The 72,089-nt window shown below is 37.1% G+C and overlaps 4 protein-coding genes and 1 pseudogene across 4 annotated transcripts; 4 read left to right on the plus strand and 1 right to left on the minus strand.

Moving 5' to 3' along the window:
* The first annotated feature begins 198 nt into the window (after positions 1 to 198).
* LOC100656189 (olfactory receptor 5T1-like) lies at positions 199 to 3,469 on the plus strand. Its single transcript, XM_023542617.2, is given in 1 exon segment — positions 199 to 3,469. A coding segment is annotated over 1 exon segment (786 nt). The 5' UTR covers positions 199 to 2,244; the 3' UTR covers positions 3,031 to 3,469.
* A 12,723-nt stretch (positions 3,470 to 16,192) lies between these two features.
* LOC100673750 (olfactory receptor 5T9-like) lies at positions 16,193 to 18,813 on the plus strand. Its single transcript, XM_023542758.2, has one exon. It carries the CDS (start codon positions 17,096 to 17,098, stop codon positions 18,068 to 18,070), a length of 975 nt encoding a protein of 324 aa, XP_023398526.2. The 5' UTR covers positions 16,193 to 17,095; the 3' UTR covers positions 18,071 to 18,813.
* A 13,431-nt stretch (positions 18,814 to 32,244) lies between these two features.
* On the plus strand, positions 32,245 to 33,761 carry LOC111748976 (olfactory receptor 5T17-like; annotated as a pseudogene).
* Positions 33,762 to 47,877: 14,116 nt separating this feature from the next.
* LOC100657119 (olfactory receptor 8H1-like) lies at positions 47,878 to 48,921 on the minus strand. Its single transcript, XM_003422973.3, has one exon. It carries the CDS (start codon positions 48,919 to 48,921, stop codon positions 47,968 to 47,970), a length of 954 nt encoding a protein of 317 aa, XP_003423021.2. The 3' UTR covers positions 47,878 to 47,967.
* A 16,241-nt stretch (positions 48,922 to 65,162) lies between these two features.
* Positions 65,163 to 66,250, plus strand: LOC100666229 (olfactory receptor 8I2). The gene is given in 2 exon segments (XM_003422663.3): positions 65,163 to 65,293; positions 65,296 to 66,250. Coding segments are annotated over 2 exon segments (930 nt in total). The 5' UTR covers positions 65,163 to 65,232; the 3' UTR covers positions 66,165 to 66,250.
* The last annotated feature ends 5,839 nt before the right edge of the window (positions 66,251 to 72,089 follow it).

A 72,089-nucleotide genomic window follows, 5' to 3' on the forward strand; every position in this document is an offset into this window, starting at 1 on the left:
TCATCAAGAGTATTTGGAGAATTTCAGCCAAACACACTATTATTTTACTGACAAGTCCAAAAGCAGAATGCCGTGACAGAGATGCATTTTTATAATTCTTCACAGATTATCAAATATGGAGGTCTGGTAGCACAGTGGTTAAGTGCTCAGGCTGCTAACCCAAAGGTCAGCAGTTCAAATCCATCAGCTGCTCCTTGGAATCCCTATGAGGCAGTTCCACTTTGTCCTATAGGGTGGCTGTGGGTCAGAATTGACTCTATGGCAACGGGTTTGTTTCTGTTTTTTGTTTTTTTTTTACAGTCTAGAATATTATGATTCATTGGGCTTAATTTCAATAAAATGATATTTTAATCTGCATATTAACATTTAACAAACATGCATAACTAAAAGAAAAATATTTTAGCTTGTGGTTTGGGATTCATTCATTGCTCAATGCTTTGATAAAAAATGTTGATTTTAAAATCCCTGTTTATTTTGTTTTAGATAAATAAAATGTGGAGGGCTTATTTTGACTTATTTATTTTTTAGATAAACAAAAAGCATATGCACTTTTCACATATAATCAAAACTTGAATTTAAAAAATAATATTAACATGTCTCATAAATGAGCACTCTGCCGGAATACCATGTTCATGTAGTGAAACAATGTTTATCGAAATCATTTTGTCCATCTTATCTATTCTTTAGTACAAGAAAGAAGAAGGACGACTTTAATTTTCTTAGCTCACACTGGCACTAGGTGCTGTTTCTGAGATTTTGATAGAAGTTTATCAAGTCCAGATACAATGCTCTTAACTTTCCACCGTTGTTGTCTCAGAAACATCAATGAAATGATGGCTATAATCACAGTCTAGCTGACATTTCTTTTGTTTCTCTTAGTCAAGTTATATTTTGCAGTAGATTTTGAAATGAATTTTTTTCGTACCCTACCTATTGCCATATTTTTTTTTCAAAATTTGCTTGCATATTTTTAATTTAGTTTTACTGAGCTTCTTCCTTTCTACCTGATTTCTATTTTATCCTTGACTATCTCCAGTAAATATTTTTGTTTGTGTTCCATGAAGTCTTGAAAGAGAGAAAAGAGAAAAGGGTGGGAGGAAGAGAGAGAAAAAGAGAATGGGGAATTTTTGAAACAAAAATGTATTTTTTTGTGATGCCCCCAAAATATATGGATATGTATTTATTTATTATTTCATGACTTTATTATTTTTAATATCCCATTCAAGCAAAATTACAATACATGATAAGATATTTGAAGATGTGTTGCGATGAATTGTAGATAAACTTTGTGGATTTACACAAAAATAGCTACCTTTTAAGACAAGTTGAAAGGTACATCTAATTTCATCTATTTTCTAGTCATCTGAGAACATTTTAAAATTAAATCATTTTTAATAAGTTTTTATCCTTTAAATTTAATGCAATCTTGTAAGATACATGCTGTTGCTCTCATTTTATCTTAGTTGACATTAAGGAAAGGCTTTCATGTATGTTGTAGCTAATTTAAAATGATTAGTGTGTATTTACAAGTCCAATGATTTTAGATTTAAAATTTCCTCTACTCATTCCTCTTTCTACGTTTTAAAATCTGGTAATTTGAGAACCGCATAAATTGGCAGGTTTGCTTGTTTGGTTGTTTTTAACATGACAAGTTTAGCCAACAAATGAATGAAATCATTTTTCTTTTTTTTATATAGGAAATTGAGTCCACATGGGCTCATCTACTTTGTCACTGCCTATCCCATCATAACCTACGATATTATTATGCCGTCCTAGGAAACAGACATGAAGATGTAATCAGGTGTACTCTGTTTCCCAGTATATTGCATTTACAATGTCATCTAGTCAATTCCAACTCAAGGCAATTCCAAATTTATCAGAGTACAACTATGCTCCTTAAGGTTTCCAAAGGCTGATATTTGGCAGTAGATCTCATTCCTTTCTTCTGAGGTGCCTCTGTGTGGAAATGAGCCATCAAACTTTCAATTAAAAGCAAACATGTGAACCATTTGCACCACCCGGCGATTACAGTTGCAGTTGGGAACTATAAATATGAACTGAAATGTCAATGTTGTCACCAACGCTGGATCCATATAGGTTTCAGATGAAGAACCTCACTGAAGTCACCATGTTTACATTGCTGGCTTCACAGATAATTTTGAAGTGCAAGTCTTTCTCTTTCTACTATTTCTTGCAATCTATGTTTTTACTCTGGTGGGAAATTTGGGACTGGTTTTATTAGTCATGGCGGATGCCCGACTCCACAGTCCCATGTACTATTTTCTGAGTGTGTTATCTTTCTTAGATGTCTGCTCTTCTTCAGTTGTCACCCCGAAAATATTGGTCAATTTTCTGGCAGAGAATAAAACTGTTTCATTCCTTGGATGTGCAACACAGATGCTACTCATTGTCACTTTTGGGACCACAGAATGCTTTCTTTTGGCAGCAAAGGCATACGATCGGTATGCAGCAATTTACAACCCACTTCTCTATTCAGTTCACATGTCACCCACAGTCTATGTGTCACTCATCTCTGCTTCATATGTTGGTGGTATTTCACATGCTACTTTAAACACAGTGGCAACTTTTAGCCTCTCCTTCTGTGCAGCCAATGAAATTAGACATGTCTTTTGTGATATCCCTCCGCTTCTTGCTATCTCTTGCTCTGACACTCACATCAACCAACTTCTACTCTTCTACTTTGTGGGATCTATTGAGATATTCACTGTCCTGATTGTCTTGATATCTTATGGATTCATTTTTATGGCCATTCTGAAGGTGCATTCTGCTGAAGGGAGGTGAAAAGTGTTTTCCACTTGTGGCTCTCACCTAACTGGAGTATCAATTTACCATGGAACAATCCTCTTCATGTACTTGAGACCAAGTTCCAGCTATGCTTTGGACCATGACATGATAGTGTCTGTATTCTACACCATTGTGATTCCCATGCTGAATCCCATCATCTACAGTTTGAGGAACAAAGATGTAAAAGAAGCAATGAAGAAATGTTTCAGAGAAATTGGTTCATAAATAAAGCACATTTGTAGCATTGTAAAATTGAAAAAAAATGTCGAGTATCAATTCATATTGCTAAAGTCTGAATCTGAGAAGAAAGTGTCTTGCTTTTATTTTTCAGGGTGTGTATATCCTAGAATATTTTCAAACAAAGCCTTAGCAAACCTTCCAAGGCAGAACTTTATGAGCACAGAGAAATCGTCCCATTTACATGGCTGTAGAGCTATTTTCAAATGTTCCCATATTAAACATTCAGTGATGGATTATATCCCTGATTACTGTTCGTTTAACTTGACCTTTACTTGCCGGAAAGATGATGCCCTGAGAACTCCATGACTTCGGGTTTCCTCACATTGTTTATAGTAACTCTTCAGCAAACAGTTGGAAGTTAATTTCCCTCTCTAGAATCCCTGTGAAGGGCCTCCCAAGGATTTTTTTTATGCCCTTACATACTGAGAACCATCTAGGCCTTTGGATATGCTTTCTGCACTGTTTGGCTCAAAATCATATGTCGATTCCATTATTACATTTTTGCCATTGTTTAATCACAAAAATTGATTAGGCTCATTCTGAAACTACTGAGAGATTACACAGTAATATTTATTGAGAGTACACTTAAGGCTCAGTAAAAATGAATATATAGCTTAGAAAATAATTTACAAGTGGCCACTAAAAAAAAAAAAAATTTTTTTTTTTTACTGTATGTGATTGTTTCAAACTCTGAAAAATGATTACACCATTGGACAATCCTTTAATGGTTCTAGTTTATTTCCTCCTCCTGTCTTTGTTCTCTAATCACAAGGACAAGCCTGCTCTGGTCATCATGAATGACATTTTTCAACAATGATCAGGACCCAGAGAATGGAAAAGGCCCTACATCACCTCAGCTGTTTCCTGTTAATGTCATCTGCTCTTGAACTATTTGTTTTTATTTCAATATTTGTTTATTTTTTGAGTAATTAAGAGTAAAAAGTGTGTCATTCAATAAAACCCACTTTCTTCCTACCAGCAGAGGTTGTCTTGTGGCCCTACCACAATAAAATCATCATAACATAGCAATCAAAACAATGTTCCTGTAAAAACCAATTGTCATGGATTGAACCATGTCCCCCCAAAAATACGTATCAACTTGGTGATGCAGTGATTACCAGTATTGTGTGGTTGTCCTCCATTTTGTGATTGTAATTTTAGGTCAAAGAGGATTAGGGCAGAACAGAAACATTCTTATTAAGGTCACATCTCTGATCCAATGTAAAGGGAATTTCCCTGGAGTGTGACCTGCACTACCTTTTATATTATAAGAGATAAAAGGAAAGGGAAGCAAGCAGAGAGGAGGGACACCTCGTACCACCAGGAGCAGAAAGCATCCTTTAGACCTGGGGATCCTGGGTGAAGAAACTCCTAGTCCAGGGGAAGGTTGATGAGAAGGATCTTCCTCCAGAGCCAACAGAGACAGAAAACCTTCCCCTGGAGCTGATGGCCTGAACTTGGACTTCTAGCTACTAGACTGTGAGGAAATAAATTTCTCTTTGTTAAAGCCATCCACTTGTGGTATTTCTGTTATAGCAACAATAGATGACTAAGACACCAATGCTTAAGTGTGAGTTTGAAAAAACACTCCAGAAAATTTAAGAGCCTCAATTTCTAATCTCTTCTGGTCAATAATGCAAAGAGAACTAATATTTTTCTATTGCAAGAAGGAAATACTGGACAACAGAGTGTGGTTTACATATATACTCGAAATTCCTTTAAAATTCTAATTTTCAGAGATGCAATATAGACATTTTACCTTCTAAAAATTATACAGTTTGAAGCCCCAGTAACTTAATATTATTTCTTATTATGATCTATTGAGATGGTCTTTCTAGAAGAAAGAATATTTTGCTTCAAATGTACTCATAAAAATGCATGTTTTACAAAACTCGGTATTTTTGCAGCATTTCTAGAACATTTTTAAATGTTCTATTATTCAAACCGGGCTTTCAAAATCATGAAGGCAAAGATTCAGTCAATGTTGTCTCTTGGTTTATCAGTCTTTCAAATAAAAATAATAATAATAATCTTTTGGGAAAGGAAGAGATGAACTGAAGGAACAAGTTTGCACCGAATTATGCCTAAAAATATTTGGTTAATAATCCAGCCATCAAAGTAGACAAGAATTCATGTCAAATTAACCTATATGAAAATTCCAATATATTTCCTTTCTTTCTTCTAATAAAGGAGAAACCAAATTGTGAGGATAAGACAGTCTCCAATGAGTTATTTGTTCAAGTCAACATGGAAAAATGGTATATTTAAGTATCAATAACTTTTACTCTTTATAAATCTCCTCAAATACCTTTCCTTTAAGAAAGATTTGACCTTCCCTGTCTTCTTTGGCATTTTTTTTAATATAACACATTTTTCAATATTATAACAAATATTAAATAAAATAGACATTAGCATTTGTTGTTTTCAGTATTTGGCTACTAAAAAAAAAAAAATCTTTAGCTCTGGTGGTATAGACTTTAAAGCTCTTGGCTGTTAACCAAAAGGTCTGTGGTTTGAACCTACCAGGCACTCCACAGGAGTAGGAGGATGTGGCAGTCTGCTTCCATAAGGACGGTAGCCATGGAAACCTTATGACGCAACTATACTCTGTCCTACAGGGTCACAATGAGTAGGAATCAGCTAGACAGCAGTGGGTCTGGTTTCATGTAGATCTATCACTATGCTGACAGTGTAAATTGCATAAAGGCAGTCATTGTGTCTCTCCTCACAGTTGTGTCTCTCCTCCCCAGGACATAACATTGTACTTGGAATAGTAAGTTTACCTGGAGATATTTATTGAATGAATGGTGAGTCAATGAATGAGTGATAGTTAACAGCAATAGTTAGAACTCATATACAGCTGATTAGGCACTGAATAATTACGTAAGTGCTTTCCGTATATTAAGTCTCACCATCATCATAGCAACTCCAAGAAGTGGTTCTACTATTATCTCAGATGAAGAAACAGAGGCACATAAATTTGCTCAAGACCACATAGCTCCTAACAGTGATAGCCATATTCTAAGTTAAGCTTCCTGGCTACAGGGGCTTCACTTTTAGACAGTTTGCTACATAGAATAAAAGAACATACTGATCTTTTTCCTTTATCAACTGCATTATTGGGCCTTCAGACAACACCTGATGAAGTATTTAAGGCCTTCATAAAGTCAATGACAGAAAATAGAGAAAAAAATGTATGTAAGGAGTATTGGAGATTTGGTTTCCACAGGATTTAACTAGTGATTGGCTTGGTTGAAACATGTGGAAGTTGCAGATCATGAGCCTGAGTGGTCATTAAATCCATACTGAAAGAAAGCCATGTGGCACAGTGGTTAAGTACTTGGCTATTAAATGAAAGGTCATTGATTAGAAACCAACAACTTCTCTTCAGGAGAAAGATGTGACAGTCTGCTCCTTTAAAGATTTATAGCCTTGGAACCCTACATGGCAGTTCTAATCTGTCCTACAGGAGTAGCTACCAGTTGAAATAGTTTCTGTGGCACTGAGGTTTTTTTTTTTTTTTTTTTGTAAAATACTATACTACAGAGGGTTAGTGAAAAAGAAAAAAAACCAAAAACCCTCAATGAGATGGATTGACACAGTGGCTACAACAGTGGCCTCAAGCATAACAAGGATTGTGAGGGTGACATAGGACCAGGCAGTGTTTCATTTTGTTTTACATAGTGTTGCTATGAGTAGAACCCAACTTGATGGCACCTAGCAACAACAACAATACTGAGTCTGAAGTTTCTTAACATTTTCAAGGTAGAGAACTAAAATCACAGATAGATATCACTCTGGCTACACCAGTGAAGTAGGCCAGACAAGGAAACATTACAAGGGATAAAGGGAGCCATAACATCATGATAGAGAGCTCAATTTGTCAAGAAGACTTAACAATTTGAAAAGTATACACAGTGAAAATAAAATTTCAAAATGTATGAAACAAACTTTATCAGAATTGAAAGGAGCAATAAACAAATAAAAAATGCCCGCCCAGCCCAAAATACACAATTATAAATGGAGGTTTGCACATTCCTCTCTCAGTAACTGCTAAAACAAATAGACAGGAATTCAGTACTGTTATTTATTTCATGTGTTTTATGATTTGTCCCTGAATGGTACAAATAGCTAATGCTAACAACAGCATACTTCTAAATAAACCATCAGTCAAGAAGGATATCACAAGGGAAATTACAATATGTTTTGAATTGACTGAAATGATCGTAGAACAATTCTAAATCTGTGGGAGGTTACATATCTCTTTTATATATCAAAAGAGATTGATTCAAGATGCAACCTAACCTTGTAGATTGAGTCCTGTTTCATTAACACAACTGCCTCGTTAACAATTTAGAGGCAGGATTTATGACACACAGGAAAATCATACCAGATGACAAAATTGTGGGTGATCATACAGTACTGGGAATCAGCCAAGTTGACACACATATTTGGGGAACACAATTCAAACCATAACATTCCACTTTTTGGTCTCCAAAAATTCATATCCTTGCCACAGTAAAAGATACTCACCCCATCATATCACAACAAAAGTCTTAAATCAACTCCAAGTCCAAAATCCAAAAATTCTTCTACATCTGTGAAGTCTATAATAACAAATTATCTGCTTCCAAGTACAATGGTGGAATAGACACAAACTAGACATTTCCATTACAAATGGGAGCAGTTGAAGGGAAAGAAGGGATAATAGGCACCAAACAACTCAGCAGAACACATTACATTAAGCCTCAAGTCTTCAAAGTGATCCTCTGCTCCCTGAGACCATTTAGGCAATGGCCCTGTACTCCAGACCAGGTGCTGGCCACACTTTCTGGATTCCGGGTGGAGGCCCCTTGGCCTTGGGCTTCCACTCTGCCTTCCAGGACCACCAGAATGGCAACTCTGCTTGCTTCTTGTGTTTCTTGTCTCTTCAGCTTCTGTTTTCGTGGTTCATTGGCCTTTCGGTCCCTTGGGCCTGGCCAGCCAAATCTGCCCTGCTGGGGCAAGCCTTCCAAAACTTTTCAGCTCCACAAGAAGTGCCTGGAGGCACCCCAATTCACTATAAACATCCACCAGAAGACACTCAGCTTTCTTGCTTCCTGGGTTGGCTCCAGTGCTGTCTCATGCTGGTCTCCTGGTTCTGCTGCTGCCGTTTCTCTGCTGCTGTTCTCTGTGCTGCCTCTTGCCATCTGTGCCATCTCCAGTGTAACAGCTCTGCTCACCTTCTTCTGACTCCTCACCAGAATTGGCTTTGATGTCCATAATTCCACCAACAGTCTTTTCAAAGCAATCTCTGCTTTTATTATTAAGGACTTTAAAGCTCTTTTAACTCCTACCCATTCACAGTTTCAAAACCACGTTCCCATTTTAGGTATCTGTTAGAGATGCACTGCACTCTCCTGGTACCAAATTTGATACGCATGTTTATTTATACCAATAATCAATGTCCATGGATACAGCAGTCAAGAAATCAAACAGTGTATTGCATTGGGCAAATCTGCTACAAAAAGGCCTTTTTTAAGGTTTTTTTTTTTTTTTTTTTAAAAAACGTAATATTATCTTACAGTTCTGGAATTCAGAAGTCCAAAGTGGAGTGGGTCTTTATTATTATTATTATTATTGTGCAGAAAATATACCCACCAAAACATTTGCCCACACAACTTCCACATTTACAATTCAATGACATTGATTACCTTTTTCATATTGTGCAACCATTATTGCTTTTTCCAAAATACTTCACCACCATTAACATAAATTCAATGCCCCCCATACAAATACTTCCCCTTTCTCCCTCCTTCTTACCTTTGGCACCGTTAATAATCCTTGGTGTCCGTATATTTCTTATTTCATATAAGTGGCATCTTCCATCTTCCAATATTTGCCCTTTTTTTACTGACTTATTTCACTCAGCATAATGTTTTTAAGCCTCATCCATGTTGTGACATACATCAGAACTTCATTTCTTTTTACAGCTCCATAATATTCTATTGTATGTTTATACCCCGTTTGTTTATCCATTTATCTGTTGATAGGCATATTGGTGGTTTCCACCATTTGGCTGTTGTGAAAAGTGCTGCAATGAACATTGGTGTAAAATTTTCCGTGTCTGTTCCTGCCTTCATTTCTTCTGAATACATTACCTAAGACTGGGATTACTGAATCATGTGGCAATTCAGTGTTCAAATTTTGAGGAACTATGAATCAATCTGTTCTCCACAATAGCGCCACCATTTTACATTCCCAACAGCAATGGATTTCGGTTTCAATTTCTCCACAACCTCACCAATGCTAGTTTTACATTTTTTTAATCATTGCCATTCTAATGGGGGTGGGGTGTTATTTCATTACGGTTTTGATTTGCATATCCCTACAAAAAAAAAAAAAAAAAAAATTTTTTTTTTTTTTTAATGGCTAATTAGAAACCCTGGTGGCATAGTGGTTAAGTGCTACGGCTGCTAACCAAGAGGTCGGCAGTTGGAATCTGCCAGGTGCTCCTTGGAAACTCTATGGGGCCATTCTACTCTGTCCTGTAGGGCTGCTATGAGTGGGAATTGACCCGAAGGCACTGGTTTTTAGTTTTATTTTTTGGTAATGGCTAATTATATTATTTTCATGTGCTTGTTGGCCATTTGAATATGCTCTTCCGTGAGTTGATTGATCAAGTCCTTTGTACATTTTTTGGGGGGAAGGATTCATATTGGGACAAATTTTACAAATGGTGAAAGAATTAATCAATTCCATTTTTTCGTGGCATAAGGCTATTCAGTTTTTTTCAGCACCATTGTTTAAAAAGTGTATCCTTTCTCCATAGGTTTTCCTTGGCATTTTTATCAAAAATCAGTTGACCATGTATGCGTGAATATATTTCTGAACATTCTATTCTGTTTCATTGACGTATGTGTCTATTTTTTAGCCTATATACCACATTTTTTTGATTATTTTAACATAAGATAAACCCCAAAATTAGATTATGGGAATCTTCAAACACTATTCTCCTTTTTCAAAATAATTTTTACTGTTTTAGTTCAGTTCTTTTGCTTTTTTATATAAAATGTGGAGTCATTTTGTTAAGGGCTACAAAAAATGTTGCATTTTGATTGAAATTACATTATATCAATAGATCAATTTGGGATTGCATTTAATGAACACATTGATTAATCTCAACTGGGTTGCCCACCAGTACCAATGTATCATCCTTCCTTCCTTCCTTCTTTCAATTCAGATTCCATGACTAATATTTACTGTCTACTTAGAATCTCTTCCTATGGGGCCTAGACACCTATTTACTTTTTACAATGTTTCCAAGAGTTCTTTAAGTACATACTCTTAAGGACTTTCTAAAACTCCTCATGTACTCTTCTATAAATTTGTATACAGGATTCCCAAGATAGAAAAAAACCCTCTACAACACAAAAAGTTTGACCTTTAACTCCACCATACTTTTAATATTTTAATGTTCTGTCCCATAGAATAATATAGGTGTCTGCATATTGCTCCATCTCTCCTGCTGCAAACTCTCAATTTTATATCTATTCCTCACACCTCTTTGATATCTAGCGCATTATAATTAAGGTATGAAGTATATAAATTGGATTTTAGGGAATTTGATTTTATAATCCAATGACCCATACCTAATTAGCCTCAGAGCAAGAGCTATATCCTGTATCATTAGATTTCCAATCCTTTGCCATAAGCTTTTCAACTGAAGAATCATTTTTTTAAAGACCAACATGATTCATTTAATTATTTTTATCATTTAATTTATTGTGCCATAACCATTCACTTGTTCACTGCCAGGGGAGAAAAAAAAAAAAAAAAAAAAAACTTGTTTCTTTTCTGTTCCAGAAGAGAGTTAGTGTGTTTTCTCCTTGGGGAACCCCCTATGGCCTACAAGACGGCCTTCAGAAGCTGGTATAAAAATCCATACTTATAATAGGCATAGCAAACTTTGAGTAAGCAGTTCAGTTCCACAGGTAAGAGGAAAAGCTTTTCATCACTTATAAAACATTTTAGAAGCTAGAAACTTGAATCTCACACTAGAGTATATGACTTAATATTTAAAGCTGAAATGGGCAATTCTAGTTAATTCAGTCTTGTATCCGGAATTGAATCACACCTCTTCCTGCGGACATAGCAAAGAAAACAGAAAGGACTCTACATATTTTGCTTGATAGAGGTGTAAATCAGAAATTTGCTTTAATTTTCTTAGTAGATGATAATCCGAATAGGAGCACTATAAATAAGAAGCTATATTAAAAAAATCAAGGAAATCATTAAATGGAGAGAAAATGACACTTCAATCAGCATTTAGGTATATGCTACTTCAGGATTTGCTTTCTTTTGAAAAAATACAAATTAATTTTAAATTTAATTTACTTTAGAAGCCATTTTAGATTTTTTTTTTTTTTTTCAATTAATGGTCTGTTGAAGCTGGATGAATTTAAAAAAGAATTAAAATATGTGAGGATATTATTTTGCAATTTCCTAGGGAATGTTGTTTCCAGAATTATGACGGGATATAGTGGAATTGCAATATGTTCAAACGGAAATACTTTAGACTATGGAGGTGAGCCCCAATTCTCTTATCTCTAAAAGGACACTAAATTAGATAGTTTTAAGGTTGCTCTGTAGACGACATCTGATAATGTACACAAAATTCCTAAACTCTAGGATCTGCTTAGAGCCCTGGTGACACAGTGATAAAGAGTTTGGCTGCTAACAAAAATGTCAGCAGTTCGAATCCACCAGCAACTCGTGGGAAACCCTATGGTGCAATTCTACTCTGTCCTATAGGTTCGACGCGAGTTGGAATGGACTTGACAGCAACAGGTTTGTTTGCTTGTTTGTTTTTAAGGTTTAGATCCACTTAATACATGGTAGGGGGTGTCATAGCTCTCTTCTCAAATTTAGTATTTGTGGTATTGTTCTCATGAACTTCTGATACTTCACATTTTCTGACTGTATCAGAGCTGAAGAACTAATTTTATTTTACTCTTCTAGATGGTCCATGTTTTCTTAGAAATTTCAGGGTATTTGTTTTTGTCTTTCTAGTCTCTTTCTCCTGTTAATGTGAAATCAGCTAGTTGTAAACATAACCAGTTCTAATTTCCTTAAAGATTACTTAACAGAAATGTCTGTTTGAAGAGCCTTGGAAGAAGTAGTTAAACCCCATACTTTTTCTTTTCTCAAGTCTCTGGTTCCCTATAGGGAAGTAGATAATAGCTCTCATAGCAGCTGCTATGGTATAAAATATGCCTTCATTCATGAATCAAATTCTTGCTCTACAGATAAGATCAGAGCCATCAAGGGTACCTGAAAACTATATCAGCAAGAATAGCAGGAGAATTTAAGCAAAACACACTATTATTTCAGTGATAAGCTCGCAGGCATAATGCAGTAATAGTGGTGAGTTTTTATGATCCTTTACAACACAGACTCTTATGATTTTTTTTTTTTTTTATAACATAGACTCTTAGGATTCATTTGGTAAAATTCCAATAGAACAGTATTTTAATACATGTTTAGTGTTATAAAGCAGCCCTGGTGGTGCAGTGGTTAAGTGCTCATCCGCTAACCAAAAGTTTGGCAGTTCAACCCACCAGCTGCTCCATGGGAGAAAGATGCGGTAGTCTGCTTCCATAAAGATTACAGCCTAGGAAAACATAGGGGCAGTTCTACTCCGTTCTATAGGGTCACAATGAGCTGGAATCAACTCAATGACAAGTTTTGTGTGTGTGCGTGTGTATGTGTGTTTGTGTGTGTCATATAATAAACAAGTATAACTAAAAGAAAAACACTTTAGCTTCTGGTTTGGGGCTCAGTCATTACTCGGTGTTCTGATAAAAAAAGATTTTGTAACTTCCTATTATTTTTAGACAAATAAAATTTAGAAGTTACATTTGAATTGTGTGCATTTTTCACATATGATCAAAAATTTAATTTAATAAAATATTTTAATACCTCACATAATAAGCACTCCGCATGAATACCATGTTCATGTAGTTGAACAGGATATGCCTGAAACATTTTGTCAGTCTTACCTATTGCTTGGCATAGAGGATGACATTACTTCTCCACGCTCACACTGTCACTAGGTGCTATTTCTGAGACTTTAATAGATGTTTTTCAAGTCCAAATATAATGTTCTTAAGCTTCCATTACTGCTGTTTCATCTCAGACTCGTATGCGAAGAGATTGTTAGAATTGCAGCCTAGCTGACATTTCTCCTGCATATGTTAGTTAAGTCTTGTTTTCTAACATTTTTTGTAATGGATTCCTTTAGTAGACTAATCATTTGTCCATTATTCAAACTTTCATTGCATGTTTTTATTTCCTTTCACTGTGATTCTTCCTATCTACCTCATTACCCTTTTGTCTCTGGCTCTCTTCAGTAAAAATTTTGTTTGTCTTTCATGGATTCTGGAAAAGAATAGAGAAAAGAGAGGAAGGGAAAAGAGAGATAGATAAAAAGAGAGAAAAAGAGGATGGAGAATTTTTTGAACAGAAATGAAATTTTTATGAATTCCAAAGAATACATTAATACAAATTTTATTAATTGTTTGAGGCCTTTATTATCTTATTAACGTAACTATTAAAATACAATTGGAAGGTATTATAATATGATATTATTGTGTGTATTCCCAAGAGTTATATACAAATTACCTGGATTTACACAGAACTGACAACTTAATTTAATTATGTTTTTTTATACTAGACTTCTCTAAAGATCAAATGAGTATTTTTTGCTCTGTAACTCCACATTTATGAAGCCATTTTTTCTAGGTATTAGAAAAATCTCCCACGTGCATCTGTAGGGAGCATTTTAGAGAAACAAAGACATGTACCTTCCCCTCCTTCCAATGGTAATAAAGCTGATTAACTTGCTCTCTTCTTTTAAAACTACATCTGAATAAGACAAAACTGTGGCAAGTAGCATGAGATGCATATAAATCAATTGTAAAATACCGAGTGAAGTCCCACTGTACATATGACAGATTTTTCACTTCCTATTGTTGTTTTATTGTTGTTTTAAGCTCCGATTAATGGCAGCTCCATTTTTTTATTGTTGTTTTAAGCTCCGATTAATGGCAGCTCCATTTACTAAAGTACAAAACGTTGCCTGATTTTGCACTGTCTTCATGACTGTTGCTGTGGTCCAGTCCACTGTTTTGGCCACCATGTATTTTGAGTGTCTTCCAACCTAAGGGAGTCCTGGTGGTGCAACGGTTATGCTCTGGGCTGCCAACCAAAAGGTCAGTAATTTTAACCAACCAGATTCGCTGCCAGAGAAAGGTGGGTCAGTCAGCTTCCATAAAGGTTACAGCCTTGGAAAACCTATGGGACAGCTCTACTCTGAGTCAGAATTCACTAGAAGGCAACATGTTTGGTTGGGTTTGTTCCAAGCTTGATGGCTTATCTTTAGCACTATATTGGACAATATTCTGTTAGGATCTCTAGGATTTTCATTGGTTAATTTTTGGAAATAGATCTCTAGGCCTTTCTTCCTAGTCTGTCTTAGTCTGGAAGCTCGTCTCAAAAACCTATCGACCAGGGATGACCCTGATGGTATTTAAAATACTGATGGCATAGCTTCCAGCATCATAGCAACAAGCAGGCCACAATAGTATGACAAACTGACAGATGAATGGTGGTTTCACTCCCTTAATCACTGGAAAATACAGATGCCAAACACTTAATGAATCAAATGCATCAGTCTATGACACAATGAAAAAAAAAATGGAAGCTCTGAAATCTCGCTCCTAAATAAGGTAAATCCACTCAGCTGTGTTTTAATCAGTGAGGCTTACAGTTGAGATTCTGATGCTTCTTTGATTTTTTTTTCTTCTTCTTTTTTTTATTTTTCCATGCATTTTTCTTTATTCATACTCCTATAATGAGACGCAGTCTGATGGCATAGACCAAAAAACTAAAACAAAAACAAACCCATTGCTGTCGAGTAGATTCCGACTCCTAGCGACCTTATAGGACAGAATAGAAGTGCCCATAGAGTTTCCAAGATTAGCAGCCATACCACTTAACCACAGGCCACCAGAGTTTACTGATGTTAGAGAGGAAATAAATACATAAATAAAAAACAAATACTACTTTGTGGCAAAAATAGTGATTTTATTCTTTTTGCAATAGCTTTATTAGTGATTATTGGGCAATATTTGTAATTATTGGGTGAAATTTATTTCATGGAAACCTGGGTGGGGTAGTGGTTAAGTGCTATGGCTGCTAACCCAAAGGCCAACAGCTAGAATCTACCAGGCACTCCTTGGAAACTCTATGGGACAGTCCTACTCTGTCCTATAGGGTCTCAACGAGTCAGAATTGACTCGATGGCAATGGGTTTTTTTTTTTTTTTAATTTTATTTCATAGTCATTCCAAGATTGCATAAGCAGCTAGAATATATTAAAGAAACAGTTATGGTTTCTTTGGGCAGGCATAGTCTCTCAAATTCCCACAAGGACTTGCAGGGCTAACGAGCATACAAATAGAAACAACAAACAAATGCTTTCCAGTTGCATTCATTTGGACACACAGTGACCCTGTAGTGACCTTATAGGACAGAATAGAAAAGACCTGTAGGCTGTAATATTTACAGAAGCAGCCTGTCACATCTTTCTCCTGTTGAGTGGCTGGTAGATTCAAATGGCTGACCTTTAGGTTAGCAACAAACACTTAACCACTTCTCTACCAGGGCTCCTTAGGAATAGAAAAACATCTTAAAATTGTCATTAAGTTAAAACTTAAAAGACAATAATAATGATACGATAAGCTGCAAAGCTAAAAATGGACAAATTAATAATAAGTGTTTGAAAAAAAATTAAAAGATAACGTCCTGTTTTTGTTTGCACACAAGGTGTATTATCTCCAGAATACCACCTGCTGTCCCGCTCACCACTGTTCTAGAAATGTCAATGGAATGGAGTAATTAAGAGAAAAGAGCACATAAAATAGTTGGACCATTGAAGGCTACCTTCTAAGACAACATGAAATGTAAGTCTATATTATCCCCTTCTCTAGTCATCTGAGAATATTTTAAAATTAAATCGTTTCTGCATAGTTTTCCTTATCTAAATTCAATCCAGTCTTCTAAGTGGTAGGTGACGTTGTTCTCACTTTACAATAGAGGACATTAAGGAAAGGCGCTGATGCACACAGCAGCAAATTCAGGACTAGTGTATTAGTGTGTACTTTCAATTATATTGCTTTTGGATTTTTTTTTTTTTAATTGTACTTTTTTAGGCGAAAGTTTACCCCTCAAGTTAGTTTCTCATACAAAAATTTATACACACATTGTTATGTGACCCTAGTTGCTATTCCTATAATGTGACAGCACACTTCCCCCTTCAACCCCGAATTTTCTGTGTCCATTCAACCAGCTCCTAGCCCTTTCTGCCTTCTCATCTTACCTCTGGACAGCAACTGCCCATTTAGTCTTGTATATCTATGATTTTGGATTTTTAAGTGGTCTTTGGGAATCACAAAATATTGTATTTTTAAGAACCACTTAAATTGGCAAGTTCTTTTTTCTCTTTTTTTTTTGTTTGGTTCTTTTAACATGACAAGTTTAGTTAACAAAGGAATGATCATTTCTTTCTCTTTTTTTATACAGGAAATTGCATCAACATGATTCCACCTATTTTGTCACTGCCTATCAACTTTCTAGAGGGCAGTCATGGTTCAGTGGTAGAATTTTCACCTTCCGTGGGGGAATGCCAGGTTTGATTCCTATTTGTCAATGCAAGCTTGCGTTCTGCTATGATACCAAATAGGTTTCAGGGAAGCTTCCAAATTAAGATAGACTAAGAAGTAAGGCCGGATGATCTACTTCTGAGAATCAGTCAGTGGAAACCTTATAGATCACAGTGCTCTGATCCCCTTGTGAGTGGGCTTGCCAAGAGTTGTAGGTCAACTCAAAGCAGTTAACAACACATCCCTTCGCTGCTTAGGATGTTATTACCACCTTTTGAAAAACAAAGATGAAGATGTAATTGGGTGCAATCTATTTTTCACATAATATCAGGATATTGCATTTAGGAAATGTCAATATTGTTATCAACACTGGATCCATACAAAATTCAATTGAGGAATATCACTGAAGTCACTGTATTTACTTTGCTGGGGTTTACAGGTGATTTTGAGCTACAAGTATATCTCTTTTTACTATTTTTTGCAATCTATATTTTTACTCTGGTGGGAAATATGGGACTGGTTCTATTAGTCATGGCAGATGCCCGGCTCCACAACCCCATGTACTATTTTCTGAGTGTGTTATCTTTCTTAGATGTCTGCTCTTCTTCAGTTGTCACCCCAAAAATGTTAGTCAATTTCCTGGCAGAGAATAAAGTCATTTCATTTCCTGGATGTGCAACACAGCTGCTGCTCTTTGTCACTTTTGGGACCACAGAATCCTTTCTTTTGGCGGCAATGGCATATGATCGCTATGTAGCAATCTACAACCCACTTCTATATTCAGTTAACATGTCACCCAGGGTCTATGTGTCACTCATCATTGCTTCTTATGTTTGTGGTATTTCACATGCTACTTTAGACACAGTGGCAACTTTTAGCCTCTCTTTTTTTTTCTGTGCATCCAATGAAATTAGACACATCTTTTGTGATATCCCCCCACTCCTTGCTATCTCCTACTCTGACACTCTTATCAACCAACTTCTACTCTTCTACTTTGTGGGATCTATTGAGATGGTCAATATTCTGATTGTCTGTATATCTTATGGATTCATTTTTATGGCCATTCTGAAGGTGCATTCTGCTGAAGAAAGGCGAAAAGTGTTTTCCACTTGTGGCTCTCACCTAACTGGAGTATCAATTTACCATGGAACAATCCTCTTCATGTACTTGAGACCAAGTTCCAGCTATGCTTTGGACCATGATATGATAGTGTCTGTATTCTACACCATTGTGATTCCCATGCTGAATCCCATCATCTACAGTTTGAGGAACAAAGATGTAAAAGAGGCAATGAAGAAATGTTTCAGAGAAATTGGTTCCTAAATAAAGTACATTTTTAGCATTGTAAAACTAAAAAGAATGTTGGCTGTCAGTCCATATTTCTAAAGTTGAATCTAGAAAAGAAACTGTCTTGTTTTTCTGTTAAAGTGTCTATATGTTCTAGAATATTTCCTAATAAAGCATTAATCAACCTTCGAAGGCAGAATTTTATAAGTTGAGATAAATTGCATCATTTATATGCCTATAGGATTATTTTCAAATTTAGGCATATTAAACATTCAGTGATGAATCTATATTGGTATGATTAGGATTTGTTTAAGTTGATCTTCACTTACTTATAATGATGATGTCCTGAGAACTCTATGACTTCACATATTCTCACATTGTTTATAGTAACTCTTCAGCAAACATTTAGAAGTTGATTTCCCATTCTGGAACCCCTGGGTAGGACCTGCCAAAGATTACTATCCCCTTATGTCCCGACACACTCAGGTCTATCTAGGCCTTTGAATATGTCTTCTATACCATTTGGCTCAACACCATAAATGTTGATCCCATTATTACAGTTTTTCTTTGCTATCGTCCAATCACAAAAATTGATTAGACTCATTCTGCAACTACTGAGGGACTAGGTGGTAGCATTTATTGAGAGTATATGTAAGGCTCAGTAAAAATGAACGTATAGCTTAGAGAATAATCTACTACTGGCAATTCTGTGTGGTTGCTTCAAAATCTGAAAAAAAAAAAACTATCCCATCGTTGTAAATATTTTAATGATTCTAGTTCAATTACTAGCTCTTCCTTTACTCTCTATGAAGAACAACCCTGCATTGGTCTATATGTAAAAAAAAAAAAAAAAAAAAAAAACTTAATGGACCAATGAGCATGGCTCAGGGAATGAAAAAGATTCTACATTACCTCAACTCTCTCCTGATTATACCGACTGTTCATTTAATTATTTGTTTTTATTTCAATATTTATTTCGAGATTCATTATAAGTAAAAATTATGCTTCATTTAGTAAAACTCATTTTCTTTCTATCAGTGTTGGTTACCTTGTGGCTCTACCATAACAAAATCATTAGAACCTAGCAATCAAAACAGTGTTCCTACAAAAGCCAATTCTTTTTTTTTTCTTATTGTGCTTTAGATGAAGGTTTACAGACCAGCTAATATACATATAGTTTTGTGACATTAGTTGGCAACCCTGCAACTTGTCAACACTCTCCCCTTCTCAACCTTGGGTTCTCCATTTCCATTTGTTTAGTTTTCCCGTCCCCTCCTGCCTTCTCACCCTTGCCTCTAGGCTGGTGTGCCCATTTAGTCTTATATACTTGGTTGAAGTATATAAGCACATTTTTTTTTTTTTTTAATTTGGTTGGACTACATGTATTATTATTAGTTTTATGGGCCTATAGGAGCTCTGATGATGCAATGCTTAAGAACTCAGTTGCTAACCAAAAGGTTGGTAGTTTGAATCAACCAGTCACTCCTTGAAAACCCCATGGGGCAGTTCTACTCTGTCCTGTAGGGTCACTATGTTTTGCAATGGATTCGACGACTTTTTTTGTTTGTTTGTTTCAGGGCTAATCTTTGGCTTAAAATGAACCTCAGGAGTGAATTCAGTACTGAGTTAAAAAGGTTTCTGCAAGCCATACTCTTGAGGTTTCTTCAGTCTCTGTCAGACCAGTACATCTGGTCTTTTTTTGTGAGTTAGAATTTGTTCTACATTTTTCTCCAGCTCTGTCCAGGATGCTCTATTGTGATCCTTTTCAGCGCAGTCAGTGGCGGTAGCTGGACACCATTTACTTGTACTGGACTCAGTCTGTTGGGGGCTGTGGTAGTTGGAGGTCCATTTGCCTTTAGGACTAATCTTTCGATTATGTTTTTTCTTCATTTTTCCTTGCACCAGACTGGGTGGAACCAATGGTGTCTCTTGGCTGCTCATAAGCTTTTAAGATGCCAGATGCTACTCAGCAAAGTATAATGTAGAACGTTTTATTTATAAACTATGTTGTGCCGATTGACCTAGTTGTCCCGCGAGACCATGGTCCCCAGCCTTCATTCAGCCCAGTAATTTGGTCCTTCAGGGAGTTTCGATGTGTCTATGAACCAACCTTCTATGACTTTGCCTGGCTGAAGTTTTGCTGACTACCCCAGTATTGTGTACCATCTTACCCTTCAATTGTCTAGTTAGTGTTTTTCCCTCTCCATCCCTTCCCTGCCTCATAACCATCAAAGATTGTTGCTTTCTGTGTGTAAATTTTTTCATGAAATTTTATGATAATGGTATCATACAGTATTTGTCCTTTTGTGATTGACTTATTTTACTCAGCATAATGTCTTCCAGATTCATACATGTTGTCAGATGTTTCTCAGATTCATCACTGTTCTTCATTTTGTGTGTATGTACCATAGTTTGTTTATCCATTCATCTGTTGATGGGCACTTAAGTTGTTTCCATGTTTTCGCTATTGTGAATAATGCTGCAATGAACATGAGTGTACATATGTCTATTTATGTGACAGCTCTTACTTCTCTAGGGTATATTGCTAGCAGTGAAATGGAGGGATCATATGGTATTTCTCTTTCTAGCTTTTTAAGGAAGTACCTTATTATTTTCCAAAACGATTGTGCCATTTGGCATTCCCATCAGCAGTGCATAAGAGTTCTCACCTCCCTGGGGCCTCTTCAACATTTTTCATTTCCTATTTTTTTTTTTTTTTTGTTCGCCAGTAATGCAGCGTGAGATGGTATCTCATTGTACTTTTGATTTGCATTTCTTTAATGGCTAGTGATCGTCAACATATCCTCTTGCTCTGTTGGCTGCTTTAGTGTTTTTTTTTTTTTTTTTTTTTTTTTGGTGAAGTGTCTGCTCATATCCTTTGCCCATGATTTAAATGGATTGTCTTTTTGTCATAGAGGTGTTGGATTTTCCTATAGATTTTCTGGGTTTAGGCCTTTTTGGATAGATCATAGCCAATTTCTTTTTTTTCCCCAATTTGTAGGTTCTCTTTTTACTCTTTTGGTGAAGGCTTTTGATGAGCATAAGTGTTTAAGTTTTAGAAGACCCTAGTTACGTAGCTCATCTTCTGCTATTTGTGTATTGTTAACTATGTTTTGTATCCTACTTATGCCATGTATTAGGGACTCTAGCATTGACCTTACATTTTCTTTCATGATCTTTTTAGTTTGATTTTATATTTAAAAGTTAGTTGTTTTGTATGGTGTAAGGTATAGGTACTGTTTCATTTTTTTGCTGATGAATATCCAGTTTTGCCACCACCATTTGTTAAAAAGACTGCCTTTTCCCCATTCCATGGACACTGGAATGGATTTACCTCTGGGTTCTCAGCTCTGTTCCATTGATCAATGTGTCTGTTGTTGTACCAGTACCAGACTGCTTTGACTACCATAGCTGCATAGTAGGTTCTGAGGTAAGGTAGTATAAGTCCTCCTACTTATTCTTCTTCTTCATTTCTGCTTTACTTATCAGGGCCTCTTTCCTTTTCATACAAAGTTAATGATTAGTTTTTTCTATCTAGTTAAAGAATGTTTTTGGTATTTGGATCGGGATTGCATTGTATTTGTAGATTTCTCTGCCTAGAATTGGCATTTTTACAATGTTGTATCTTCCTGTTCATGTACTTGGTATATTTTCCTATTTACATAGGTCTCTTCTGGTTCCTTACAACCATGTTTTCTAGTTTTCTTTGTATAGGTCTTTTATATCCGTTGTTAGATTTACTCCTATGTATTTCATTTTTTTCAGACAGTAGCCTGAAAGTGATGGAACATGCAATCAGGATACATTGAAAATTTTTGGTGATAGAAATTTGAAAGTTGGAAACAAAGAAGAATTGGTAGTTGGAATATATGGCCTTGGTTTTAGGAACAATACCAGAGATAGCAGGATAAAATTTTGCAAGACCAACGACTTCATTGCAAATACCTTTTTTTACCAACATAAATGGTGACTATATACATGGACCTTTATAGAAGAAAGACAGAGGAATCAAGTCAACTACAACTGTGCAAAAAGATGACGGAAAAGCTCAATATCATCAGTCAGAACAAGGCCAGTGGCAGACTGCAGAACAGACCATTAGTTACTCATATGCAATTTCAAGTTGAGGCTGAAGAAAATCAGAACAAGTCCACGAGAGCCAAAATACAACCTTGATATATCCCATCTCAATTTAGAAACCATCTCTAGAATAGATTTGATGCCTTGAACACTAATGACCAGACCGAGTTGTGAAATGACATCATGCATGAAGAAAGCAAGAGGTCATTAAAAAGACAGGAAAGAAAGAAAAGACCAAAATGAATGTCAGAAGAGATTCTGAAACTTGATTTTGAACATACAGAATCTAAAACAAACAGAGGAAATAATGAAGTAAAAGAGCTGAACAGAAGATTTCAAAGGCCAGATCGAGAAGACAAAGTAAAGTATTATAATGACACATGCAAAGACCTGTAGTTAGAAAACCAAAAGGGAAGAACACACTAGACATTTCTCAAGCTGAAAGGACTGAAGAAAAAATTCAAGCCTTGGGTTGCAATGTTGAAGGATTCTACAGGGGGAAATATTAAACGACTCAGGAAGCATTAAAAAAAGATGGAAAGAATACACAGAGTCATGATACCAAAAAAAATTTGTCGACTTTCATCCATTTCAGGAGGTTCCATAAGATCAGGAACTGATGGTACTGAAGGAAGAGGTCCGAACTACACTGAATGGAATGGAGAGAAACAAGGCTCCAGGAATTGGCAGAATACCAGTTGAGATGTTTCAACAAACTGATGCAGCACTAGAAGTGCTCACTCGCCTATGTCAAGAAATTTGGAAGACAGCTATCTGGCCAACCAACTAGAAAAGGTCCATATTTATGCCTATTCCCAAGAAAGGTGATCCAACTGAATGTGGAAGTTATTGAGCAATATTGTTAATATGACACTCGAGTAAAATTTTGCTAAAGATCATTCAAAAGTGGTTGCAGCACTATACCGACAGGAAACTGCCAGAGATTCAAGCTGAATTCAGAAGAGGATGTGGAACCATGAATATCATTGCTGATGTCAGATGGATCCTGGTGGAATTCAGAAAATACCAGAAAGATGTTTACCTGTGATGCATTGACTATGCAAAAGCATTGGACTGCATGGCTCATAACAAATTATGGATAACTTTTCTAACTTTGTAAAGAATGGGAATTACAGAATACTTAATTGTGCTCATGAGGAAGCTGTATATAGATCAAGAGGCAGTCACATGAAGAGAACAATGGGATACTGTGCAGTCTAAAATCAAGGAAAGTTTGGTCAGATTTTGTCTTAGTGATCTAGTGTTACTGTAACAGAAATACCACAAGTGGATGGCTTTAATAAAGAGAAATTTATTCTCTCACAGTTTAGTAGGCTAGAAGTACAAAGTCAGGGCATCAGCTCCAGGGGAAGGCTTTCTCTGTCAGCTCTGGAGGAAGGCCCTTGTCATCAGTCTTACCCTGGACTAGGAGCTTCTCCATGCAGGAACCCCAAGCCCAAAGTTAGTGTTCTGCTCCTGGCACTGCTTTCTTGGTGATATGAGGTCTGCTTGCTTCCCTTTCCTTTTATCTAAAAGGAGGTGCAGGCCACATGCCAGGGAAACTCGCTTTACATTGAATCAAGGATGTGACCTCAATACAGGTGTTACAATCCCACCCTAATCTTCTTTAATGTAAAATTACAATCACAAAATGGAGGACAACCACACAATACTGGGAATCATGGCCTAATTTGATACATATTTTGGAGGGACACAATTCAATCTATGATACTCCATCCTTTCACTCCCCAAAATTCACGTCCTTGCCACACATAAAACACATTCACCCCACCACAACATAGCAAAATTGGCTCCATGTCCAAAATTCAAAAATTCCTCTTCATCTGTGAAATCTAGAATACAAGTTATCTGCTTCCAAAGTACAATGGCAAATCAGACACAAGCTAGACATTACCATTATAAATGGGAGAAACTGGAGGGAAAGAAGGCATAACAGGCACAAAGCAACTCAGCAGAACACATTACACTAGCCCTTAGGAGTTAGAAGTAATTCTCCGTTCTCTGAGGCCATTAACACAATAGCTCTGCCCTCCAGACTCTAGATACTGGCCAGAATTTTGCAAGACCAATGACTTCATTGCAAATACCATTTTTCACGAACATAAATGGTGACTATATACATGGACCTTTACAGAAGAAATACGCAGGAATCAGGTCAACGACAACTGTGCAAAGAGGTGATGGAAAAGCTCAATATCATCAGTCAGGATTCTGAGTGGAGTTGCTTGACCCTGGGCTTCAGCTCCTCCTTCCAGGCCCATTGGAACAGCAACTCTGCTCCCTCGGCTTCAGGTACAACATTCTTCCAGTTCATCTGAGTAGCAACGCCACCCTTAGAAACATCAGAGGCCAGGGCTTCACCCTTTGAAATCCCAAAGGTGGAGGCCATAACTTTTGAGACTGAGTCACCTTGGCTTCCAGTGTTCCTTGGCTCTCTGTATCTCAGGCCTTGCTGCCCTCATCTTCACAGCTCAAGCAAGTGTTCCAAAGCTCTGTAGCTTCACCAATAAGTGCCTGGAGGCACCCCACCCCACCAGGAAGCCTCCTGCACACAGGAACTCAGTTGTCTTGCTCTGTGGTTTGGAAAGCCTAGCTCCACCAATAAGTGCCCAGAGGCACCCCACTCCACCAGGAAGCCTCATGCTTGCAGGCACTCAGGTCTCTGGCTCCATGTGTGGGTTGGCTCCAGTGCTGTCTGGTGCTGGTCTCCTGGTTCTGCTGCTGCTGGTTCTTTGCCACGGCCATTTCTCTACTGCTGCATGTTCTCTGCTGCTGCTAGTCCTCTGCCGCTGCAGCTTCTCTATCCATTCACAATATTCAAAACCACCTCCACATTTTAGGTATCTGTTACAGGAGCACCCCACTCTTGGCACCAAATTTCTGTCTTAGTCATCTAGTGCTGTTGTAACAGAAATACCACAAGTGGATGGTTTCAACAAAGAGAAATTTATTCTCTCACAGTCTAGCTATCTAGAAGTCCAAATTAAGGTCATAAGCTCCAGGGCAAGGCTTTCTCTGTCAACTCTGGAGGAAGGCACTTGTCATCAATCTTCTTCTGGAGTAGGACCTTTTCCATGCAGGAACCCAGGTCCAAAGTACATGCTCTGCTCCTGGCACTGTTTTCTTGGTGATATGAGTTCCCCACTCTCTGCTTGCTTCCCTTTCCTTTATCCCTTGTAGAAAAAGGTGGTGTAGGCCACATTCCTGTGAAACTCCCTTTACATTGGATCAGGGATGTGACAATTTTTGAGGAAGTGTGAAACTGTTTTCCACAATGGCTGTGCCATTTTACATTCCCAGCAGCAGTAGGTGAGGGGTCTGATTTCTTTACAACATTCTTTTTAGTTTGAAAAAATTAAACAGGCTATATTACTGGAAGAAAGAACCTGGTTTTCATGGAATTGGGTTTATTAGTCTAGTGACCCATAGCTAATTAGCATCAGAGCAAGGACTATGTCCTGCATCATTAGATTTATTTTCCAATCCTATGTCATAAGCTTTTCAACTGAGGAATCATTTTTTTAGAGGTCAAGGTGATTCACTGAATTATTTTTATCAGGTGGTTTATTTTACCCAAGCTATTCTCTTGTTTACTGCAGAAGGAGAGGGGGATCTTGTTTCTTCTCTGTTCCAGAAAAGAGTTAGTGTGTTTTCTCCTTGGGAAATCCCCTATGGCCTACAAAAAGGCCTTAAGAAGCTGCTATAAAAATCCATACACGTAACAGTCATAGCAAACATTGACTGAGTGAGTAGTTTGGTTCCACAGGTAAGAGGGAACCTTTTTCCACACTTACAAAATATTTTAGAAGCTAGATACTTGAATCTCAAACTAAAGTACATGATTTAATATTCAAATTTGAAATAGGTGATTCTAGTTAATTCAGACTTGTATTAAAAATTGAATCCGGTATCTTCCTGAGAAAATAGCAAAGAAAACAGAAAGGGCTCCTTTTATACTTAGGTCAATAGATGTGTAAATCAGAAATTTCATCATAGCAGCAGTATAATTAAGAAGCTATATTTAAAAATCAAGGAAATAATTAAATGAAGGAAAACCAGATTTCAAACAGCACATTAATTGTATGGTATTTCAGGGTCATAATTGCTTTCACTTGAAGAAATATAAATTAATTTTAAAAGTATTTTGTTCTAGAAAACATTGATTTTTTTTTTTTTCTTTTTAATTTCCTGGTCTATTTAAGCTGGGTTAATTTAAAAAAAAAATTAAAATATGTGAGGATATTATTCTGCATTTTTTCTAGGGAATGATGACCCCAGAATTATGGCATGGCATAATGGAATTGCAGTATGGTCAATTGGAAACGGTGTAGACTACGGAATCAGAGAAATCTGAGCTGGAACTTTTGCTCCACTAGTCACTATCTGTGTAACTTTGCCCAAGTTATATGTCTAGGTGGGTCTCAATTCTTTCATCTATAAAAGGACATTAACTTAGATTGTTTTAAGTTTGCTCTGTAGATTACATATGATAATGTACGCAAAATTCCTAACCGCTAGGATCCACTTGGAGCCCTGGTGATGCAGTGGTTAAGAGCTCCGCTGCTAACCAAAAGATCAGCAGTTAGAATCCACCAGCCACTTCTTGGGAACCACATGGGGAAGTTTTATTCTGTCCTATAGAGTTGCTATGAGTCAGAATCGACTGGACCACAACAGGGCTTTTTGCTTTTTTCATTTAGTTTCCTTGCTATTATTAGGTGCTGCAAGTCAGTTCTGACTCATAGTGACCCTATGTAAAACAGAATGAAACACTGCTGGTCCTGTGCCATCCTCATGATCCTTGTTATGCTTCAGCCCATTGTTGCAGCCTTGTCAATCCATCTCATTGACGGTCTTCCTCTTTTTCACTGACCCTCTGCTTTACTAAGCATGACGTCCTTCTCCAGCGACTGATCCACTCAATAATATACAGGAGTTTTTTTTTTTTTACTGTCATAGCTTCTCAACCTTAGTATTTGTGGTATTGTTCTCAGGAACTTCTGATACCTTACATTTTCGGACTGTATGAGACTTGAGGAACTAATTTGATTTTACTCTTCCTGATGGTTCAGGTTTTGTTAAATATTTCAGGGTATTTGTTTTTGTCTTTCTAGTCTCTATCTCCTGTTAATGTGAAATCAACTAGTTGTAAAAACACTAGTTCTAACTTCCTTACAGCTTAGTAAACAGAAATGTCTGTTTGAAGAAGGTTGAAGAAGCATTTAAACCCCATACTTTTTACTCTATCAAGTCTCCAGTTCCCTACAGTGATGTAGATAATTACTTTAATGGGAGCTAACTTGGTGTAAAATCTAGCTTCCCTTATAAATCACATTCTTGTTCTACAGACAAGCTCAGAGCCATGAACGGTGCCTGAAAGTTACATCAGCGAGAGTATCGGGAGAACTTCAACAAAACACACAATTATTTCACCGACAAGACAAAGGCAGAGTGCACTGGCAGAGGTGCATTTTTTATGATCCTTTACAGCATAGAATCTTAGGATTCATTGGGTGTAATTTCATTAAAATGGTATTTGAATACATATTTAGTGTCATAAAGGAGACCAGGTGATGCAGTGGTTAAGTGCTAGGCTGCTAACTAAAAGGTGGCATTTTGAACCCACCAGCTGTCGGTGGGAGAAAGAAGCAACAGTCGGCTTCAGTAAAGATTTAAAAGCAAAAAAGCAAACCCACTCTCACTGAGTCCATTACAACTCATAGCGACTCTGTAGGACAGAGTAGCACTGCCCCACAGTGTTTTCAAGGAGCAGCTGGTGAATTTGAACTTCTGACTTTTTGGTTAGCATCCGAGCTCTTAACCACTATGCCACCAGCACTCTTCAGTAAAGATTGCAGCCTAAGAAATCCTATGGGGCAGTTGTACTCTGTTTTACAGGGTCACCGTGAGTCAGAAATAATTCCAGGACAACTTTTATGTGTGTGTGTGTGTGTTTCATTTAACAAATATGAATAACTAAAAAAAACATCTAGCTACTGGCTTCAGGGTCAGTCATTGCTCAGTGTTTTGATGAAAAAAATTGAATTTGTAACTATTTTTTTAATAAATAGAATTCAAAAGTTACTTTTAAATTTAATGTATGTTTCACACATAATCAAAAATTTAATTTAGTAAATTATGTTGATACATCGCATTAATAAGCACTCCTCATGAATACTTCGTCCATGTGGTTGAACAGGATGTGTCTGAAATATTCTGTCAGTCTTACCTATTGCTTGGTACAGAGGACAATGTTACTTCTCCAAGCTCACACTGTCACTAGGTGCTATTTCTGAGATTTTAATAGAGGTTTTTCAAGTCCAAATACTATGCCCTTAATCTTCCACCATTGCTGTTTTATCTCAGACTCGTATGTGAAGAGACTGTTAGAATTGCAACCTAGCTGGCATTTTTCCTGCATGTGTTAGTCAAGTTATATTTTGTAATAGATTTTGTAATGGATTCCTTTAGTAGAATAATAATTGGCCCCTTATTCAAAATTTACTGGCATATTTTTATTTCCCTTCACTGTGCTTTTTCCTATGTACTACTAGTTCCTATTTCTACTTTGTGCTATAATGTCACTATTAGTCAGGATTGACTCAATGGAAAAGGGTTTTGTTTTGTTTTTCTCTTCAATAAATACTTTTTTTGTCTTCCATGGATTCTTGAAAAGCAAAGAAAGAAGAGAGGAAGGAAAAGAAAGAGAGACAAAAAGAGAAAGAGGATCGAGGATGATTTGAACTAAAATGAAATTGTGAATTTTGAAGAACATATTAATTTATATTTTATTATTTATTGGATGCCTTTATTAGTTCTGATTTATATAACCTAAAATACAATTAGAATTTATTATAAGAAGATATTAGTGTGTATATTCCCAAGAGTTGTATACAAATTACCTGGATTTAGACAGAAATTTTTTTTAGCAATTTAATTTAATTATATCTTTTTATACTAGAGTTCTCTGAAGATCGAATGACCATTTTTTGCTCTGTGATCCCAGTTTACGAAGCCATTTCTTCTAGGTATTAGAAAAATCTCCCACATGGATCTGTGAGGAGCATTTTAGAGAAAATGAAGACTTGTACCTTCCTCTCCTTCCAATGGTAATAAAACTGATTAGCTCATTCTCTTCTTTAAAAATGATGTCTGAATAAGACAAAATTGTAGTATGTGGCATGAGACGAATATAAATCATTCGTAGAACACTGATTGAAGTCCCACTCTATTCATGACAGATTTTTTACTTTCCGTCATTGTTAGTTGCCCTCAAATCAGTTCTGATTAATGGCAGCTCCATTTACAAAAATGCATAGTGTCGCCTGGTCCTGTGCTGTCTTCATGACTAGTGACATGTTCCAATCTGTTGTTGTGGCCACTGTGTATTCTGAGTGCCTTTCAACCTAGGGGAGCCCTGGTGGTGCAATGGTTATACCCTGGGCTGCTAACCGAAAGGTCAACAATTTTAACCTACCAGTTGCTCTGCCAGAGAAAGATGTGGCAGTCTTTTTCCATAAAGATTACAGCCTTGGAAGCCCTATGGGGCAGCTCTATTCTGTGCCAAGTTGGAATGAATTCATGGCAAGGGGTTGGTTTGGTTTGGTCAAAACTTGGTGGCTTATATTTAACACTAGATCCAGCAATATCCTGTTATAATTCATGGAATTTTCATTAGCTAATTTTCAGAAGTAATTCCTCCGGCCTTTCTTCCTAGTCTGCCTTAGTCAGGAAGCTCCTCTCAAACCTATTGACCTCAGGTGACCCTTCTGGTATTTGAAATACTGGTGGCATAGCTTCCAGAATCATAGCAACACACAAGCCACTATAATATGACAAACAGACAGATGGGTGGTGGTTTTCACTTCCTTAAATGCTGAAAAACAATGGGTCAGACACATCAGTCTATGACACAATGAAGGAAAAATGAAAGTCCTGGAATCTCACTCCTAAATGAGATGAATCCAATATTTAATGGTGTTCTAATAGGTGAGGCTTTCAGGTGAGGTGCAGATGCCTCTTTGGTTCTTTTTTTTTTTCCCCCTTCTTTTTTTACCATGTGCTTTTCTTTATTCATACTCTATTAAATTAGAAACAGCCTGATGGTGTACAGGAAATAAATAAATAGTACTACTTTGTGGCAATAATAGTGATTTTATTCTTTTAGCAATAACAGCAATAAATTCATTAGTAATTATTCAGTGATATTTATTTCATAGTTCTTCCAAGACTCTATATAAAAAAAAAAAAAAACTCCATAAGCAACTATAATATATTAAAGAAATGACCATTTTTTTTTTTTTTTTTGCAGGGGGACGGGGCAGGAATATATCTCTAAAATCCACCCAAGGACTTTGCAGGACTAAGGAGAGGAAAACCAGAAATCAAACCCATTGCAGTCAAGTTGGTTGTCACTTATAGTGACTCTATAGTGGCCTTAGACAGAAAACCTTATAGGTTTTCCAAGCTGTAATCTTTGCCAAGCAGCCTGCCACATCTTCCTCCCATGTAGTGGCTGGAGGTTCCAACTGTTGACCTTTAGATCAGAAGCCAAGCATTTAACCACTGTTCTACCAGGACTACTTAAGAATAGAGATGTTTTAAAACTGTCATTAAGTTAAAAGTTGAAAAACAATAATAATGGTGCGATAAGCTGCAAAGGAAAAATGGACAACTTAATATGTGTTTGAAAGAGAAACTTAAAAAAAAGATAACTTCCTGTATTCCTTTGCACATAAGATGACTCTGTCTCCAGAATACAGTCTGCTGTCCTGTTCACCACTGTTCTAGAAATGCCAGTGGAATGGGGCAATTAAAAGAAAATGACACATAAAATGGTTGGATCATCAGAGACTGCCTTTTTTTTTATGTTTCTTTATTTTATTTTATAATAATTTTTACTGAGCTTTAAGTGAAAGTTTATAAATCAAGTCAGCCTGTCACATGTAAGCTCATATACACCTTACTCCATATTCCCACTTACTCTCCCCCTATTGAGTCAGCCCGCTCCCTCCCTCCAGTCTCTCCTTTCGTGACAGAGACTGCCTTTTAAAACAACTTGAAATGTAAGTCTAAATTGTCCTATTCTCTAGTATTTGAGAAAATTTTAAAGTTAGATCTTTTTCACAAAGTTTTTCTCATTTAAGTGTAATCCAATCTTGTAAGTGGCTAGTGCTGTTGTTCTCATTTTACAATAGAGGACATTAAGAAAAGGTGCTGATGCACACTGCAGCAAATTCTGGGCTAGTGTCCTAGTGTGTACTTTCAATTATAAGGTTTCTGGGTTTTTAAATTCCTCTATTCATTGGTCTTTGAAAATCATAAGATTTTGCATTTTTGAGAACCACTTAAGTTGGCAAGTTTTTTTTTTGTGTGGTTGTTTTTTGTTTGTTTCTTTTAACATGACAGGTTTGACTAACAAAGCAATGAAACCATTTCTTTTATATATAATCAGAAAATTGCATCCACATGGGACCAGATGGAGCCCTGGCGGTGTAGGGGTTAAGAGGTCAGCTGCTAACCAAAAGGTCGCCACTTCAAATTCACCAGCCGCTCCTTGGAAACCCTGTGCAGCAGTTCTGCCCTGTCTTGTAACGTTGCTATGACTCAGAATCTTCTGGATGGCAAAGGGTTTGGTGTTCTTGGGGCTCAACCCCTTTGTCACTGCCTATCCCATCTCTAGGGGGCAGTAGTGGTTCTGTGGTAGAATTCTGCCCTTTCATATGGGAAACCCAGGTTTGATTTCTGGCCAAAGCACCTCAAGTGCAGCCACTGCCCATTTGTCAGTAGAACTTGCATTTGCTGTGATGCTGAATAGGCATCAGCAGAACTTCCAGATTAGGATGGACTAGGAAGTAAGGCTTGGCGATCTACTTCCGGAAATCGGTTAATAGAAACTCCATGGATCACAGAGGTCTGATCCTGTTGTGCATGCGGTTACCATGAGTCGGAGGTCAACTCAAAAGCAGTTAACAACAACAACATCCCACCACTGCCTGTAGGATGTTATTACCCTCTTCAAAGAAACAAAGATGAAGATGTAATTGGGTACACTCTGTGTCCACAGGGTATCAGAATGTTGCATTTAGGGCCCAGACACAGCCACTGAAATGTCGGTGTTGTCAGTAGCGGTAGAGCCATACAGGACTCAGTTGAAGAATATCACCAAAGTCACCATGTTTACATTGCTGGGCTTCACAGATGACTTTGAGCTTCAAGTCTACCTTTTTTTTTGCTATTTTTTGCAACTTATATTTTTACCCTACTGGGAAATTTGGGGCTGGTTTTATTAGTCACAGCAGATGCCCGACTTCACAATCCGATGTACTATTTTCTGTGCTTGTTATCCGTCTTGGATGTCTGCTGTTCTTCAGTTTTCACCCCCAAAATGTTGGTCAATTTCCTGACAGACAATAAAGCCATTTCATTCATTGATGTGCAACACAGATGCTGCTCTTTGTCACTTTTGGGACCACAGAATGCTTTCTCTTGGCAGCAATGGCATATGATCGCTATGTAGCAATCTACAACCCACTTCTGTATTCAGTTAACATGTCACCCAGAGTCTATGTGCCACTCATCACTGCTTCATATGTTGGTGGTATTGCGCATGGTACTTTACACACAGTTGTGACTTTTAGCCTCTCCTTCTGTGCATCCAATGAAATTAGACAAGTCTTTTGTGATTTTTTTTTTTTTTTTTTTTGCGATATCCCTCCACTCCTTGCTATATCCTGTTCTGACACTCACATCAACCAGCTTCTGCTCTTCTACTTTGTGGCTTCTATTGAGGTATTCACCATTCTGATTGTCCTGATCTCCTATGGCTTCATTTTTTTGGCCATTCTGAGGATGCACACTCCTGAAGGGAGGCAAAATGTTTTTTCAACTTGTGGTTCTCACTTAACTGGAGTGTCAATTTATCATGGCACAATCCTCTTCATGTATATGAGACCAAGTTCCAGCTATGATTTGGACCATGACATGATAGTGTCTGTATTCTACACCATTGTGATTCTCATGCTGAATCCCATCGTCTATAGCTTAAGGAACAAAGATGTAAAAGAAGCAATGAAAAAATTGTTTGAGAGAAATTGGTTTGTAAAATACATTTTTAGCATTGAGTAAAACTGAAAAGAATGTTAGATGTTAGTCCATATTTCTATTCTAAATTATCAAAGAAAATGTCTTGCTTGTAGTTAATAGTGTCCATATGTCCTAGAACATTGTCATGTAAACCATTAATCTTTCAATGCAGAATTTTACAAGTGCAAATAAATTTTACCTCTATATACCTATGACTGTATTCAAAATGATCCATATTAAACATTTATTGAGGAATGATTAGTATTTGTATAACTGTATTTTCACTTACTATAATGATGATGGAAACTCTGGTGGCGTAGTGGCTAAGTGTAACGGCTGCTAACCAAAGGGTCTGCAATTCAAATCTGCCATGTGCTCTTTGGAAGCTCTACCGGGTAGTTCTACTCTGTCCCAAAAGGTCATTAGGGGCCAAAATCAACTCTACCTCAACAGATTTTGGTATAATGATGATGCTCTCAAAACTCTATGATGTAATTTAGCCTCACATTTTTTATAACAATTACTCAGCACTCTTTTGGAAGTTTAATTCCTCACTCTGGAATCCCTCTGAAGAATCTACCAAAGGTTACTTTACTTGCCCTCTGTGCCCTCACACATTCAGATCCATGCATCCTCTGAGCATGTCTTTTGCCATGTTTGGCTCAATACCATAAACTTTTATTCTATTATTAAAGTTTTTCTTTGATATTGCCCAGTCTCAGGAATTGACTCCATCATTTTTGAAAATATGAAATATATACTGAGACTAAACCAAACCAATAGCTATTGAGCCTACTTCAACTCTTGTGACCCCATGTATGTCTCAGTAGAACTGTACTCCATAGGTTATTCAATGGCTGAGTTTATGGAAGTAGATCGCCAGGCTTTTCTTTTGAGGCATCTCTGGCTAAGCTCAACATCCAAACTTTTGGTTATTGGCTGGGTGTATTAAACATTCGTACCCTCCAGGAATTGCATACTAAGACTTTGTTGTTGTTATTTGTTAGGTTGCTGTCAAGTCAGCTCCTACTCTTGGTGACCTTATGTATAACAGAATGAAATATTGTCTGATCCTGTGCCATCCTCACAGTCTTTGGTCTGTTTGAACCATTGTTGCAGCAACTGTGTCTTGTCTATCTCTTGAAGGTTTTCCCTCATTTTTGCTGACCCTCTACTTTACCAAACATGTTGTCCCTTCCTAGTGATTGATCTTTTCTTAGGATGTGTCCAACATAAGCAAGACAAAGCGTAGCTACGTTAACTTCTACGGAGCATTATGGCTGCGCTTCCTTCATTATGGATTTGTCTGTTCTTCCGAATTTCCATGATATATTCAATATTCCTTGCCAACACCACAATTCAAGTTATTATAGTGATACTGAGAAACCAGATAGTAATATTTATTGAGAGTATCCTTCTAGCCCAGGAAAAACAACTAAAGATATAACTTAGAGAATAACCTACAACTGACTACTATGTGTGGTTTCTCCAAGATCTGAAAAACTAGCCCACCTTTGGGAAACCCTTTAGTGATCTTAGTTCAATTTCTGTTGTTATGTTAGTTGCCATTGGGTTGATTTGTAGTTCTACCTTTATTCAGTACATGTGAGGAACAGTCTTGCACTGGGCATTGTTCCTCAAAGTTCCTCAAAAGCCCAATGATCAAGGCCCAGGAAATGAAAAAAGATCCCACATCACGGCAGCTCTGTCCTGCTTATGCCAAGTTTCATTCATTTATTGGTTTTTGTTTCAAGATTTTTTATTTGAGAGTCATTGAGAATGAAGTGTTCCTTTTCTTTCAACGAAAGTCACTCTCTTCCCATCTGTGGTGCCTAACATGTGACTCAACCACAACAAAGTCATCAGAATATTATAATTAAAACAATGTTCCTTTAAGAGTCAATTCTTAAGAGTAAGTTGAGTTCTGAACTAAGATTAGGTTGCTTCTTAAGCCAATCTCTTCTGAGATTTAAAAGAGAAAAATGAGCAGAGAGACTGGGGACCTCATAACAGCAAGAAACAAGAACCAAGAGAATAGTGTGTCTTTTGGACCCAGCGTCCCTGCATTGAGAACTCCTTGAACTGGAAGACTGATGACAAAGAATTTCCCCCAGAGCCAACAGAGAGAGAAAGGCTTCCGCTAGAAGCTACACCCTGAATTTGGGCTTCTAGCTTCCTAGACTGTGAGAGAATAAATTTCTCTTTGTTAAACCCATCCACTTGGGGTATTTCTGTTATAGCAGCACTGGATAACTAAGACGAAATTTGGTACCAAGAGAGTGGGGTGCTGCTCTAACAGATACCTAAAATATGGAAGTGGTTTTAAAACTGTAAATGGTGAAAACCAGCAGCAGTAGAGAACCAGCCGTAACAGAGAACTGGAAGTGGCACAACCACACAAGCGTGTGATGGTGCTGGAGCTGACTCAGGGAGCGAGAGTGCTGAGTGCCTTTGCGAAGGAGGTTTCCTGGTGGAGTGAGGTGCCTCTAAGAACTTATTGGTGGAGCTAGGCTTGCTGATCCATGAAGCGAGAGAGCTGAGCACCTTCCAGAGTATGTTTATTGGCCAAGTGGGGTGCCTCCAGGTGCTTACTGGTGGAGATACAGAGCTTTGGAACACTTTCCCAAGAATGGCAACTTGGGAAGAGAGGCCCAAAGGGCCAAGAGGCCAAGGGACCAGGAAGCACATGCTGAAAAGACAAGGAACAAAGGAAGCAGAGATACCTCAATCCCAAAGGGTATGACCAAGAATTCTGGGGTCTCAAAGGGTGGAGTGGCAACTCAGATGGAGTAGAAGAATGGGGCCTCCAAAAGCCAAGGGAGCAGAGTTGCCCTTCCAGTGGGCCTGGAAGGCAGAGTTGAAGCCCAGGGCCAAGGGGGCTCCACTCAGAATCCAGAATGTGTGGCCAATACCTAGAGTCTTGAGGGCAGGGTCATTGTGTAAATGGTCTCAGAGAACAGAGAATTATTTTCAAGCCTTGAGAGCTAATGTAATGTGTTCTGTTGACTTCCTTAGTGCCTGTTATCCTTTGTTTCCCTCTAATTTCTCCCATTTGTAATGGAAATGTATAGCTTGCGGCTGTTCCACAATTGTACTTTGGAAACAGATAACTTGTATTCTAGACTTCACAGATGAATAGGAATGTTTGGATTTTGGACTTGGAGTTGATTCAAGGCTTTTGCTATGATATGATGGAGTGAATGCGTTTTACATGTGGTGAGGACATGAATTTTGTAGGCCAAAGTGTGGAATGTCATGGATTGAATTGTGTCCCCCCAAAATACTGTCAACTTGGCTAGTCCATGATTCCTGGTTTTGTGTGATTACCCACCATTTGGCCATCTAATGTGATTTTCCCATGTGTTGTAAATCCTATCCCTATGACGTTGATGAGCTGGAATTAGTGGCAATTATGTTGATGAGGCAGGGGTCGATCTACAAGATTAGGTTGCGTCTTAAGCCAATCACTTTTGAGATACATAGAGTGAAGAGAGCAGAGAAACATGGGAACCTCATACCACCAAGAAACAAAAGCCAGGAGAAGAACGTGTCGTTTGGACTTGGGATCCCTGCACTGAGAAGCTCCTCCACCCGGAAAGACTGATGACAATGGCCTTTCCCAGAATCGATAGAGAGAGAAAGCCTTCCCCTGGAGCTGGCACCCTGAAATTGGACTTCTAGCCCCCTAGACTGTGAGAGAATAAATTTCTCTTTGTTAAAGCCATCTACTTGTGGTATTTCTGTTACAGCAGCACAAAGATATTCTCCAAAATACTAATTTTCAAAGATGCAATATGGGCAATATTTTATCTTATGAAAATTACACAATTAGAAGCCACAGCACCTTAAAATATGTATTTTGATTATCTTCAATTGAAGTGATGTTTTGTAACATTTTCAAAGTTCAGAACTAGAATCCCAAGTAGATATTGCACTGGTGAGAACAGTGAAGTAGACCAGACAAAGGCATATTACAAGGATAAAGGCAGTTGTTCCATTGTTGGGGGGGAATCTCAGTTTATCCCTAAGAGCTAAAAATTTGAAACTTGTGTACCAATGGAAGTTCAAAATTCATGCAGAAAACATTATTAGAATGGAAAGGAGCAATATATAAATACACGACTATAACTGGAGATTTGCACATTTTTCTCTCAGTAATTGATAAAATCCATAGATAAAAGAAATCACTACGGAAATCTGCTTCACATATTTTATAATTTGTTGCTGGATGGGGCAAATGGTTAATGCTCACAGTGTATTTCTAAATCATCCATGAGTGAAGGAGGCAATCTTAAGGGAAATTACAATATATTTTTATTTGGATGAAAATGAAAATAGAACATTTCTCAATCTGTGGGATGTACTTAAGTCCCTGTTTTAAAAGGAATTTATTGAATTAATACTTATTTTAGAAAACAAGGGAAGATTTTAATCAACAGGGTAAGCTTTGGCCAAAAAAGAAAATAAAAATAAAAGCAAACAAAAGGAAGAAAATAAGAGCAGAAATCAATAAATTTGAAAAAAAAAAGAAATCAAAATTTATCTCTATGAGGTTAATAGATTGATCAGGTTGAGCAAAAAGAAAAAAAAGGAAGACAGAAATTACTATTACCAGGAATGAAAGAAGAGATATCACAATAGTCCTCACACATATTAATGGAATGATAAGAAAATATTATAAATGACTTTTTTGCTAATATGCTTGATAATTTGATGAAATGGATACTTCTTAAAAGGTTCACACCAGAAAAAAAAAATGGGTAACCCATTAAATAATCTCCTAGGGAAATCAAATAAATCCTTTAAAAATTTTCTACTTTAGTAGCATCACTAGGGGCCTGGGTGGGTGATGTGTGAACCACATCCCCTGACATTGGCAGAGGCGGTGACACCAAAATCTCTCCAGGTTCTGCAGAGGTGGTAAGCAGGCTGACACCTCATCAAGAGGGGCTGACACGGCAGTGGTTTCACTAATTTTGGTGTCACCCACCACCCAGTGTAGTAAGTTGTCAATATCTCAATGTGGAGATCCTCTCTGTTCAGTGGCAGCATGGAGGCTCGCCAGCATGCACACTCACTGGCAGTGACAGGCCAGTGGGGGGGAGCTGTGAGGGGCAGATGTGGGAGGTGGATGTGGGAGGGATGGTGCAGCTCAGCGTGGTGCCTGGTCCTGAGTGGGGAAGGTTTTGGGCAGCTCCATCCATGGGGAGGCAGTTCTCCCACCAGCCCGCCCATGGAGGGAGGGGGTGACACCATGAGTTCGGCACTGGGTGAAACTAACCCTAATGACACCATTGTTGGTCTAGATGAATAAAAATTTGGAATTTTTTCCTTTGTTTTATAGATATTATTGTTGAGAAATGAGAGGTAATCAGAGGTATTCTGACTGATTTTTTCAATAAGACCACATCTCTCTCTTCAGAAGCTTTTAGAATTTTCCCATTTCCTCATTCTTCTAAAGTTTTCTGACAATTTTCAAGTATTCTACCAGACACATGGGGAATCATTCTCTCTGGTCTGCAAATGTGCCTTTAATCAATTCTCTGGGAATTCTCCCTCTTATATTTTTTAATGTCTCTTTTTGAAGCTACTCCAATTCAGATGTTGAACCTGCTTGACTGAATCTCTTATTTTCTTTCTGATTTGTTCATCTTTTTGTTTTACTTTGATGGAACATTTTAAGATTCTTTATTAATCTCCAATCATTTTTAATTCATGCTACATGTTTAAATTTCTGGAATTGTCTTTGTTCATTTAGTATTTCTTTTATATTCAGGGTGAAAATGAAATTTTACATCTCTAAGCATATTAGAGGTTTTTGTTTGTTTTTATATTTTCTTCTTCAGCTTCCTTCTGTATTTTTTGTTGTCTCTATCTTTCTCTCTTTTCTTCCTCTTAGTGTGATCTTTCATATTGCAGTCATGGGAAGAAAGGTTTAACACGAGCTCTGCACCCATTTTGTCTCAACCAGGACACTAGAAAGGAATAAATGGATTCAATCAAATCCATTTGTAAATAGGCTAATGTCCATGCACCCAAACAAACCTCTTGGTAAACAGTACAGTGTTAATTAGTGATTAATGAAAAGCTAATGGAGGGACTGCCATTCCTATAAAAAGTTTATAGACGATATACCTTGTCTACAGAGTTGTTCCCCCACATGTCTGTCAGTTTGTCCTACTGTGTGGGCTTGTGTGTAGCTGTGATGCTGGAAGATATGCCACAGGTGTTCAGATACCAGCAGGGTCCCCATGGCGGACAGGTTTCAGCTAAGCTTCTAGACTAAGAGAGCCTAGAAAGAAGGAACCAGCAGTCTACTTCTGAAAAGAATTAACCAGTGAAAACATTGTCTGATATAGTGCCGGAAGACGAGCCCTCCAGGTTGGAAGAGCTGCCTCCTTAAAGTAGAGTCAACCTTGATGAAATGGATGGAGTCAAACTTTTGGGACCTTCATTTGCTGATGTGGCACTACTCAAAAACACAGAATGTACCACGTATGAATCTAGGAAAACTGGAAATGGTCAAAAATGAAATGGAATGCATAAACGTCGATATCCTAGGCATTATGAGGTGAAATGGATTGGTATTGGTCATTTAGAATTGGACAATCATATGGCCTACTGTGCTCAGAATGACAACTTGAAGAGGAATGGCATTGCATTCATCCTCAAAAAAAGGACATTTCAAGATCTATCCTGAAGTACAAGGCTATCAGCGATTGGATAATATCCATACTCCTACAAGGAAGACCAGTTAATACTTTGTCATGGATTGAATTATGTCACCCTAAAAATGTGTGTATCAACTTGGTTAGGCCATGATTCCCAGTATTATGTAGTTGTCCTCCATTTTGTGATTTTAATTTTCTGTTGAGAGGATTAGGGTAAAGGGAGTTTCCCTGGGATGTGGCCTGCACCACCTTTTATCTCTCAAGAGATAAAAGGAAAAGGGAGCAAGCAGAGAGTTGGAGACCTCATATCACCAAAAAAGCAGCACCAGGTGCAGAGCATGCCCTTTGGACAAGGGGTCCCTACACCTGAGAAGCTCCTCTACGAGGGGAAGATTGAGGACAAGGACCTTCCTCCAGAGCTGACAAAGAGAGAAAAGCCTTCCCCTGGAACTGACACCCTAAATTTGGACTTGTAACCTACTAGACCTTGAGAAAATAAATATCTGTTTTTTAAAGCTATCCACCTGTGGTATTTCTGTTATACCAGCACCAATTAACTAAGGAGATGACTATTATTCAAATTTATGTACCAACCACTAAGGCCAAAGGTGAAGAAACTGAACATTTTTACAACTTCTACAGTACAATTGAACATGCAATCAGGATGCATTGATAATCACTGGTGATTGGAATGCAAAAGTTGGAAACAAGGAAGGATTGGTAGTTGGACAATATGGCCTTGGTGATAGAAACGATGCCAGAGATCACATGATAGACTTTGGCAAGACCAATGACTTCTTCATTGAAAATATCTTTTTTCAGCAACATAAACAGTGACTATACACATGGACCTCACCAGATGGGATACACAGGAATCAAATCAACTACATCTGTGGGAACAGGCAATGGAAAAGCTCAACATCATCAGTCTCTTCAAAGTTAAGGGGAAATTGTGGAATATATCAATACTCATATGTAATTTCAAGTTGAAACTGAAGAAAATTAGAACAAGTCCATAAGAGGCAAAGAATGACCTCAAGTATATCCCACCTGAATTTAGAGACCATCGCAAGAATAGATTTGACACATTGAAAGCTAATAACAGATGACCAGATGAGCTGTGGAATGACATCAAGGACATCATACATGAAGAAAGCAAGAGGTCATTAAAAAGAAAGAAAGTACCAAAATAGATGTCAGAAGAGACTCTGAAACTTGCTGTTGAACATTGAGCCACTAAAGCTGAAGGAGGAATTGATTAAGTAAAAGAACTGAAGATTTCAAACGGTGGCCTGAGAAGACAAAGTAAAGCATTATAATTACATGTGCGAAGAACTGGAGATAGAAAAGGGAAGGACACACTCAGTGTTTCTCAAGCTGAAAGAACTGAATTAAAAATTCAAGCCTCAAGTTCCGATAGTGAAGGTTTCTATAGGGGTAATATCAAACAATGCAGAAAGCATCAAAAGAAGATGGAAGGAATACACAGAGCCATCATACCAAATAGAGTTAGTCAATGTTCAACCATTTCAAGAGGTAGGATATGATCAAGAACCAATGGTACAGAAGGAAGAAGTCCAAGCTGCGCTGAATGCATTGGCAAAAAGGAAGGCTCCAGGAATTGATGGAATATCAACTGAGATGTTTCAACAAGCGGATGCAGTACTGGAAGTGCTCACTTGTCTATGCCAAGAAATTTGGAAGACAGCTACCTGGCCAACTGACTGGAAGAGGGGGATCCATATTTATGCCTATGCCCAAGAAAATTGATCCAACCGAATGAGGAAATTATAGAACAATATCATTAACATCATAAAAAATGCAAGTAAAATTTTGTAGAAGATAGTTCAAAAGCAGCTACAGCAGTATACCAACAGGGAACTGCCAGAAATTCAGGCTGGATTCAGAAGAGGACACAGAACTGGGGATATCATTGCTGATGTCAGATGGATCCTGGCTGAAATCAGGGAATAACAAAAAGATGTTTACCTGTGTTTTACTGACTATGGAAAGCCATTTGACTGTGTGGATCATAATAAATATTGCATAACATTGTGGAGAGTGGAAATTCCAGAACGTATGAGGAATCTGTACGTAGATAAAGAGGCAGTTGTCCAGGCAGAACGAGAGGATACTGCATGGTTTAAAGTCAGTAAAGTTGTGTGTCAGGGTTGTATCTTTTCACCATACCTATTCAATCTGTAAACTCAGCAAATAATCCAAGAAGCTGGGCTATATGAAGAAGAATGGGGCATCAGGGTTGGAGGAAGACTCATTAACAATCTGCATTATGCAGATGACACAACCTTGCTTGCTGAAAGTGACGAGGACTTGAAGTACTTATTGATGAAGATTAAAGACCACAGCTTTCAGTGTGGATTACTCCTCAACATGAAGCAAACAAAAATCCTCACAACTGGACCAATAAGCAACATCATAATAAATGGACAAAAGATTGAATCTGTCAAGGATTTCATTTTACTTGGCTCCACAATCAACAGCCATGGAAGCAGCAGTCAAGAACTCAAAAGATGCAGTGTATTAGGCAAATCTGCCTCAAAAGATCTCTTTAAAGTGTTAAAAAGCAAAGACGTCACCTTGAAGACTAAGGTGCGCCTGACCCAAGGCATAGTATTTTCAGTTGCATCATATCCATGCAGAAGCTGGAGAATAAATAAGGAATAAAGAAGAAAAATTGACACTTTTGAATTGCAGTGTTAACAAAGAATATTGAATATATACCATGGACTGCCAAAAGAATAAACAAATCAGTCTTGGAGGAAGTACAACCAGAATGCTCCTTAGAAGCAAGGATGGTGAGAGTATGTCTTACATGCTTTGGGCATGTCGTCAGGAGAGATCACTCCCTAGAGCAGGACATCGTACTTGGTAAAGTACAGTGTCAACGAAAAAGAGGAAGACCCTCAAGAAGATGGATTGACACGGTGACTACGACAATGGCTTCAAGCATAACATCAGTTGTGGACATGGCTCAGGACCAGGCAGTATTTCGTTCTGTTGTTCAGAAGTTTGCTATGAGTTGGAACTGATTCTAGGGCACCTAACAACAACAACAACAGAAAGTTTCTAGGTAGTACAAATAGTTTGCTCTTGGGCACTAACTGAAAGTTTGGTGGTTCAAATACACCCAGTGGTGCTGCAGAAGAAAGGTCTAGAGACCTACTTCCATAAAGTTAAAAAAAAAAGAAAAACCTGGTGCCAGTGAAGTTGATTCTGACATATGGAGACATCAAGTGTTACAGAGTAGATATGTTCCGAGGGGATTCCTTGGCTGTAATCTTTATGGAACAGATTGCAAGGCCTTTCTTCTGCAAAGATGCTGAGTGAATTCAATCAACCAACCTTTAGGTTAGTAAAAAAAAAAAAAAAAAAAATTAGGTTAGTAGTCAAGGACAATTGGTTTGTGCCACCTAGGGGAATTTTAGTAGGATTACAACAACAGAAAACCCTATGGATTGTAGTTCTACTCTGAAACATGTGGGTTTGCCACGAGTCAGAATCAACTTGAAAACAACAAGTAAAAATACCTTATTAAAATAGATCATTGACTATCAGGAAACTGGGAGTGCGTGAATTTATAAAGCATGACACAGTGGTGAATGGGAGCCAGATACATAAACTGTGTAATGAAAGATGTATAATTTGAGATTTTCCAAAACTAAAATAGGTATGATGTGAGAATATTGTGTAAGCTTGCCTGTTAGCCCCAAACTACATTTGTACTACTATAGGAATAAAAGGCCATTCTTTTGAAGGGAATTTGCATCTCAGTGCACGTACTCCTCAAGGAAAAGAAAGTTTCATTTGGACCTAGTGTTTGGCTGTGAGCTTTGAATTTGATAGTAACTTTTGTGTTAGGTAAAATTTATACTTCATGTAAGCATGATTTTAAAATTTAACCATCGATTCTAACACAGGTTGATGACTTTGGCCTTTCAAGCCTTGCTAAGGCAATTTTTCAATAAGAGTATGGAAATAACCAAAAAAAACCAAACCCAGTGTCTTCGAGTCGATTCCAACTCATAGTGACCCTATAGGACAGAGTAGAACTGCCCCAGAGAGTTTCCAGGGAGCACCTGGTGGATTTGAACTGCCAACCCTTTGGTTAGGAGCCGTAGCACTCAAGCCCTACACCACCAGGGTTTCCAAATGGAGATAAGTGCTATGGAAAACAAAATGAAGCAAGAAGAGTGATGGGACAAGATGGTCTTACTAGAAAGAGAATGAAAAAAAGATCAAGCATTTATCTGGGGGGGGGGAATTTCTAAATGAAGAAGAACAGACAGGAAAGTCTTAGGCAGTATCAGAACTGATGTGTCCAGGGAGGAGTGAAAGAGTCAATGTGGCCAAAACGAAGTGAGTATGACAGAACAGTAAAGGGTGAATTCCCAGAGGTAAGAAGCAGGGGCAAGATCATGTTGTACTTCAGGCTCTTTTAAGTGTTTTGGCCTTTACTCTTAGTATGCTAGGTAGTCTTGCAAAGTTCGAGAAGAAAAACGGTACTTTTGAAACTAGATTCAAGGGGAGTAAGGGAATGAACAGAGACAAACTAAGAGGATGCAGCAGTAATGAAGGCTGATATAATAGTTCCTTGGGCCAGGGCCGTAGCAGAGGAGGCATTGAGAAGTAGTCAAACTCTGAGCGTATACTGTGGGTAGAATCAACATGATATGCTGAAGGACTGATTGTGAGTTTTGTGAAATAAAAAGAAAACCTAGGGATGTTTTCTTAGTTTTAATATGAACAAGTAGAAGGATGGCTTCCCACTACCTAAAATTAAGTTGTGAATATTGCTATTACCCAGCTTCAAGCTGGAGTCCCTGGGTGGCACAAATGGTTAACTGAGAGGATGGAGGTCGAAGTCTACCCAGAGCACCTCAGAAGAAAGGGCTGGAGATCTACTTTCAAAAAATCAGCTATTGAAAACACTATGAAGCACAGTTCTACTATGACACACTTGGGATCACTATGAATCAGAATAAAGTTGATAGCAATTGTTTCGTTTTTATTTAAATCTGAGAATTAGCTTGTGAAGATAAGCCATGCACATTCATACTACTATCTATTCATCAATTATTTGGAAATAAAATGCACTTGGAAAATGTTCACATTTTGTCATGCTCTATTCCAGTCTTATTGTCTTTATTACTACATAAATAGTTGAAATTTTACCATGCATAGATTTTTGGCATAGTACCATGAACAAGAAAATTATGTTTTAAAAATACATAAGAACAAATAGTACATAAAACTTGGAAAGCACTTATGTAGTAGAAACATGAGATGGGAAATACAGATAGTCTAAGTCATATTGCCCATAGGTTATACTATTCTTATTTAATGTTATATATTTTTTTTCTTTACTTTTATATTGTATTATAAAGATGGTAGTGTAGTCTGAGTTAATTTTTAAGCATTTCTTGAGATTTGTGTTGTCTACAAAATAGTAGAATCTGTTGCCAATACAGATCTACAGGATATATAAAAGAATACATAAATGAAAGCAAGCCAAATGTAGTTTACAGAAAAGACCAGAGAATGGAAATAACACGTAAATATAAGAAAAGACACAATGCATTTACAAGATTAGAAACAAGCCAACAAATTCTTATTGAAAAAATGCTTACCACTTATGTCTAACGTAAATAGAGAGAGAGATTCCAGACAATGCTTCAAAGTAGAAATAAGTTGTAATGAAATAATTCTATACAGTATTGATATACAAAGCACATTTTTTTTTAATAAATTAAGAAAGTAGAAGAGCGTAACGTTGATTTGCAGGATTTGAACAAATCAATGAACAGTTTTCAAATAGTGGAAAATAATTAGTTTTTAATCCTAAAACAGAGATTACACTTCATGTTAAACATCTAAATAAACAAATTTAACACAAATAACAAAGTATAATTTTTAAAAGGAAACCCTAATATAAATTAAAAAGACAATAATAATAAAGATATGACCTGAATGGAAACAACATATGAAGTAACCATTATGGAAATTAAAAATCTAATACATGGAAAATGAAAAAAATACTTTCTGAAATAATCTTTGAACAATAGAGAAAATTGAAACCCCAATCGTAGGATATGTAGGGGACATTAAAAAAAAAAAAAAAAGATGTTTAGCAATCTACTTGATCAAAATATATGGGATGCCCTAATCCTGAATTCATCGTCAATTCTTAGCTTTATAATTTTTCCCTATCGACAGTTTTAAGACAAGTGAATGAAGCATTTACTTTGAAAATTTATTTTTAAAGAACATAATTAGCCTATAGAAATCAGGGTGAAGGCACTGATTTTTTGAAATAGACAAAAGTCCAATAGAAGTAATGTATTGAGGCTTGTTGACAATCATAGAAATGTAGGATTTTCAAGTGTTCTGCAAGTTTACACCAACGATACCTCACTGCATGCAGGTTTTTAACCTGATGAATTTACAACTTTCCAGGTCCAAAAGTGTTGCAAGATGATTTTCTCACGTGATAAGATCATATTCATTTCAAAGTTTTAAATGACAAAGCAATTAACAAATATAACACAAGTAAGTGGAAGCAGAAAGATGCAAAAGAATACTGAATTTTTGTTTCTGTGTGTAATACATACACATACATCGGTATTAGTAAGAACAGGAACATACCAAGAAAGATTAGTTCCTCTCTATTTTCTTTAATATTTTTGAATGTTTTCCAAGTTTTCTTTAATATTAATGTAAACCATTTTTCTATACTTAATTATATTACAATATCTACTTCATTAAGAAAAAAAAAAACTTCATTACAAGTCCAAAAATGTGAAAGGCTGAGTTTTGTTTTGTTTTGTTTTTATTTTTTAAGCTATTTGTGTGTGTATCAATTAAGTTATTTAAAAGTAATTTACAAAACACCAGGAAAATTCTTCATAACAAATGGCATTGTGCATTCAAAGTATTGCACTCTAACCCCCTGCCTTCTAGTTGATTCCAACTCATAGCGACTCCATAGGACAGAGTAGAACTGCCCCACGGGATTTCCAAGGCTGTGAATTTTTACAAAAGCAGACTGCCACATTTTTCTCCCGCAGAGTGCCTGGTGGGTCAGAACTTCCGACCATTTGGTTAGCAGCTGAGTGCTTTAACCATTCTACCATCAGGCCTCCTTAAATATTGCAAGGATGCATATATTCTAATGATAATGAGCACCATTTAAGTACTGCACGAAATGCATTTTTGCAGATTTAAACTTTACTATAACTCTATGGACCAGGAATTATTTATTTTTCACAGTTAAGAAAACTGAGGCTTAAAGTGTTGGTAACTTATTAAGGGTCATACAGCTAAATGGGTAGCTGACCTGGAATCTACCCTGGAATGTCTAACTCAAAAACAAGTGCTCATAATCACTGAGCTATATATACATCCCTCTGTATAATGCATAAATTGATCTCTGAAACTGTTATCATTGTGCCAAAAATGTAGCTATTATCCCCAACTGAATTCTCTGAAATTGGGTGTGCATGGAGGTTGATATAATGTAATTTAAAACAAACAAAAAAATCACCAAACCAAACCCGTTACTGTTGAGTCCATTCTGCCTCATAGAGACCCTATAGGACAGGGTAGAACTGTCCCACAGGGTTTCTAAAGAACAGCTGCTGGATTTGAACTGCTGATCTTTTGGTTAGCTGCCGAGCTCTTAACCACTGCACCACCAGGGCTTCATTACCCATAACTAAATTCTCTGAAATTGGATATGCATGGAGGTTGGTACAATACAGTTTAAAAAATGATACCGTATTTTCTTATTTTGCACATTAATTTTCCTTAAAGGTACATGAATTTAAACCACAGGTTTGACTCATATTTCCTGGCCTCCAATTACTATATAGATTTCTAAAAAAAAAAAATATATATATATATATATGGCTAGAGATGTCCAAGATCATATATAGTCAACTAAAAAAAAATAGTTCAACAGAAATAGAGGCCAACTAAAAGATGAAATTGTTATTAGAGAGAAAGACCAAGGAAATACCTAGTAGGAAAGAAAGAAAATATGAGATTAAATAGGGAACATCACTGTCCTCTTACATGCCTTGTGCTCTCTCTCTTCTGCGTAATTCTAATGACAGCATTTTTCACTTCCTTGTTCCTGAGACTATAAATGAGTGCATTCAGCATGGGGATCACAATCGTGTAAAAAACAGAGGCCACTTGATCCTTTCCCAAGGAGTAGGACTTACTTGGCTTTAAATAAGTAAAAATCATGGTACCATAGGAGATGGTGACTCCCAGGAGGTGAGAGGCACAGGTAGAGAAGGCTTTTCGCTTTCCTGAAGTGGAACTGATTTTCAGGATAGTGGAGAGAATGGATGCATAGGATGCAGAAATTGTGATAAGAGACACCATTAGGGTAGAGCCAGCAAAAATGAGTATCATGATCTCAGTATCGTGTGTATCAGTGCAGGACAGGGCTAAAATTGGGGGTGTGTCACAGAAAAAGTGATGGATTACATTGGAGTCACAGAAATGCAATGTGTTCATGCAAAGGACATTGACAAAGGAGTCAATGAAGCCAATCACATAGGATGCAGTGATGAGGGAGCTGCAGAGTGTCGCGGACATAATAACTGTGTATTGTAGAGGATTACAGATAGCTACATAGCGATCATAGGCCATAGAAGACAGAAGAAAACATTCTGTGGCACCCAAGAAGACAAGAAAATACATCTGGGCGAAACAGCCCCTGAATGAAATATCCTTGGTCGAAGTCAGTAGGTTCTCTAAAGTTTTAGGAGTAATGACCGTCGAGTAGCTGAGGTCAAGCAATGACAGATGACTGAGGAAAAAATACATGGGGGTGTGAAGCTGGAGATCCAAGCGGATTATTAGTATCATCCCTGTATTCCCCAGCAGAGTAACCAGGTATATCAGGAGAAATAGAGTAAAGAGGACCAGCCGGATCTCTTCAGAGTCTGTCAGTCCCATGAGGATGAAGTCAGACACGTTTGTCTTATTACTTCTACTCATAGTATGCAACTTCTCTAAACTGTAGAAGATTAATACTTAGCATCACTAACTTCAAACAGGTTTTTGTTTGGATAAATGATCTGGCATTAAAAAAAAAAAAAAAAAACAGTTTTGTGTTTCTAGAAATTGGTAATACAGAGTAGATTACAAAATATGACCGAGCAAAATCAATTGCATTGCTATATGTAAATAGGGGTGTAAATGGACATTGGAATGTTATATAATCAGAAAGTAACATATGTAATTAGCATGAAATGACCAGTGTTCTCAAGGCTTCCCTTTCCTAACACATTTAATCTCCATGAAAATATCATGCCATAGGTGTTATTATTACTCACATTTTTTGATAAGAAAATTGGCACAGAAGTTTAAGTAATTTATCCAAAGTAAAAGCGAGTAAATGTTGGCTCTGTGATTCTACCATGTTAGGTTTACTACAAAAAGCATGCTCATAACACTATGTTCTTAATTATAATTAATTTCGGCAACCTGAAGAAAAATTCTAAACGTGTAGTAAGAAGTGATAGAAACAAAGTTTTAATCCATCATTTACTGTCCTTTTGCTTTCAGTATCATTTAATACAACAGATTGGAAACTTCAACCTTTGGAGTCTTTACTGTGATGTATTAAAATTGGAGACCACAGAATATTCATTTCTAGAAGACATTTTGTTTTCTTGACTATTTAAAATAAAATTCCTTCTGAAAGTTATAGTTCCAAAATATGAACAATTGCTCATATGCAGCTGATTCCACCAACTCCGTAAGTCTGTTTCCACAAACCCTAGCGTCACTTATGGTAAGGCGTATGTAGATGTCTCCATTTGATTTGATCTGACCTAAACGAAACCAAAACCCGTTGCCGTGGAGTTGACTCCGACTCACTGTGACCCTGTAGGACAGAGTACAACGTGCCCCACAGGGTTTCCAAGGCTGTAGATCTTTACCGGAAGCAGACTGCCACGTCTTTCTCCCACGGATTGACTTGGTGGATTTGAACTGCTGACGATTTGATTAGCAGCCGAGCGTATAACCACTGCACCACCAGGGCTGCATGATCTGACCTAAAACCCTGTAATTTTGAGAATAATACTTACAGTGAGCCAAACGTGGTGAAAATTTTCTTCTTCAAATATTACCTTTCTGGAATTTTGTCAAGCTCAAAGTATTCTTCAAAAAAATAAAGTAAAATAAAGCCTTCAAGGAGATGAAAATTTCTGTGATATAATATTGTTTTCCTTTCAAATGCATAATTTTTACATTTCTGTGCATGCATTTTTTTCTGAGGTAAATCAATCTTTGAATTTTGTTCAGTTCCTTGTCAAATGCAAAATTTGAGAGGAAGTTATACCTCTAAAAAATACCTGCGAGCGACTATGAAGTTAAGCAGAGCTGAATATCCCTTGCCTCTCACCCTACTAATTCCAGGGCACTTCATATACTGGGAGTTGCTGAGAATGCAACATTCCATCCTCCTTGGGGACTAATTTCCAAGGGACATTGCTTGGCACCTTTCCAAAGACAAAAGCTCAAGGACTAATATATTCACACTAGGCTTGTAGCAGATTGTTGCCTACTCCTTTAGAAGAGACATAATGAGAACCATGATGATTTAGTCTTCCTTTGTGATCCTCCACATATGTTAGATAAACTCTTTTTAGAGAAACGCTTAATTACTCTGTAACTCAAAGGCCGAGTAGTTGACTACCAATGGTAGGATAGTACATTCTTTACACTGAATTCTTTTTATACTTTTAAGTATGATACTATCATAGGAATAAAGCATTGCTTATTAGAAAAAGCATAGAATACAACAAAATTCAAAGAAAATGAAGCTCATTCAAAACTGTTTTTAATATTTTGATGTATTTTCTTCCAATAATTTTTCTTTGTGTTTAAAATGTTTACTTATATGTCTACTTACATAGTGTATCAATTATACTATATATTCAGTATGTTATCCTCATTTTATCACTAAACACTAATAATACCCCTTGGGCTATGTTAGATTAGTCTTCTCCAAAACACACAATTTCATGTGTCATGCATTGACTGGTACTCTGTAGATAAATTCTCTCCAGGAGTAATTACCAGCAGACGGGGACATTTTGAGGGATAACAAGGAAACCGTGGCGTGGGTTCTCCATTCAGGTTTGGCAGTGTTACCTAATTCATCTGCACAGAAATACGTACAACTTGTATTTTAAGGTACTTGGCTTTTGGTTTATAGAAAGAAAAATGAGAGAAGAAAGGACAAAAAAAAGATGCTGAGACTAGTAAACATTTTACAATGTTATAGCAGAAAAATATTAATATATCATAAATGTATTAATTTATTATAATATAAATTATTATTAAAAATAAATATTAAAATAATTACTAAGATATGTTAATATATCATAAAAACTCTGAATATGATCAGGTCAAAAGCTTTCTTAATTATAAAGGAAAAGAAATTGAAATATGAAAAAAAATCTCAGGAATCTTTTCTGAATCCAATATGATAACATCTTTTCCTTTATTCTTATTTTAATATGGTTGATTTTTCAATATTTACCCAATCCTATATATCTGAGATAAATCCCACTTGATTATGATAATTATTTTTAGTGTTTCTGGATTAAATTTTCTATTATTTTATTTTATTAAAGATTTGTAAATACATGAGCATTAAAGACGTGTTGGTCATTTTTTTTTTTTTTTCCAATAATGTATATTTCAAATTTTGGTATTAGGCTTATATTAGATCCATACAACAATTTTTGGAAGAGTTGCCCCTATTCTCTTTTCTGAAAGAACTTGTGTAATGTTTGTATTGTTTCTCCCTTAAAAGTTTAACAGAAATTACCATTGAACTATCTGGGTCTAAAGATTTTAGGTTTTTTTTCTTTTTTTTTCATTTAAGGGAGTGGCATTTGTGAATTTATAATCATAAATTTAGTATTTAGTATATGGTGGGATATACCATTTCTATCACATCCATTTATTTCTGCAGCCCCTTTTGAATGATCTTCAACATAATTTCACTTGTGTGTGATATTAATGGCATTGTTCAATAATTTCCACATTGGGTTAGATCATCTTTCTTTGGAATAGGCATAAATATGGATGTCTTCAAGATGGTTGGCCAGGTAGCTGTCTTCCAAATTTCTTGGCATAGACAAGCGAGCACTTCCCTTGCTGCATCCATTTGTTGGAACATCTCAATTGGTATCAAGTTAATTCCTGGAGCCTTGTTTTTTTGACAGTGCTTTAAAAAAGGGTTGATGGGTATATCCACTAAATAATCTCTTCGTGATTAATATCTCAGAACCCAATACCCCTCATACATACCCCCGTAATAAAATAATTGTCATAATAATAAATGCATAATAATAAATGCTTAAGAACAGTAAAAGGGGATACTTAAGATAGCATCTGAAAACAAGAAAATTGTCTTTAAACTGAACTTTAATACTTAAGAAATAGCTTTTGAAAGGTTACCTAAAAATGTTTGACTCTTCCATCTGTAAAAAAAAAAAAAAAATGTTAAAGGACCCATACCTGACACCACACACAAAAACTAATTCAAAATGATCAAAAACCTAAATATAAAACTCAAAAAGATAAAGATCATGGAAGAAAAAATAAGGGCAACACCTAATACATGGCATAAAAAGTGTACAAACTATAACTAACAATGCACTAACACCAGTAGAGAAATTAGATAACTGGGAGCTCCTCAAAATTAACACTTGATGCTCATCAAAAAAACCTCACCAAAAGAGTAAAAAGATAACTCACAGACTAGGAAAAAAATTTTGGCTGCACCATATCTGACAAAAGTCTAATCTCTAAAACCTATAGAATACTTCAACACCTCAACAACAACAACAAAAAGACAAAAAACTCAATTGAAAAATAGGCAAAGATATGACTACATGCTTGACCACAGAAGACACTCAAGAAGTTAACAGACACATGAGGACTTGCTCCCAATCATTAGCCATCAGAGGGATGTAAATCAGAACTACAATGAGATACTGTCTGATTCTGATATAACTGGCACAACTAAAAAAAACAGAAAATAACAAATATTGAAGAGGTTGCAGGGAAATTGGAACTCTTATACAGTGCTGGAGGAAGTGTAAAATGGTATAACCACTATGGAAAATAATAGGACATCTCCTTAAAAAGCTACAAATAGAAATACCATATGATACAGCAATCCTACTCCTAGCAATATATTCTAGAGAAATAAGAGCCAACACATTAATAGACACATGCACACCCATGTTCATTGTAGCATTATTCACAATAACAAAAAGATGGAAACAATCTAAGTGTCCATCAATAAATGAACAGACTAACAAACTATCGTACATACACACAATGGAATATTATGCAATGATAAAGAACAACAGTGAATCCACCAAACATCTTACAACATGGATGAATCTGGAAGGCATTATGCTAAGCGAAATAAATCAATCACAAAAGGACAAATATTGTATCAAACCACTATTGTAAAAACCCAAGAAAAGGTTTATTTGCAGAAAAAAAAATCTGATAGTTAAGAGGGAGGGGAGGGGTGACAAGAGAGAATCACTAACTAGATAGCAGACAAGACAACGCAAATATGGGGAAAGTCAGCACAATTTGACCAAGGCAATGTCCTACAGACTTCCTAGACATATTCCAAACACCTTGAAGGACTGTTACTGGGGCTGCTGGCTGGGAACCATGGTGTCAGAGGACATCTAGGTCAACAGGCATAACATAGGTCATAAAGAAAATGTTCTACATCCTAATTTGGTGAGTAGCACCTGAGGTCTTAAAAGCTTTCGAGCAGCCATTTTACCTTTTGGTTAGTAGCTGTAGCTTTTAACCACTGGACCACCAGGGCTCCAAATAAAACCAAAGACACAAGGAAAATAATAGACCAAAAGACTAATGGACCACCTGAACCACAACTCCACCAGCCAGAGCCCAGAAGAACTTAGGTGGTGCCCGTCAACCACTGATGATGGCTCTCACAGAGATCACAATAGAAGGTCCTGGACAGAGTGGGAGAAAAATGTAGAACAATAACCTTCATCCACAAAAAAAGACCAAACTTATTGGTCCGACAGAGACTGGAGGAACCCCCGAGACTACAGCCCCCGGATCCCCTGCTAACTCAGAACTGAAGCACTCCCTAATCCACCATTCCACCAAAGTTTAGACAGACTTACAAAGTAATAATACACGTGAGGAACTTGCTTCTTAGTTCAATCAAGTATATGAGACTAAATGGGAAACACCTGCCCAAAAGCAAAGAGGAGAAAGCAAGAAGGGACAAGAAAATGGGACTAATGGATACAGAGAACCCAGGGTGAAAGCAAAAGGGGGAGAGTGCTGACACATTGCTGGGATTGCAACTAATGTCACTAAACAATTTGTGTACAAAGTTTTTGAAAAGGAAGCTAATTTGGGCTGTAAACTTCCACTTAAGACATAATAAAATTAAAAAAGGAGAGTTTGACTCAGTTTACTTATTAATAAAATGGTATTTTATTAGTCCAAACTTCACTCACTGTAATAAGATTAGATAAGATTATGAATTACATTCCTTAAAACTATGCTTGACGTATACTAAGAACTCCGTAAGTTTAGAAATTTTGATGGTGATGATGATAATATATGCACAGGTGCTGTGTAATTGGAGGCAAATATGCAAACATACAATAATCCCTATAGAACTTCAAAATATTTCTCATACACTAGTAATTATACATCATATTTGGATATAAACATGATTTTTAAAATGATAACCTTTTGGAGCGGGGCCAAGATGGCGGACTAGGTGGACGCTACCGCGGACCCCTCTTGCAACAAAGACTCGGAAAAACAAGCGAATCGATCACATACATAACAATCTACGAACTCTGAACAACAAGCACAGACTTAGAGACGGAAAACGAACAAATACGGGCAGACAGCGACCGTTTTCAGAACCAGGAGCCAGCGTACCAGGCAGGTGACCTTCGGAGCCCGATCTGGGGCAGAGCCCAGGGGGGCAGACGGCACAGAAAGGGGGCCCACCCCTTCCAGCCCAACCCATCCCGGGAGGAAGTCTAGCTGGTTTGCGCGGGCAGCGTAGAGGCGCAGCCGGAGGGAGAAGCACCCGGGAGGCAGTGACTGATCTGGGAGTGGGGAGAACAGCGTCCCAGCTGGGGTGCCGTCCCGCTGGGAGTTAGGCGAGAAGCTGACGGGGCGCGAGCGGGGGGGGGGGTCAAATATATTTCCCTAAAGTGACCACGGGGTGGGGCCCACACGTTCGTGGGGGAGGATGCACACCCAGTCCGCGAGTGTGCACACCGGAGGGAGAAATCCCCAGAAGTGACTGGTCTCAAAGCTGGGAAAGCAGCATCTCAGACGGGGAGCCATTCCGCTGGGATCTGGGCGCGCGTGAGCGCGGGCAGGGCGTGAGCGCGGGGTCCATTTTTATTACCCTGAATTGACCTAGGGGGAGGGCCCACCTGGTCGTGCGAGTGATGCCCACCCAGTTCGCACGAGAGGTGTGGCGCACCGGAAGGAGAAGTCCCCGGGAGGAAGTGACTGGTTCCGGAACGGGGAAAGCAGCATCCCAACCCGGAAGTCGTCCCGCTGGGATTTGGGTGCGCTCACGGGCGGGGCGTGACCGCGGGGTCCATTTTTATTACCCTGAATTGACCCTGGGGGCGGGCCCACCTGTTCGTGCGGGAAACGCCCACCCAGGGCCCGCGAGCGGTGCCGCGCGCCACAGGGAGAAGTCCCCGGGAGGAAGTGACTGGTTTCCGAGCAAGGAAAGCAGTGTCCTAGCCGGGGACCCATCCCGCCCGGATATTGGCGAACGGGGGCGGAGCGTGAACGCGGTGTTCAGCTCTATATTCTGTGGTGCTACACTCCTAGCTCTCAGATCCCTCCCTCACCCTCCCCAGGCGGCCCCATTAACATCCGAATACCCAGAGCCAGAGGGAGAATTCAGATAGGGATCTGACTGCATTTTTTTTTTAGCCGACTACTTGGAAAATCTAGTTTCCCAGTGATGGCTCGGAGACAGCAGTCCATATCAAACCACATAAAGAAACAGACCATGACAGCTTCTCCAACCCCCCAAACAAAAGAATCAAAATCTTTCCCAAATGAAGATACAATCCTGGAATTATCAGATACAGAATATAAAAAACTAATTTACAGAATGCTTAAAGATATCACAAATGAAATTAGGATAAATGCAGAAAAAGCCAAGGAACACACTGATAAAACTGTTGAAGAACTCAAAAAGATTATTCAAGAACATAGTGGAAAAATTAACAAGTTGCAAGAATCCATAGAGAGACAGCATGTAGAAATCCAAAAGATTAACAATAAAATTACAGAATTTGACAATGCAATAGAAAGTCAGAGGAGCAGACTCGAGCAATTAGAATGTAGACTGGGACTTCTGGAGGACCAGGGAAACAACACCAACATAGCTGAAAAAAAATCAGATAAAAGAATTAAAAAAAATGAAGAAACCCTAAGAATCATGTGGGACTCTATCAAGAAGGATAACTTGCAAGTGATTGGAGTCCCAAAACAGGGAGGGGGGACAGAAAACACAGAGAAAATAGTTGAAGAACTCCTGACACAAAACTTCCCTGACATCATGAAAGACGAAAGGATATCTATCCAAGATGCTCATCGAACCCCATTTAAGATTGATCCAAAAAGAAAAACACCAAGACATATTATCATCAAACTTGCCAAAACCAAAGACAAACAGAAAATTTTAAAAGCAGAGCAGCCAGGGAGAAAAGAAAGGTTTCCTTCAAGGGAGAATCAATAAGAATAAGTTCAGACTACTCAGCAGAAACCATGCAGGCAAGAAGGGAATGGGACGACGTATACAGAGCACTGAAGGAGAAAAACTGCCAACCAAGGATCATATATGCAGCAAAACTCTCTCTGAAATATGAAGGCGAAATTAAGATATTTACAGATAAACACAAGTTTAGAGAATTTGCAAAAACTAAACAAGACTGCAAGAAATGCTAAAGGAGATTGTTTGGCCAGATGACCAATAATATCAGGTACCAGCACAATACAAGGTCACAAAACAGAACGTCCTGATATCAACGCAACTCAAATAGGGAAAGCACAAAAACAAACAAAGACTAATTCTAAAAAATAAATAAATAAACAAAATAATACACACAACAGGAAATCATGGAAATCAATAGATAAACGATCACAATAATCAAAAAGAGGGACTAAATATAGGAGGCATTGAACTGCCAGATGGAGAGTGATACAAGGCGATATAGAAGGATACAAGTTAGGTTTTTACTTAGAAAAATAGGGGTAAATAAAAAGGTAACCGCAAAAAGGAATATCAACTCCATAACTCAAGAAAAAAGCCAAGAAAAACGTAACAACTCAATAAACACAAAGTTAAACATTATGAAAATGAGGATCTCACAAGCTACTAAGAAAAACGTCTCAGCACAAAAAAGCATGTGGAAAAATGAAATGGCCAACAACACACATGAAAAGGCATCAAAATGACAGCACTAAAAACTTATTTATCTATAATTACACTGAATGTAAATGGACTAAATGCACCAATAAAGAGACAGGGAGTCACGGACTGGATAAAAAAACATGATCCATCTATATGCTGCCTACAAGAGACACACCTTAGACTTAGAGACACAAACAAACTAAAACTCAAAGGATGGAAAAAAATATATCAAGCAAACAATAAGCAAAAAAGAAGAGGAGTAGCAATATTAATTTCTGACAAAATAGACTTCAGACTTAAATCCACCACAAAGGATAACGAAGGACACTACATAATGATAAAAGGGACAATTGATCAGGAAGACATAACCATATTAAATATTTATGCACCCAATGACAGGGCTGCAAGATACATAAATCAAATTTTAACAGAACTGAAAAGTGAGATAGACATCTCCACAATTCTAGGAGGAGACTTCAACACACCACTTTCGGAGAAGGACGGGACATCCAGTAAGAAGCTCAATAGAGACACGGAAGACCTACTTACAACAATCAACCAACTTGACCTCATTGACTTATACAGAACTCTCCACCCAACTGCTGCAAAATATACTTTTTTTCTAGTGCACATGAAACATTCTCTAGAATAGACCGCATATTAGGTCATAAAACAAATCTTTCCAGAATCCAAAACATCAAAATATTGCAAAGCATCTTCTCAGACCACAAGGCAATGAAGCTAGAAATCAATAACAGAAAAACTAGGGAAAAGAAATCAAATACTTGGAAAATGAACAATACCCTCCTGAAAAAAAGACTGGGTTATAGAAGACATCAAGGAGGGAATAAGGAAATTCTTAGAAAGCAACAAGAATGAAAATACTTCCTATCAAAACCTCTGGGACACAGCAAAAGCAGTGCTCAGAGGCCAATTTATATCAATAAATGCACACATACAAAAAGAAGAAAGAGCCAAAATCAGAGAACTGTCCCGACAACTTGAACAAACAGAAACTGAGCAACAAAAGAACCCATCAGCCACCAGAAGAAAACAAATAATAAAAATGAGAGCTGAACTAAATGAATTAGAGAACAGAAAAACAATTGAAAGAATTAATAAAGCCAAAAGCTGGTTCTTTGAAAAAATTAACAAAATTGATAAACCACTGGCTAGACTGACTAAAGAAATACAGGAAAGGAAACAAATAACCCGAATAAGAAACGAGAAGGACCACATCACAACAGAACCAAATGAAATCAAAAGAATCTTATCAGATTACTACATAAAATTGTACTCTAACAAATTTGAAAACCTAGAAGAAATGGATAAATTCTTGGAACAATACTACCTACCTAAACTAACACATTCAGAAGTAGAACAACTAAATAGACCCATAACAAAAAAAGAGATTGAAACGGTAATCAAAAAACTTCCAACAAAAAAAAGTCCTGGCCCAGATGGCTTCACTGCAGAGTTCTACCAAACCTTCAGAGAAGAATTAACACCATTACTATTGAAGGTATTTCAAAGTATAGAAAAAGACGGAATACCACCCAACTCATTCTATGAAGCTACCATCTCCCTGATACCAAAACCAGGTAAAGACATTACAAAAAAAGAAAATTTTAGACCTATATCCCTCATGAACATAGATGCAAAAATCCTCAACAAAATTCTAGCCAATAGAACCCAACAACACATCAAAAAAATAATACACCCTGATCAAGTGGGATTTATACCAGGTATGCAAGGCTGGTTTAATATCAGAAAAACCATTAATGTAATCCATCACATAAATAAAACAAAAGATAAAAACCACATGATCTTATCAATAGATGCAGAAAAGGTATTTGACAAAGTTCAACACCCATTTATGATAAAAACTCTTACCAAAATAGGAATTGAAGGAAAATTCCTCAACATAATAAAGGGCATCTATGCAAAGCCAACGGCCAATATCACTCTGAATGGAGAGAACCTGAAAGCATTTCCCTTGAGAACGGGAACCAGACAAGGATGCCCTTTATCACCGCTCTTATTCAACATCGTGCTTGAAGTCCTAGCCAGGGCAATTAGGCTAGACAAAGAAATAAAGGGTATCCAGATTGGTAAGGAGGAAGTAAAGCTATCACTATTTGCAGATGACATGATCGTATACATGGAAAACCCTAAAGAATCCTCCAGAAAACTACTGAAACTAATAGAAGAGTTTGGAAGAGTCTCAGGATATAAAATAAACATACAAAAATCACTTGGATTCCTCTACATCAACAAAAAGAACACCGAAGAGGAAATAAGCAAATCAATACCATTCACAGTAGCCCCAAGAAGATAAAATACTTAGGAATAAATCTTACCAAGGATGTAAAAGACCTATACAAAGAAAACTATAAAACTCTGCTACAAGAAATTCAAAAGGACATACTTAAGCGGAAAAACATACCCTGCTCATGGATAGGAAGACTTAACATAGTAAAAATGTCTATTCTACCAAAAGCCATTTATACATATAACGCACTTCCAATCCAAATACCAATGTCATACTTTAAGGGGATAGAGAAACAAATCACTAATTTCATATGGAAAGGAAAGAACTCCCGGATAAGCAAAACATTACTGAAAAAGAAGAAGAAAGTGGGAGACCTCATCCTACCTGATTTCAGAACCTATTATATAGCTACAGTAGTCACAACAGCCTGGTACTGGTACAACAACAGGCACATAGACCAATGGAACAGAATTGAGAATCCAGATATAAATCCATCCACGTATGAGCAGCTGATATTTGACAAAGGACCAGTGTCAGTCAATTGGGGAAATAATAGTCTTTTTAACAAATGGTGGTGGCATACCTGGATATCCATTTGCAAAAGAATGAAACAGGACCCATACCTCACACCATGCGCAAAAACTAACTCCAAGTGGATCAAAGACCCAAACATAAAGACTAAAACGATAAAAATCATGGAAGAAAAAATAGGATCTACCTTAGGAGCCCTAATACAGGGCATAAACAGAATACAAAACATTACCAAAAATGATGAAGAGAAACCAGATAACTGGGAGCTCCTAAAAATCAAACACCTATGCTCATCTAAAGACTTCACCAAAAGAGTAAAAAGACCACCTACAGACTGGGAAAGAATATTCAGCTATGACATCTCCGACCAGGGCCTGATCTCTAAAATCTACATGATTCTGTCAAAACTCAACCACAAAAAGACAAACAACCCAATCAAGAAGTGGGCAAAGGATATGAACACACATTTCACTAAGGAAGATATTCAGGCAGCCAACAGACACATGAGAAAATGCTCCCGATCATTAGCCATTAGAGAAATGCAAATTAAAACTACGATGAGATTCCATCTCACACCAACTAGACTGGCATTAATTCAAAAAACACAAAATAATAAATGTTGGAGAGGCTGCGGAGAGATTGGAACTCTCATACACTGCTGGTGGGAATGTAAAATGGTACAACCACTTTGGAAATCTATCTGGCATTATCTTAAACAGTTAGAAATAGAAATACCATAAACCCAGAAATCCCACTCCTCGGAATATACCCTAAAGATACAAGAGCCTTCACACAAACAGATATATGCACACCCATGTTTATTGCAGCTCTGTTTATAATAGCAAAAAGCTGAAAGCAACCAAGATGTCCATCAATGGATGAATGGGTAAATAAATTGTGGTATATTCACACAATGGAATACTACGCATCGGTAAAGAACAGTGACGAATCTCTGAAACATTTCATAACATGGAGGAATCTGGAAGGCATTATGCTGAGCGAAATTAGTCAGAGGCAAAAGGACAAATATTGTATAAGACCACTATTATAAGATCTTGAGAAATAGAAAAAACGGAGAAGAACACATACTTATGTGGTTACAAAGGGGGGAGGGAGGGAGGGAGGGAGAGGGCTTTTTATTGATCAATCTGTAGATAAGAACTGCTTTGGGTGAAGGGAAAGACAACACTCAAAACAAGGAAGGTCAGCCTAATTGGACTGGATTAAAAGTAAAGAGGTTTCCAGGATAAAATGAAAGCTTCAAAGGTCAGCGAAGCAGGGGCTGGGGTCTGGGGAACTTGGTTTGAGGAGACTTCTAAGTCAATGGGCATAACAATTCTATTATGAAGACACTCTGCATCCCACTTTGAATTGTGGCGCCTGGGGTCCTAAATGCCAACAAGCGGCCATCTAAAATACATTAATTGGTCTCAACCCACCTGGAGCAAAGGCAAAGGAAGAACACCAAGGTCACACGACAACTAAGAGCCCAAGAGACAGAAAGGGCCACATGAACCAGAGACCTACATTATCCTGAGACCAGAAAAACTAGTGGGTGCCCGGCCACAATCGATGTCTGTCCTGTCAGGGAGCACAACAGACAACTCCTGAGGGAGCAGGAGACCAATGGGATACAGACCCCAAATTCTCATTAAAAGACCACACCTAATGGTATGATTGCGACTAGAGGAATCCCAGAGACAATGCTCCCCAGAACTTCTGATGGCACAGGACAGGAACCATCCCCATCCCCGAAGACAAATCATCAGGCATGAAAAGGACTGGTCAGTGCGGGGGAGAGAGATGCTGATGAAGAGTGAGCTAATTAAATCAGGTGGACACTGGAGAGTGTGTTGGCAACTCTTGACTGCAGGGGGGATGGGAAGATAGAGAGAGAGGGAAGATGGCAAAATTGGCACGAAACGAGAGACTGTAAGGGCTGACTCAATAGGGGGAGAGCAAGTGGGAGTAGGGAGTGAGATGTGTGTAAACCTACATGTGACAGACTGATTGGAATGGTAAATGTTCACTTGAAGCTTAATAAAAATTAAAAAAAAAAAAAGATAACCTTTAAGTTTTTTTCATATGTGTGCAACCATTTACATTGAAATAGATAAAAGTAAGAAATATATATTTCTGTATATTTCAATTGAAGAAGTATTCCAAGCAAATTAAGGAAAGACCTTGGGGTACAATTGAAATACAAATCTCGAGAGAAGAAAGATGCTAATTGTCCAATTCCTTTATGAGATGCATTTGAGAGTTTGAGGAAGTGATGCTGTATAAGACGGTTTAACACACTAGATTTCAGTAGAAAACTCATTGCCATGACACTGCTTTAGAAATACACTAAGAACAGAATTAACCCTGACTACAAATCTAGGTTTGAGCTTGGGGGGAGGGGGGGAAGACTTTAAATAATAATCTTAGTTAATTCAGTTTCTCTTTCTATCCTATCAATGGAAGGAAACAATACCCAGCACTATGACCATAAACACCTATGTATTTTTCATCAACATCATATTTATAGGGATCCAATATATAGGAAATAAATCCTATATATATCCATTATATATATAAATTCTAAATATATCCATTATATAGGAAATAAAGCTCTGCGCTAAACAACAAAAACAACAGATATAGATCATTAAACAGACAATTCTTAAGATTCAGAATCATAGATGAGGCAAATATATGCAAAAAATTAATGGTGATTTTCTTAATGTCTGATCATAAATCTGAAATTAAGAAGATAGTTGAGAGAGAAGGAGATTTTCTTTGGATGACTGAATTCCAGGTAAGTCTAATTTTATTGTCTTATAAAAATAAAACATATTTCATTTGAGAATATTTGAGGACTAATCTCCCCTTCTAATCTCTCCATTTTCTACGATTCCATGCACAGGTTATGATTCAACAATTTTAAATGTAGCCATATTTGCTAAAAATAAAGAGAACTTTTCAACCTCAGTGTTTTCCAATTCTCTGTCCTTTCTTCTAGAAATATTCCCTTTCTAAAGCTTCTACTGTGTGAAACATTTCTGAATTCTAGAACAGCTTAACCGTTCTCCAGTGACTGTTCCTAAAACGCTTTGTATATTTGTTAATTAAATTATTTATCATGCTGTATTGATGATGGAAACCCTAGTGGTGTAGTGGTTAAGAACTATAGCTGCTAACCAAAAGGTCGGCAGTTCGAATCCACCAGGTGCTCCTTGAAAGCCGTATGGGGCAGTTCTACTCTCTCCTATAGGATTGCTATGAGTCAGAATTGACTCAACTGCAACGGTTTTTTTTGTGTGTGTGTCCGATCTGAAACTCGTGTGTGCGTGTGAGAGTGTGTGTGTGTGTGTGTGTGTGTGAATCTCCCGTAATGAGAAGTATCCTTTTTACTTGTCTGCATCTTCCAGTAGGACTTAAGAAAACTGGCTCTAAGGAGAAGCAAGACAAAATGCCTTCGTTGAATAAATGCTTTCTAAATCAATACATGGATAAACAAAAAGAAATGTGTGGATACTTAATGATTAAATCAAAAACAAAACAAAACAAATCCACTACTGTCCTGTCAATTCTGACTCACAGCAATCCTTTAGGACAGAGTAGAACTGCCCATAGCGTTTCTAAGGAGTAATTGGTGAATTCCAATCGCCAACCTTTGGTTAGCAGCTGAACGTTTTAGTACTCTTAAATAACATCAAATCCCTTTGAGTTATTCAAGTAGAGTGTTATAGGTCAGAAACCAACTGGAATTAACTGCACAGGTAGCTTTCAATTGTATTTATAACAAATTTACATCAATTGAATTAGCAATCTAACTTCTAACGATAAACCAAAAAAAAAAAAAAAAAAACTTGCCGTTCCGTGGACTCTGACTTATAGTGACCCTACAGGTCTCATTGATAGATCAGCCTATATTTTTATTTACTTCTAATGTTAGATCACCTTATATTTTTAAACATAGCAAACCATACTTATTTTACTGTTTCTAGCTTTTTTATTACCACTGTTTTATTACCACTTTTGAATATCAATGTTTGGCAAGGAATTGGCAACTGCCTGATGTCATAGATAATTGCATGCTTTATATTGGAAACAATAGCAATCTTTTTTTCTGTTCCCCCACAAACAAAATAATTGGCAATATATCACAGATTAAGTTCCTAATTTAGTCTTAACCAACCAATAAAGAAAAAAAAAAGTAATAGAAGAAAAGTACGAATAACTTAAGCATACATTTGTAAAATAAGCAAGATATTCCTAATTTTATTTTCTTTTTACAAACTCTTGCAAAACTTTGACCATCTAAGCTTTTATTCAGCTCTTTAAAAAACACTGCGAAGTAGCTTTCAGGTGACAAAAAAATAAGGTTGCCACACAACAGCATCATTCGATCCACAAATCATGGAGTGCCTTTTCTTCAAATGAGCATTTAATTTTCCAATAGTATAATTAATTCCGGTAGATAAACTGACAAGTGTACAATTTAAGGCTTAATAATAGACTGGGCTAGAGGATGGTATAAAACAGTAGAAATCCCTTTAAATCATTTCAGAGAGAAATTTGGGGCGATGCTATCAATTCCACACAGTTTTGAACTTGGAATTTTTTTTTTTTTTTTTTAAATCAGCGGCTGCCAATTCTTTTTGTTGTTGTTGTTAGGTGCCATTGAGTCAGTCCAACTCATAGCGGCCCTATGCACAACAGAACGAAACACTGCCCAGTCCTGAGCCATCCTTACAATTGTTGTTATGCTTGAGCTCATTGTTGTAAGAAATGAAAATCACAAAAATCCTTAACTGCGTTGAAATTATTAAATATTTGCCTTTACGGTGATATCTCATTATTTGAGTCTAAGTAAAAAAAAAAAAAATTTTTTTTCTTTTTTTTTAAGCTGTGATTATTAGGTCCTTATTTTTTTTTTTTTTATACCTGAACCCTTCTGTGATTTTTATTGTTCTTGCGTACCAGGTAAACCAACCACCGACCTCAGTCGAAATAAATGGCTGAGTCCAATTTCACTGAGGTGGCCCTATTCATCTTCTCTGGATTCGCAAACCACCCGAACTTCAAGTCAGTCTTTTTCTGATATTTCTGTTTATCTATCTGTTCACTGTCTTGGGGAACCTTGGGTTAATCATGTTAATCAGAATGGACTCTCAACTTCACACACCTATGTACTTTTTCCTTAGCAATCTGGCACTCATTGACGTGTTTTATTCCTCCACTGTGACGCCCAAGGCTCTGGTCAATTTCCAGTCCAACCAGAAAACCATCTCCTTTGTTGGCTGCTTTGCCCAAATGTACTTTTTTGTTGGTCTGTTGTGTAGTGAATGTTTTCTTCTGGGATCCATGGCCTATGACCGCTATGTAGCAATCTGCAATCCCTTACTCTATTCAGTGGTTATGTCCCAGAAAGTGTGCAACTGGCTGGGAACCACGCCTTAGGTGATTGGCTTCACAAATTCTTTGATATCTGTTTGTGTGATAAGCAGTTTGGCGTTCTGTGATTCCAGAATCAACCATTTTTTCTGTGACACCACAGCCCTTTTGGCCCTGTCCTGTGTAGATGTTTTCAGTACAGAAATGGTGATTTTTGTTTTAGCTGGGTTCACCCTCCTTAGTCCTCTTCTGATCATCATAGCCACGTACATTGCCATCATCTCAGCCATCCTGAGGATCCAGTCTGCAGGGGGCAGGCAGAAGGCCTTCTCCACCTGTGCATCCCACCTCATGGGTGTAACCATTTTCTACGGGTCCTTGATTTTCACGTATTTACAGACAGAAAACACATCCTCCCTGACTCAGGCACAGGTGGCATCTGTGTTCTATACCATTGTCATTCCCATGCTGAATCCACTGATCTATAGTCTGAGGAACAAGGATGTGAAGAACACTCTCTTGAGAGTCATACATAAAAAACTATCTCCATGACAAATCTATGCATGTTACAAAAACAAACCTGGGTGGGTTCAGACATTAAATGGCTCCAACCTTCAGGAAAATATTATGGTAACCTAATATGACATAAATGATCAATTTGAGTCTTGAAATTTAGGAGGTGAATTATCATTTATTTGTGTATAGTGAATTAGATTATTTAGAAACATTATTATTTAGAACATAAACCTGTACAAGTAAGTAAAGAGCTATCTGAGCAGTGGCTGGATTTTTGCCTGGCCATCCGTGTATGAGAAGGCTGTCACACTGAAACATGTAAACAAAGGAGTAAATTGACCCCCAATACAGCTTGATGTTCTGTTTTCTCAGCTGTTTGCAAATTGAGAGCAGAAAATTAGAGAATTAAGGTGCGAGTGCCCCTAAGTTTCACTAACAATAAGAAATGACAGCAGATAACTTGGGAGCAAAGCAGTAAAGTGTACAGAACTAATAAAAACAAACAGAGGACAAAAAAATAAAAAATCATGGTCATTTCAGTGAGGTGCCAGCACTGATAAGGCTAGGGGACATTGGGTCGTATAGGGAAATCTCTTGATCATGTGGAGTCGTTTCATCAAAATAGTTAAATTTTTGATCATATTTCCTATATCTAAAACAAATCTTCTATAAAAAGAATCAGTCTTTAGTCTTGGGAATGACTTAAGGTAGTTCATGGGATGGGATCTGTCTGTGTTTGTGTGCACCTGTGAGTGTACTTGTTAGCTTTTTTCTTCTCTGATCTGTATTACAGGGGTCTGACTCCTGCAAACTTCATTTCATAATGTAATATTTTGTATTTTAAATTGTTATAAGGGACAACCTTGAAACACACTACTGCATTATTGGAGGGATGTGTTGAAGATACTCTCTACCTCGTTATTCATTCCCCTTTATTATGCTCATACGAGTTCGTTCCTTGTGATTAATATTGGTGACCCTAAAGACTTTTATGAGTTTGCTGTGAGTTGAAATTGACTCGATGGCAATGGGTTTTTAAAGACTTTTAAACATCATCATCATTGAAAATTTTGTATTTTTTTTCCCTACCAGAGATTGTCATTCTAAATTTTCTGCTCAGTTTTTAATAATTGTGTGAAACATCACGGCTTGCCGTCTTATTTATATTTACCCATCATGTAGCTTTTATGTGTTATTTTTATTTTCCAATTGTATTGCATATGTATTCTTCTATGGTTAATGTCAAGTGGCTTTCATGCTTGTTGCTTTAGTATTAATATAATCATACATCTAATTGTTCTTTGAAAATTATTTACATTTTCTTGTTGTTTTGTCCCTTGGAGCAAAAACATGTTACATTTTCCTTGCCCATCATAAGAAGTAGTAATATATTTTATTTCTCCATATTCAAATTCCCCCATTCAGTTCAAAATATGTTTGATGTATCAGGCTTCAAAATAAAGATAATTATTTGTGTATAGTCTGTAAGTGTATGGTGCCCTATTAAAAAAGTCCTTGCATTTCTTTTGTTTGCAGTCTTATTTTACAGAACATTATTTTGGCTACTCCATTTGCCACACCCTCACTTCCTCCAGGTGTCTCTACGGCTCTCTACTTCACTGCTTTCGAGTTGCTCAAATGTGATCTGTCCACTGAAGACTTCTCTGCAAATTTTGTCTTATTTTTTTCAATAGAGCTTGTTTTATTGTTTTCTCTTTGGAATCACATGAAAGTTTACATACTTAAAAAGTAAATCAAAAAAGAAAAAATACGGTAGATAGCGTTATATTTTTTAATTGTGATAAATATACAGGTAGTCACCAATGTATGACGTATTTGAGTTGCAACGACCTGCACTTACCACTGACCATTATTTTTTACATCTGATTGTTAGTAATATGTACTATATTGAACTCTGTAGTGCATAATTTGTTGATGCTATCATTCTCAGATGCAGTGTTTCCAACCCCCAAATACAAAGAGATCAGATTTATAAACATCCTGATAACAAAAGGAAATGCTAATAAAACCTAAAAAAAATCAGATATTCAGCTTATCTCCGAACCAACTTACGGCACAGCAGTTGTCAGAAGGAAAACCCATCATATGTTGGGGACTCCCAATATGTAACAAAAAGGTCACTTTTTTTTTTTTTTTTTCACATGTAGGTAGATGGCATTATTGTTCTCAATTCTTTACCTCCTGTGGATTCCCAACCTTTGCCTTGTAACTTTGCACTTCTTCCCAGCGGTGGTTGAGTAGAGTTTCCTGGCTGTGGCAGACTGTATTTCCAAACATTTCTTTCAGCAAGAATTTCAGTTCCACGTGCTCTTATAGAACCTGGACATTTTCAGCATCTCTTGAACTAAAAAATCTCAGCTCTTAAGACATTGTCATTATTACCTATTTGCTTTATTCTAGAGTGTGTACATACTCCTGTGTGTGTGTGTGCATAAATGTATGTGTGTGATTTTTTCAAACTAATAAATAGATATTTTTACTAAAAATGATGCTTCCAAATGTAGTTCAAGACTTCATTGTTATTCTTTTCCCTTAGGTTTATCTTTCTAGGAATGTATAGTCAAAGTTCTGTGTTTTAGAGTTATTAGAGATTATTTTTCTCTATTTTTATGCCATTATTAGGATAAAACTTAGGCTCTTTTTTCCAGGTTGTGTTCAAATGGTTGGGGATGACTTTTGATCACATATTTACTACACAATAAATCAGCCAAAACTGAGTTGCTTCAAATGGTGTTTGCAAACTCTCATTCACGCATCTGCACGTTGGCTAGAATGATTGATCTGGGCTGGGCTCAATGAGGCTGGACTCCAGGCTGTTGCTGGGCTCAGGTTTGCCCCACATGTCTCTCATCCTCTTTGAACCAACAGGTTAGTGGAGCTTGTTGTTCTGGCAGCAATGACAGACATTCACGAGGGCTCTCCTGAGAACACAAATATATCTTAAGACTTGGCTACAACCCATCTAGTAACATTCTTTTGCTCAAAGCTACTCATGGTTAATCTCAAAGTTAAGCGGTTGTGTTGCGGTTTATGTATAACACATTTCCCCAAAACTTAGTGGTGTAAAACAACCATTATTTTTCTCATGAATTCCGTAGGTCAGGAATTCAGGTGGGCATGAATGACATATTTCATCTCCGCAATGTCTGAAGCTCCACCTGAAAGACTCAAAACCTGGGAACTAGAATCATCTAAAGGTTCACTCACTTGTGACAGCTGACACTGAAACAGTTGATGGTTACCTGAAGGCCTCAGTGCTTCTCCATGTGATCTCTTCACACGGGCTAGTTTGGGCTTCCTCACAGCAAGGTGGCTGGGTTTCAAAGGAGTTTCCCAAAGGAGAGGGAGGGCCAGGTGGAGATTGTACCATCTTTTATGACCTCAAAAAACATGCAGTGTCACTTCTGCCCCATTTTATTCAACAAGCCAGGCATGAAGTCCAAAATGTACTGCCCAGGTTTAAGATGAGGTTACACGGATTCCATCTCTTGAAAATTCTTTCTTAAGATAGCAAACCCAACTGTCCCCATGTTTTCCCACCACTTTGTCTGCATAACGTTATAATCATCAACACACATATACTTTATTGTTTATCCTTTCTCCACCCCCACTGACTAATGGCTTTCTTGCTAGGCAGGCCTCTTCAGTAATCCTGCAATTGCACAGCCCAGCCCAGCCCCTGGACAAAATGAAACAAGAACCATACCTCACACTATGTACAAAAGCTAACTCAAACTGGATTAAAGACCTGACATTCCGCCTGCTGAGAACACTTTCTTCCTACATACCTGCATCACTAACTCTTCCCTTCTTTAAGTCTTAGCTCAAATGTCAACTTCTCATTGAATCATAAGAAAGTGTTAAACTGAAGGAAAATGAACACACAATGTATCACAAACTGTGGATGCAGCTTAAGTAGTCCCGGGGGGGAGGGGGAATTATAATTTTACATGATAAGTAAGACAAGTCTTAAATCAATGATCAAAGTTTTCACCTTGACAAGTTTGTAAAAGAACAAATTTCCCAAAGTTTAGAAACTGAAGGAAATAACATGTGTAGAGATAAGTAAAACAGAAAACAGAGAAAATGAACAGTCTAAATTTTCTGCTTTGGAAAAACAAGTTATAAAATTGATAAATCACTAGAAAGATTGTTCAGCAAAATATGAGATAAGACACAAATACCTACAGATGCCATGTGCAATAGGGAATGTATTATAAACATATATATAATAATGAATTTTAAAAAATGAAATTAAATAGGAATATTGTTTTTAAAACACAATTTACCAAAATTGAATGTGATGGAAAAGTAATTGAAACATCCCACTATATACTAAAAATTAAATTTATGATTATAAATTCACAAGTGCCACTACCTTAAAAAAAAAAAAAAAAGAAAGAAATTCTAAAATCTTTAGACCCATATAGTTCAATGGTAATTTTTATCAAACATTTAAGGAAGAAACAACACAAATATTACATGAGTTTTTTCAGAAAAGAGAATAGAAGGAACTCTTCCAAAATCATTATATGGGTCTAATAGAAGCCTAATACCAAAATCTGAAATATTTATTACACACAAAAAAAACCGGAAAAAAAAAAGACATTTTTAAGCTCATATGTTTGAAAATCTTTAATAAAAAATTGCAAATTTAACCAGAAACACTGAAAATAATATATATCATAATCAAGTGAGTTTTATCTCAGAAACATAAGACTGGGTAAATAGTAAAAAACTAGTCAACGTAATCTACCATATTAAAATAATAATAAATGAAAAGATGTTTTCATAATGGATTCATGATATAAAAAATAAAAATAAAACTGATTTCCTCAATCTGATCAAGGACATCGTGGAACAGCAATGGCTAACTTAGTGTTTAATTGGTGCATATCTAATTTTTTCCCCAATGACCTGAAACAAGCAAGGATACATATACTCTCGCTCCTTCTATTCAGCATTGTGTGGATTAACCTAGCCAGGACAAAAAGGCAAGAAAAACAAATGAAAAGCATACGGATTTGAAAAGAAGTTAAACTATTTTTTTTTTTATTCCTGATTGTAGAATCCACAAAAAAAGTATAAAATAAATGAATATAACAATGGACTAAGTAAAAAAAAAAAAAAAAAAAACTATAAGATAAAATGTGACAACATATTAAGATAAAGTAAATACAGTATTTTTACACAAATAACTTTCTTCTTCTGCATTTGTTTGTTGGCTATGCCCTAACCCCTCGAGGTATTTTCAGAACTCCTTATGTGAATTTTTTACTGCAACATGTGGAAAAGAATTGGCGTGCCAGGTCTTATGAGGGTGCGCTGCAGGAGGCGGGTGCAGCTGATGAATAAAAGCTGAAGACACGCTTTACCTGCATACAGTTACAGTATATGAAAAGTAATTATATTTCTAGGTACCAGCAACACAAATCACAAGAATATTTTATTCTGCTTCCAAGTTTATATTTGTTTTCAGATTTGTTCTTTGCTTCTTCATCGTGGACAAATAATCTTAAATAAAATATTTCAGTTTTTTTCATATTTTAATTCCTTTTCCTTTGTAACTAAGAAGAGTTTTGACCTGATCATATTCAGAGGAATAATAATTTTTTAAAATATATTAATCTTTTATAATAAAGTATTGTAAAATGTTGACTTGTCTCAGGATCCTTTTTTTTTCTTCTTTTTGCTCTCATTTTTCTTTCTGTGAAACAAAAGCCCAGTGCACTAAAATGGTAAAACAGGTTGCGTGGATTTCTGTGTAGATGAGTTAAGATGACACTGGCGACCTGAATGGAGAACCGGCACCATGCTTTCCTTGTGATGCAGCAAAGTGTCCCCCCAGTCTGCTAGTGAATATTCCCGGAGATAAGTTATCTTCAGGGAACCAGTCAATGCATGACACATGAAATTACGTGTTTTATAGAAGGTTAATCT

The sequence above is a fragment of the Loxodonta africana genome, chromosome 7 (genome assembly GCF_030014295.1).
Source record: "Loxodonta africana isolate mLoxAfr1 chromosome 7, mLoxAfr1.hap2, whole genome shotgun sequence".
NCBI classification, from domain to species: domain Eukaryota; kingdom Metazoa; phylum Chordata; class Mammalia; order Proboscidea; family Elephantidae; genus Loxodonta; species Loxodonta africana.

Coding starts and splice junctions, on each gene's coding strand:
- LOC100673750 (XM_023542758.2), top strand. CDS start 17,096: ATGTCAATATTGTTATCAACACTGGATCCATACAAAATTCAATTGAGG.
- LOC100657119 (XM_003422973.3), bottom strand. CDS start 48,921: ATGAGTAGAAGTAATAAGACAAACGTGTCTGACTTCATCCTCATGGGA.